We start from the raw sequence: 60,948 nt of genomic DNA on the forward strand, positions 1-60,948 counted from the left end.
GTCAATTAACTCTCTCCCACTGTGTTTTTTTTATTTTTATTTTTATTTTATTTATTTTTTAAGGGGGGAGGGGCAGAGGGAGAGAGAGAATCTCAAGCAGGTTCCATGCCTAGCGCAGAACCCGATGCCAGGCTCCATCTCACAACCCTGAGATCATGACCTGAGCTGAAATCAAGAGTCGGACGCTTAACTGACTAAGCCACCCAGGCGCCCCACTCTCCCACTGTGTCTTGATTGAAGGGTAATTGTAGTGGCCTGCCTCCTACTACCATTCAGAGGGAAGCTGGGATGGGGGAGGGTCAAATCCTTCTTATATTAGTTTCTGGTTTCAGCTAGGAGGAAGGCTTGTGACAAAAGTCTAGCCAGCTGGGCCTTCTCTCTAATGCTTTGAATCCAAAGACATATGATAAATGTGATCTGGTGGAGTGGGGGTAGTGGGAACAGTGTCCTGAACAGACTGTTCCAGCAATAACATGGTTGCTGTGTCTTTTTCCTACTTTTTAGCCTTCTAGAGTGCCCTTGGTACCAACATATTTCCAAGTCAATAAATATTGATAAAATGAAATAATGAAGCACAAGGATAAAGGTCAAAGACTTGATTTAAAGCAAACTGCATGCAAGACTGGGCTATGTAATGATTAGAACCTTAGAACTAGAGAGGAAAATAAAGATAAGAGAATGGTCACATTACTAACAGAAATGAGGAAGTGCTAGTTTAGGGAGGACAGGGAGGAAGGATGGGGAATAACAGATTTTTATTATAATATATATATTTATTATGTTAGCTAACATGGGTAGACAAATTAAGTCAAATTAAGTCAACTGAAGGAGTGAAAGGCAAAAATAAGATGGAAAGGACTTTAATATTAATATTCTGGGACTTCTTTTTTTTATTTTTTATTTGAGAGAGTGAGCAAGAGAGAGAGCATGAACAGGGGGGAGGGGCAGAGGGAGAAGGAGGGGCAGACTCTCTGCAGAGCAGAGCCCGATGTGGGACTCAATCCCAGGACCCTGGGATCATGACCTGAGCCAAAGGCAGATACCTAACCGACTGAGCCACCCAGGTGCCCCTTCTTCTGGGACTTCTGACGAATGAATCAATACATATTTACCAAATAATAAGCTAGAATATTCATTTAGGCTCAAAGCAGATTCTAGGTATACCATGCATATATTTCAAAAACATGTTCTACTTGGATAGCAAACTTTATGAACCACACAGTAATTAAGATAATAAAAATTACACAGAAACTCATGCCTATAAAGAGGCTGTTTATTACTGATAACACTTCATTTGGCTAAAAGCACAAGAAATTCACACACAAACACTTCAAGTGCAAATTCTCACAGGCAGTACTTATGATACACCCTGGCATTTTCATCAGAAAAAAAAAAAGAGAAATGTTGACAAAAAACTGGTAAAACAAGAGCACATTTTTGATCTACTGCTACACAGTCAGAAAAATAATTCATTCTTAACTGCATATATTTTATCTGGCATGTTCAGTGACGTATACAAAGTTTATTTTAGCCTAAAACAAGAAGGCCTGACAATATATACAGATGCAGACTCTTGCTTGAGTGCCTCTTGTGAGATATATGATGAATCCTAACAGTGGACAAAAATATATCAAATCGTATCAAGTTAGTTGTGACTCACTTGGAAGGTAGCACTAGGAGGCTCAAACTGGCACCTATACCCAGTGATATTAAGTCTACATAGATACTTTCTTGGCCTACTTGGCCAACACCTTGCTTTGAGTGTAAAATACTAGGCATTATATATAATTTTCCAAATAGGAAATATGCTCTGCTCTCTCAAAAGAAACTGAGTATTTAAGGGTGTGCGTGCTTAATGAAGATGATTTGTTATAAATTTCAGTAATGAGAATTGTTTAAAAAAACTGAACCAGAAAATTAACTTTTTTTTTTTTTTTTTTAAGATTTTATCTATTTATTTGACAGAGAGACACAGCGAGAGAGGGATCACAAGCAGGGGGAGAGGCAGAGGGAGAAGCAGGCTTCCCGTTAAGCTGGGAGCCCAATGTGGGGCTCGATCCCAGGACCCCGGGATCATGACCTGAGCCGAAGGCAGACGCTTAACGACTGAGCCACCGAGGCGCCCCAAATTAACATTTTTGATTGTTTCTTAAACTATTAGCTGCTTTAAAATACAATCCCCTAATTCCTTTTATCACCTAAGCATTCTGTAATAGGTACTATACTTGGGGGGGTGGGAGGATATGAAAAATAATAGAACATGATCTCTGCTCTCAGGGAGCTGATAGTCAGATGCTCCATCTCAGTCAAGGAAGGCCAATGAATTAATGAAAACAAACCGGCCAACACCTCTGACAATGAGGTTCGGTGATAACATAACTGTTTCAGGTCAGTTTAATTTGGCAGTAATACTTTCAAAGTTCAGCTTTTAAAATGCAGGGAACAGGTTAGATATGTTCTATGTTTCTATTTCTCACGTTAAGGTCGGTGTGTGTACCACCAGGCAGATGCAGCAATTGAGGAGGGGAGGGGGAGACCATCGAGAGGCCCTATGATCAACACGGTGCTCCTTTCCAGCAGCACCGGCTTCTGGGAGGACTGAAGGAATCATTTTTACATCGAAACAGTTTTATTATGGGGAATGCAAAATTCAGCTTACATTTTAATGACAGAACACGAAATTTCATGAGCAGTAGACTGCTTCTGAGTTTGGGTTGGGTCCCTTCTCCCACATATTCATCATGTTCCTCTGCTTTAGGGTTATGCTGGTGGAAAAATTTGAGAAGCGGGGCGCCTGGGTGGCTCAGACGTTAAGCGTCTGCCTTCGGCTCAGGTCATGATCCCAGAGTCCTGGGATCGAGTCCCACATCGGGCTCCCTGCTCGGCGGGAAGCCTGCTTCTCCCTCTCCCACTCTCCCTGCTTGTGTTCCCTCTCTCGCTGTGTCTCTGTCAAATAAATAAAATCTTTAAAAAAAAAAAAAATTTGAAAAGCAAACTTTAGCATGCCATGTGCCCTTATCTTGGTCACTTTACTCATTCTTGTATGTCCTCTTCTTAAGGTATATAGTCTTGAAATAACAAAGAGAAAAGATGGTTTAATGAACGTAACAGTATGGTTAATATTTTAAAGTAACCAATGGTAAAACCTAATTTGGTTTTTTCAACTGGAACTAAAGAAAGTCATGCCGTGTCAACTCCTGCAATGAAAGGTTCTCTTCTTTCCACCTGGACTTCTTATGGCTTATGGTAAGATGTTCTGGGGGACAAATGTGAAAAAAGATTTCTTCAGATTTTGTGCTTTGGATGCCCCAAGTACAAGGACACCTGAAATAAAATGTGAGATCAATTGACCATCCATTTTGATTGGTAGGACTCTTTCCTCATCAATTTCTAGAGCAATCTCAGAAAAACAAGTGAATTATAAAAGGCCATAATAAATGAGCATATAGTAGTATCCAGACGGACCCAAAAAGGCTATGAAATAGATTTAAAATTACTTCTTACAATGTCTTAAATATTCTCACAATAATGACAAAATAATCAAAAGTCAAAAAAAATCCAAACATAGTTTATGCATCAGTTTAAAGCATTCTGAATGAATACAGTTAAGATTTCTTATCAGTGAGGTAATAGAGCGATAGCTTTTCACAGTAACAAAATGTAGGAGGGCACCTAGGGAAGGAGGGAGGTAGAGAGGAAAAGGCATAAAATAAATTTATCCAAGCAAAATTTGGATTTTTCAAGCATCACAAACATCAGTGGAAAACACTGGAAAGAAATACCAGTAGCAGCAGTTCATAGAACAATTTCTCCATTAAACTCCAGCTAATATCTCTGTTGCATCACTCCAGAAGCAACCTCCTAAAGAGACAGGAGGCCTATTTTCTATATAAGGATATTCCTAAAGTATCCAATCTCTTAGAACCTCTCTGTCTGCTGAAGTTACTACATGCAAAAAACAAAACCCTCAAATATCCTATAATGCTATACATTCTTCAAGATGAACAAGATGGTGTTCAAGTCTCACTTAATTTGCCAGGTTAAACTAAAAATAATATCTAAGCAGGTCTCTGTGCAGTGAATAAAGACTGCACTCATGCATCTACTACTCAACATATACAAAAACTCTCTTGTGAGCTAAATTCTTCTAGATAGGGAGCGAAACTCAAATGTTACTTTCAGTGCTCTCTATGACATCATCATTGTTCCAACCTGAGTTTTAAAAAAAATTTCGGAAGAAACCTTTAAAAGACATTTAGTATATCCCTTAATATTTAAATCTGTCATTTAGTTTTTTTGAAAAGGTCCTTATTCTCTTTTTTCTGTCCTCACTGAAGATAGAGAACAGTTTGTCATATTACTTCTTACTTTGAGTCCTTTAATAAAAGATTCAACTAATAACTTAAGACTTACTAAATTATCTCAATAGCTTTCTCCCCTCCAGAGTTAAATGATCTGAATTCTTTGAACTTTCTCTCACAATCTCTGTTGTATTCCTTTTTATTTCTGCTATGTCCTCTCCTCCCCAGCTCCTAGCAGGAATTGAATCAGTAAGAGGGGTACTTTTTCTCACCTCCTAAAACTTGGTCTCTTTTTAGTGGTTGCTAATAAAGGAAAACCAAAGTTTCACTATCTATCTGCTCATCATTATAACAAATACACATGGGTAAACAACTTGCCCACAGCCAGTTTATTCCCTACTTTTAGAGAGGTAAGTTCGCCCTTCACAAGAAGCATTTCCTGTGCCATCTTATTGACCCTTCTTATTGTTTCTTTATTTCTACTGTTTATCTTCAGTGTATGCTTTGATCTTGCCCACTAGTTCATTCCTTTTCCCCAAAACTCTAGAAAAGCCCAGTTTTAATCTACACACTCAGTGAGAATGGATTCATTTTCATGATATTGTTCATAAAGAAAAAGCTAAACAATGTAGAGCCCAAGGCTGAGACCTACAGTCCAGCACTCTTGTCTTTCCTGGTCGGCTTGGGTTACTGAATTTACCCTGTTAGGCAACTGTACACCACTATGTCAAGTTCATGTTCAATATCACGCTAATATAGACTTGAGAGCTTGGCTAGAATCAAATAATTCCCTTAATCTATACACATCAGGAACATTCGTAACATTTTGTTGATTTTAACCTTGGATTTTTACATTTTTGAGATAAGAATCTAAGCTTTAATAACTTTTCACCTTGATTAAGATGACATATTATATTAAATGTTGTATTATATTAAAGCACTCAAAACTGTTCTCTTTATAATAGAATGACAATCATGACATGGCTTTAGTGATTATGAATGGGTTAGCATATCATCTTAGCTCCACTTTGTTCTTCGGTCACTGAAACACAGATACTAAGCCAAATATACATATTTTTCATATATATAGCATTGTTCATACTAGTTGGTAGAATATAGGCTATCTCCTAAATTACATTCTACATTCCTAAAAGCAAATAAAACAAAAAAGTCTGCACATTTCTTCTTCAGTACAAAGCCTTTGAAAACGAAGTCATTCAGAAGTATAGTGCTCTACACTTAGCTAGCTGTCTATTATCTACAGTCACATGAGATCTAGCTATAGGAAAGGAAGTAATAAATTAACTATAGTGGCAATACAATAATTTGAAAATTATATTTGCACTATATGGGTTCAACCAAATGTTAGCTGATAGAGCTGCAACAAACCATATCATTATTTACTAAATAGTCTAATCAGTTTGAATGTTATATTATTATTATTATTTAGGAAATAAACACTCTAATGCCAGTTATGTCCCATTAGCAATTTGTTTAGTACAATTACACCCAAGGTCTTGTTATTGTTACCTCTTAACTATACCACATGTGTTTAAGTATTCTGTGAGTTGTATAGGACAGGATACACTTTAAGAAAATAAAATAACATTAAATTAAATTAAATTAGTACTTCTCTAGTAAGACTTTTTTAGAAGACTGGAGAATCAACCAAAAGTGACCTTCCAAAATTTTTTTCCACACTGAGGGGCACCTGAGTGGCTCAGTCAGTTAAGCCTCCAACTCTTGGTCTCAGTTCAGGTCTTGATCTCAGGGTCATGAGTTCAAGCCCCACATTGGGCTCTACGCTGGGCATGGAGCCTACTTGAAAAAAATATGCAAAATTTTTTTCCACATTGAAAGAGAAATACTCTTGGGATCAGAAATTCTACAGTAGCCAGCATGATATTAGAATAAACTGGACTTTAGTTTTAAAACATGTAGTTTTAGTGTTAGATAACACCTTAAAATCTGGATATTTTATTTCTTAGTAAAATTAGCATTACTTCATCTGATAAAGGAATAAATCTACTTATAAAAATGTAATTCCAAAGTCAGATTTTTAAATAAATTCAGAGCTCCTTTCTCAGTTCAGATTTTTTCTTTACCTGAAGGCTGTATTATTGACATTAATTCTTACAAGAAGATCCTTAAGCACAGTTACATTGAGTCTGATTTTATTAGGATTTTTATTTACATTCATAAGATTTTTAAAGGGGCAAATTGATCTGATATAGAGGGGAAGCACCTACGTAGTTTGGTCTGAAATAACTGTCTGAAAATTAACTGACTAAATTATATTCCATGCAGGAACACTGTTTTAATTCACACCATACCCTGAGAAGGCACCAAGAAATGTGACAAGAACGAAGCCACTAGGAGCATGGCCACTATTGTTTCACGTTTGGTAAACGTCAGAATTTTAAATACATACAATAAATTTACACTGCACCAAGAGCACCTGAAACCACATATGGTAACATCTGTTCTAAGCTAGAAATGCTAATACCCGATTTCAAATACTCTACTTTGTAAGTTAATACCTATGACGTAATAATGACACTTTCTCACACTATGCTGGCAGCAATGCCATTTTCTTGTCAATTTTATAGACTAATTTCCTTAACTAACTCTATAACTATATAACATTTATCTGCCTTTTAAAAAAACCGTGCTATACACAATTACAATATGGAACTAAGCTTAATCACACTTCAATAAGAAAACTCACTTATATATTGGGGTTTTTTTTTCTGTTAAAGGAAGAACAACGTGCTACGAGAATACTTTCAATGCAATGACATTTGTTCAAGATTATGAAAAAATTTGAATCCTTTCTCTCAAGACCATTTCATTTCGAATTTATACAGTTTGTTGCGTCAGCCCACCAAAGGAAAGAAAATCAAAGTACAAAGATACTTGGCCAGATGAGATAGAGAACGCTAACATGATTTCAACACATGGAGTTCCGGGTTGTTCTGTTCTATGTGCCGGTGCAAAGTCATGGCGTACTGGTGAGCACTAAACAGAACGCCAGATCAGTCCATTTTTACTGGGCTCAAGAAAATTCTCAATCAAAGCTTCAATGAGTTTCCTCAATTCCTCTTCTAGGAAGGCAGTGTCGCTGAAGAGAAAGATGAAGAGTTTCGAAAGTCTTGATTTTCATCACTTAAAATTTTGTTTAAATTGTTATAATTTTAAAAGGGGACAATTAAACACTTTGTAAACCAAAAAGAAGTTCACTCAGTTAAAACAAAACAAGACCAAAGGGGGGGAAAAATCACACACAAGAAAACACCATGATCACAAACTGAAGTTGAACTGCATTAAAGGGAGTTCCTTGGTACACGATACATGGATGAGTTTTGGTGTATCTACAGATTTTTCTCCTGGGTCAGGCAATTTAATGGTCCAGAACACCAATACCAGGTATTATGCTAAAATGGCTTCCTGAAATACTTTGAAGAACACCCATAGATATTATGGGATGATATGGCATGACTCAGATACAGAGGGGTGATGGGACTAAAAAAATAAGATGCTTAAAAAATAAATGGACATTTACACGTATGTGCTTCAAGGCATCACTGCTGTTGCCCAAAACATTTCTAGGAAAGCCTCTTTTCAACTGCCTTCATGGTCATTTGTTATTACCTTAATAATCATCCTTTATTTTTAATCAAATATAGCATTACCCAATTTGGTTTCCTTTAAACTCTACTCTGAATGACTTCAGGATGTCTTTTTTTGCCCCCAAAGGGAATAAAATCTACTCTTAAATGCAAAGATTTAGGGACATACAAAATAATGTACCTTGGACTCGGAAGGCAATTCTAAAAAATCTCTTTCCCCAAAATATACTGATCAGTGACATTATAGAAGGTACTACTTTTAATAAGTTTAAATAGCCTTTGAATATGTTTATTAAAGTCAATTTAGTGGCAATTCATACTCTTAAAAGGAAATAAATTGGGCAGATTAAGTCAAATCACAATAGATATAAGAAATAAAGAAATTATTTGTTGATCATTTCTTTATGTTCATCATATAATAGTTAAAGCTCACAAAACCTTCCCAGTAATAAAAATTCACTAAAATTTTAAAATTCAATTCCCAAATGGTCCAGCTGCTTTGGAAAATAGTCTGGCAGTTCCTCCGAAAGTTAAACATAGAACTACCATGTGACCCAGCAATTCTCCACCTACATATAGACCCAAGTGAAATGAAAACATGCACACAAAAACTTGTGCACAAACATTTGTAGCACGGTTATTTGTAATATTAAAAATGTGGAAATAACCCAAATGTCCACCACCTGATAAAAGGATTAAAAAAAAGTGTTATATCTATACAACAGAATAGTATTAGGCCAAGAAAACAATTTTTTAAAAAAAATAAATTGATTCATGCTACAACACGGATGAACCTTGAAAACATTAAAGTAGAAGATGCCAGTCACAAAGGGCCATATGTTGTATGATTCCATTTATATGAAATGTCCACAATAAGCAAGTCAATAATGACAGATAGTAGACTGGTGGTTGCCTAGGGCTAAGATGGCAAGTGACTGCTAATGGGTATGGGACTTCTTTCTGAGGGGGTGAAAATGTTCTAAAATTGTTCTAGTAAAAAAAATTTTGATTGTAGTGATGTTTGCACAACTCTGAATATACTAAAAACCACTGAATTGTATGCTTTGAATGGGTAAACTGTATATATGTGAATTTTATCTCAATAGAGCCTATATATATATATATAAATAAATATATATATAAATATATAAATTTATATATATCCTGCCTCTGATCCTGTCCTCCTTATATATATAAATATATATATAAATATATAAATCTAAATATATATGTGTATATATATTTAAAAAGCCAATTCTTACCTCTGCTCGGGGGATGCACACATCTCTGCATAATACTTTATCTTTGGTTCTGTCCCACTTGTCCGAAGAGTAGCGACGCAGCCATTTTGAAAAGTGAACGTAATCATTTGGCTGTTTTTACTTACAGGCAGCACCTATGCACAACGTGAACAACAGCTGAGTTACACTCGGTACCTTTTTTCATTTTCAAGAGCTGTAAAATATACTCTACTTATGTGAGGTACCTAAAGGAGTCAAATTCACAGAAACAGGAAGTAGAAGGCCATTGGCAAGGGGTGGGGTCAGGGGGAAATGGGGAGCTGTTTAATGGGTATGGAGTTTCAGTTCAGCAAGATGAGAAAGTTCTGGACATCTCCTGCACAACAAGGTAGACAGACTTAACACTATGGACTGCATGTTCAAAAATAGTTACAGTGGTAAATTTTGTTATGTGTTTTTTACAATTAAAAATAGTTTTTGAAAATTATAAAATACAAAAGATTCCATGCATAATAATTTATAAATACGCCATTTACTGAACATTTATAATCATACAGGCATTGGGTTATATACCTCACACACACGAGCTCCAGGCCTCAGCAACAATCTTCCAGGGTAAATATTACTGCCAATTTACTGACATGGCTCAAAAAGAGTAAATGACCTGGTCAAGGTCACCAGCTAAAGGGGCCGAGCGAGAAGCTGCAGCCAGGTCTGTCTGTACCAAAGTCCAAACTGCCTCTACATTTGCAAAGGGCTTTATAAGTTCGAAGCATTTTCATAGACAGTTTATCAATCATCTCCAAAGCAGAGTGCACGTGTCCTAGAGGACAGGCAAAATAATCCACTGGGGTACAAAAAAATTTTATATTTTTTACCTAAAAGTTAAAAAAGGAAATGAAGCTTTACTGACGTTGAACATACGGATTCATACTAGTACCCTTCCTGGACCACAGGTCAGTCTGTGAAGGTATCTTGGGGGAACTGTGGTGGTTGTACTAGGACAGAGGTGGTGCCTTTCATCAGGTGTCCAGAGCCTGGTCCTCTCCTTGAAACCCCTCCCTCAGTTAGTGGTACTACCATACACCAGCTGCTTAAGACAGAGACCTTCCTCCCCTCTTTTTCACTCACAGACCATCAACTAGCAAGTCCTGTCTATTCTAGTCTTTATTTAACTCAACTTTGTCCAACTCTCTCCATCACTACTGCTACTATATTTAATTCAGGCTCCCATCATGTCTCATCTTATTACTGAAACAGAGTACTAACTGACCTTCCCGCCTGGGAGTTTGCCTCTCTCTAACCCACCGTACGTGCCATTCCTCCTTGAACTCCACACTACAGTTGTACAGAACTCTTTGTGGTTCTTTGGACGAGAACATGCCTTCCTACCTCCAGACCTAGCACTTGCTGCTCCCTTTGCCTGAATACTCACCGTTCCTCCGCCATCTGGATAACTCTTACTCATACTCAGCTCACAGAAGTCCCCTAGAATGTCTTCTGTAAGCCTCCAGGTCTGAGCATCTATGCTCTTCCATGGCACCTTATGCACCCCCTGGTCCTTTTATCATTTTGTAAAGTAATCCTTGCTTACTTCCATTTCCCCACTAGACTCTTGAGTGCAGAAACAGTGCCTTTCTCATTGCTCCTTCTCCGGTGTGCCTATACCTGTAGCACCGAAGGGCTTTGAGAAATGCCTGCTGAACACACAGAAAGCAATCTGGAGTGTGAAGAAAACACTCAGGAGGTCTTTGACACTTACTGTGTGACTGCTGGGGTAAATTAACAATGTCTACAGTACCTGCCTTATAAAATTGTTGTAAGCATCTATGGAGAACAGATAGAAAAGTACTCTGAATAAGGAATATCATAAACCTTAAAGGGAGTTAATAGGAAAAAAGCATCACACCAAGAACTACTCTAAGCACAACAACATTAGTGAAATAAAAAGAAGAAAAAATTTGGTTCTTCTCTTCAAGTAGTTTACAAAGATAGAAAGATAGATACCAGTAACTGGGAACGAATATTTGTTGATTAGATGAATAGACACAAAAGGAATATGAGCTATATTCTATGCAAGAAATTGCAGACTTCCCAAAATACATTATGCCCCTAGCATCAGAGACATCAGGACATTGTAAATGGAAATTAAGGCTAATAATCCTAACAATAACCAAATAGATATGATCAGCAATTTATGGCATTTAAATATTTGTTGAGCCCCTACCATGTAGGCAGGAGCTTTGACAGGCATGGAGGTATGTCAGAAATGGATCTGCCATGCACAACACAATGATAACATAAAATAGAAAGTGATAAATGACAAGAGTCAGGCCCAATATATAATGAAACCTCAGGAGGAAGATATCTAATTATGGGACCTGGACGGTATGTGGAGGAGGTGACATCTGCCTGAAGTCTTAAATAATGCCTAAGATGTGGACCTGCAGCAGTAGGAAGGAGAGGCAGACTGGGGAAATAGCTTGAGCAAAAATACAGAAACTTATATTTTTATTTCTTTAAAGATTTTATTTATTTATCTGAGAGAGAGAGATAGCCAGAGGGAGCATGAGGCAGGGGAGGGGCAGGGGGAAAGAGGGAGAAGCAGACTCCCAGCCGAGCCGGGAGCCCGACTTGACTTGGGTCTCAATCCCAGGACCCTAAGATCATGGCCTGAGCCGAAGGCAGACGACTAATCGACTGAGCCACCCAGGTGTCCCCAAATACAGAAATTTTTAATAAAAACATATGCATATAAGAAACTGTAAGTTGCTCTATTTGGATGCAGGTATAGGGACTAAGGTTGAAAAGGGAAGTTGCAAATAGAAAGGTGTAATGGTGAGCTTTGAAACAAAAGGCTTTCAGACTTTATTTTCAACATCACACATTCTCCCTCTCTCTGTTCCTTTCTCTTTTTGTCTAATTCTCTTTCCCACCTCCCCACCCTCCAGGGAGGAGCATACACTTGGGGAGAGAGGAGGACAGGATCAGAGGCAGGGAGCCTGTTAGTGGGATTATAACTGCTCTGGAGAAAAGCAATGGATCCTAGTTTCAAAGACATTCACAGGCTTGAACTTCCACTATTTTACTATAGTACAAAGTAATACAAATTGTTAAAAAACTTAAAAAAAAAAAGGTACTTACTGATTTCTTATTAGGCTGGCTGTTATCATAGCCAGTGGTAACGTCCCGTATGTGCAATATAGCAAATGTCCCACAGAATTTTGGATATTCTTTTGGAGAATCAAAATTGCGAAGCCTTTCAAATATACTTTTGATGGTACTTGGATCATAACACAAGAAATATGAAGTTTTTGAAATATGATAACCATATCTGCACAAAGATTTAAAGTGTTAAAATCAGATTTCAGATAACTCTTCAGAGAAGTATATAATAAAGATAAGCCTATTATAGTATTATGTAGAAAGTGGCAGTCTTTAGTTCAGTTTTTGAACTTTTTAGAAAGGACTGATTATTTTCAAAACCAAATTTAGAAAGCTAAAAGTAGGACCAAAAAAATGAGAAATTTGGCAATTGAAATGAGAAATTCATAATAATAGAACTTACTTTTCATAAACCTTAATCAGTTGCTGTTTCAATGTTATATTCATGGTTTCCAGGTAAGCTGCCATCTCAGCAGCAACTACGGCTGCACTCACCCCATCTTTATCCAAAACTGAAGTGCCACACAGAAAACCTAAGAATTAAAACACATTTTTATTTTTATTTTATTTTTTAAGATTTTTATTTATTTGAGACAGAGAGAGGGCGTGCAGGAGCAAGAAGGAGGAGCAGAGGGAGAGGGAAAAGCAGGCTCCCTGCTCAGTGGGTAGGCTCCCTGCTCCACACTGAGCAGGGAGCCCGGATGGAGATGGGGCTTGATCCCAGGACGCTGGGATCATGACCTGAGCCGAAGGCAGATGCTTAACTGACTGAGCCACACGTTATTTAAAAAGGGGAAAACTTAAGCCTATAATAATTTCAATAGTTTTACATTTCTTCAGAAGAACCAATGAATTTAAGAGCCTACTAATAGATGAAACCCAGTGATACTAAAGGTACTTAGGGGACTTTTAAGGGTCTTCCCCCCCCCCACCATGAAAAATGCATCTACATATTTCTGAGTTCTCTGTGGTTTTTACAACTCAAAATGCAAAACCAGAAGACAAAAATTCCTCTTCATAGACATACTACATTTTAAAAAATGCTCTCATCAAATTTCAAAGATTTCAATATTTACTACATACCAATCGACTCCTCAAATGCAAAAAGGACTTCTTTCCCATTTTCCAGGAGGTCTTTTATCCTACTTCCAATCCATTTAAAACCTGGTAATGTTTCCTGAAATGCAGAGAAGGCCACTCTAGTTAAGTGACTCCTCATAAATATATCTAGAGAAAGGCCTGTCACTAAATGCACGTAACACTCTCATAGTGATCTTCTCTTACGGTTTTTGGTCCACACAGATTTATATCATGGTGAGCACATAGCCAGAAGTGCTTGGATTCATATTGCCACGACTGATAACCTACTATTTATTGAGCACAGAAATAGGTGATTTATACCAAATATAATCCAACATTTGTAAGTGGTGATCCATATAGTCACAAAGTAACATAAATACACACATATATTATGATCATCTACTATTTATCAAGCACCGTTAACAGGCACTTTATATCATTGTTTTTTTGTTTGTTTACAAAAACTCTGTTGCTGAAACAGAGGCTCAGAGGCTCAGTGAATTTGCCCAAGACTATGCTGTATGTATGAGATGGAGCCAGGAGTCACTTACACTGCTTCTCAGAAACTGTCATTTGGGCTGTATTATAAGTACTAATATAAGAGAACCTATGAAGGTTGTGATTTAGTCCCCCCGAGTAATCAAAGGCCATAAAGCTTTTTAATGATGTACTTTCAACATTATCACAGTGTATGCTTGAATCAAGTGTTCCTTACCACAATACCATAGACTAATTAAAACCAAGGAAGTTACTAAGCCCTGCTTTCATAATTGGATTCGAGGACTTTTCATCGGATGAGCTACTATTCACTTTAAAGACATGAACTGTTTTAGAGTCAACAGAAAGAGCATGTAATAGACACCGATTCTAGAGCTCACCATTACTAACTTAGGATTCCCAATTCACCTCTCTACTTCCTCAGTGGGGAAAAAATAAAAACCAAAACCTCTGCTACCCTCCCCAGAACCAACAACAAACACAAGGAAGCAAATTTATAATACTAGTCTTTAGAATCATGTTCTTGTTTCTCTTTTGTGCTCTTTATACTTTTTTTTTTTTTTTTTGCCATAGATATTGAGGAAAATGTTAACATTACCATAATTCAGAATCTTGGGCTTGAATAAATTTTCAATTTTTTCTCTTTAGCAATTTGTTGTTGTTTTTTTTTTAAAGTAGGCTCTGCGCTGGGTGTGGAGCCCAATGCAGGGCTTGAACTCACAACTGTGAGATTGAGACCTGAGCTGAGATCAAGAGTTGGACAATTAATGGACTGAGCCACCCAGGCACCCTGCTATTTGTATTTTTTTTAAAGCCTGAGATTGAAAGTTCTATTTCATTAAATTAGGTATAATTTTCTTTTATTCAGCCAATTAGTGTTAAGACCTGTAGCTTGGCTGTGGCTCAAGAAAAATGCCCACAGGTGTGACATTTGCACTGATACTTGACAAAGATGGCGGAGGAAAAGCAATTTAATTGGCATCAGTCCCAGAAGCTATAAAAATTGTCAGCTTAACTCTCTAAGGCTCACGAAAGTTAATGATCTGTGCTGAGAGAGAGTTATTATTTGTTTTTTGGATGTAGAATCATTGGGTCTTAATTTACAATTTAGAAGACTAAGTTTCTTAATACTGAACTTGAAGAGCTTAAACAATGGTTGATGATATCTACAATTTTTTGGAATGGAGTTTATGTTACTGATGAGGTCACTAGGAGCCAGATTTTCTCAGTATGAAAACCAGATTTTGTTGTATGGAATAATAAGCATTAATGCAATTTTTAAAGAATATCTTATCTCAGTTCCAGAAATTCACATACTGGATGGATGGACTTGGCTCAAGGTGTCTAAACTGTCAAAAGATTAAGCAAGTGTTAACAGAATTAAAAAAAAAGGGGGGATTATAAATCAAATCAATACAAGTCAGTTTTGGCGGGGAGATGGCTTTAATGTATACACTTAGAAACTGATTGAGAAAAGTAGCATGCAGATTTTCTCTGTTCTTACTTCAAAATGAAATCCTTCTTTGAGTGCAATTGCCTTCAAAATTTTGGAAGAGACTGTGGTGGCTAACATATAAACGTTCTTCACATCAGCATTTCTTGATGTATTTTTCTTCCAGCAATCAAACATCCACCACCCAAACAAAGCTGCCAATTCATTCCCTGTGAAAACTTTCCAATGACCACTGTAGAGAGAATGAAGATTCAAGTCAAGACTTCTGTAACTTCTCATTAAAATTTCTTGACCCTAAAACGTATAAATTACCATCCCTCACATAGGAAAATCCAAAAGCTATTATATGAGATTCTTGAGAAAACATTTAGGATTATTTCTAGCTCACCAGCAGTGAACTTAGGGTAGAAATGGCAACAATGTCTGTTGAAAAATTATTACACTGTAACTATTGTTCTCCTACTTAATGAGAGAAAAGTTATAATATGATGTCCTGTCTATATAAGGACATTTGTCACAACATTATAAGGGCAAAAATACATAGCAATCCAAAGGACCAAGATTAGAAAATGATTATATTGATAAAGCAATCTGTTGGGCTATCATGCCTTTTTAAAAATTATATTTTAAACAATATTTAAGGACTGAAAAAAATGCTCACGGTACAATATTAAGTGGAAAACAATCAAGATATAAAAATATATGTAGCATAACAATTTTATAAAAACAAATATATCTTAAGGAAATGTCAAAATATCAACCTAGGGGTTATTTTTGGATAGTGGACTTACAGGAAATTTACTTTCTTATTTTTTTATTATTTCCAATGAGCCTGTAAGACTTAAAATCAAAAACTCTTTTTCGAAGTTGAAGCGTTACTTACTTCTCCTGAAGCTCTGCCACTGCCAGCCGGTCCGCATCAGGATCTGTGGCTAGCACTACGCGGGCTTTTTCTTTCTCTGCCAGTCTCAAAGAAAGTTCCTGAAACAGTGAGCCAAATCACCAGACTGTATTCCAGAGGTTAAATTCAATGTTAATACTCCTACATGTAGGCACTATGTTAGTTGACATAAATTTGAGAAGGAATACAGTTTGACTAAATTTAAAATAAGCCTAGAAGTAGGGATATCCACCACAGAGATTTCAAATATAACAGGATATATGGTTCCAATAGAATTTAAATGATGTCCACGAAGGTGGTTTCTGTCTTTGTAAGTAATGTCTGAGTTGTCAGTGACTTCTATTTGATGAAGTTTAATACACTAATAATAATTTAAATAGAGAAAAAAAAAAATACCAGCACAGATTCTCCTTCTTCAGGATTTGGGCATTTAACGGTAGAAAAGTCTGGATCAGGATCTTTTTGTTCTGGTACTGGAATTGGAGGCTTAAAACCAAACACTTGGAAAGCCAACTGCACATAGTCATGTCCAACCCCATGGAAAGATGTATGTACAAATTTCAAGGTGGTCTTTGAGTTTAATTCCCTGTAAAGGAAAAGAATTATTCAATCGATATCATAAAACTTGGTGCTTGTGATATAATTAAAATAAGCTATAGAGAAGAAGCTAAAATTTATTTTTTAGGATGAAGAACAGATACTCAGCAAGCCAACGGCTTTCTAGCAATAGTGTTAGCTATTTATGGAACAGTTATGAAAATATGGAAATAAGGCAAAATCAAATTTTAGAGGAAATTTCCTAATCTCATATAGAGAATACATATATTTAGCTATAATTTTTTAACAGCTTTATTAAGAAGTACTTAATATACTCTACAATTCATCTATTTAAAGTGTACAACTCAGTGGCTTTCACTATATTCACGGAGTTATTCAACCATTATACTATAATCAATTTTAGAACATTCTCATTATCCCCAAAAGAAACTCTACCCCAGAGCTGCCACCCCCTAACACTCCCACTCCTCCTAGCCATAGGCAATCACTAGCCTCTGTCTGTTTCTGTCTCTGTAGATTTGCCTTCTCTGGACATTTTATATAAATGGAATCATACAATATGTGGTCCTTTGTAACTGGCTTCTTTCACTTAGCATGTTTCCAAAGTTTATCCATGTTGTGGTATGTATCAGTATTTCTTTTTACAGCTGAATAATATTTCATTGTATAGATATACCACAGTTTATTTATCCATTCATCAGTTGATGGATATTTGGGTTATTTCCACCTTTTAACTATGGTGATTGGTACTATTTAGCTATACTTTTAATATAATGAACAGACAACACATTTTTATCTCTATTTATTTGTTAATCTTATTATATGGTAATGCTATCCCTACATTCCCATTTGGATACCTGTGAAAACAGATCTTTTTAAGATCTTCCATGTATCTTCTGCAAATGTCCTGCAGAGGATCTCTCTTCAGTGGGCTGGTATCCACTAAATTATCATTCCAGGAACCATTCCAAGGTTCCACACATTCTTCGATACATTTCAGAATTTCTTTATCATGAGGAGATGTGATCTGAGCACCAGTTTCCCAATAAACCTAGATGAGAGGTAAATACAGCTGTAAGTACGTGAAATGTTGCCCAGATATTTTTAGCTACAGTAGAGATATTTGGCTTTATAAAGAAGCATCCCAAATTAATTAAGTAGAAAATATCAACATGGGACCAACTTAATACCAAAGGATGTTGATGATAATGATGCTACAGGTACTCTTCAATAAAATGATCATGTATTGGGGAGAAAAGATGGTGGAGGAGTAGGGGACCCTATTCCAACTGGTCCCCGGAATTGAGCTGGATATCTATCAGACCACTCTGAGCACCCACGAAATCAGCCTGAGATGTAAGAAGATCTGGATCTCTACAAACAGAATATTGCAGGCAGTTGGTTTCGAGGTACCAAGTGGGTAGCCGTGGTTCCGCTGGCAGATATCGGAGGATAAATGGCAGCGGGAGGGAGCCTGGCCGTGGGGATCCTACACCGCTGGTGCACGATAGCCTCCCGCGCTGGGGACGGGCACAGACTCGCAGACCGATAGCAGCGGGGAAAGGACTTTAGGGCAGACCCCGGGACCGAAACCAGAGCGGCAGGGTCATGCCTGTGAACTGGGAGCGGCTGGCGGTTTTAGAAGCACAAAGGGCAGAGATGTGCCCTGACCTGGAGGCAGGACTGGGGGCGCTGCGGAGGGGCACACAACCCAGGACGCTGCAGTTTATAGCAGCACAGACAGAAATGGAGATAGTGTGGCCTGGAGAGCTCACTGAAGAACAGACTGCGATCTCTCTGCTCTGAGGCAGAGGGTTGAAAATGGTCTCTTCTGCTCTGACTTGCAGAAGAGACGCAGAAAGCCACCAGGGAAAGCCGCCAGAAAACAAAAGCCCCCAAAACTGGTTACCACTGAGCCCATCCCCCGCCACAGGGGCGCAGGGCAACTCTGCCCAAATAGGGTTGCCTGAATAACAGCATGGCAGGCCCCTCCCCCAGAAGACAGGCTGGGAGAACAAGAGGCCAGCAGCCCTAAGGTCCCTAGAAAACAGGTGCATCTTGCTTGGGTTCTGGTCAATAATTTGGACTCTATATATTCCCTTAACCACCCATCAACAGAATGACTAGGAGGAGGAACCCCCAAAACAGGAAAGACTCAGAGATTATGACTTATGCTGCAGATTTACAAATGGATGCAGATATAACCAAGATGTCGGAGATGGAATTCAGGCTAGCAATTGTGAAGACAATAGCTAGAATGAAGAAATCAATTAATGGCAACATAGGGTCTCTAAGGGCAGAAATGAAAGCTGGATTGGCAGAACTTAAAAATGGTATCAATGAGATCCAATCTAATCTAGATAATCTAACAGCTACGGTAACTGAGGCAGAAGAACGAATTAGTGACCTGGAAGACAATTTAATAGATAAAAAGGGAAAAGAGGAGGCCAGGGAAAAACAACTCAGAATCCATGAAAATAGAATCAGAGAAATAAGTGACACCATGAAGTGTTCCAATGTCAGAATTATTGGAATCCCGGAGGGAGTGGAGAGAGAGAGAGGACTAGAAGATATATTTGAGCAAATCGTAGCTGAGAACTTCCCTAATCTGGGGAATGAAACAAACATTTGTGTCCTAGAGGCAGAGAGGACCCCTCCCAAGATCAAGGAAAACAAGCCAACACCCTGGCATGTAATAGTAAAACTAGCAAATCTTAGAACCAAGGAAACCATCCTAAGGGCAGTTAGGGGGAAGAGATTCCTTATGTACAGAGGGAGGAACATCAGAATAACGTCAGACCTATCCACAGAGACCTGGCAAGCCAGAAAGGCCTGCCAAGACATATTCAGGGTACTAAACGAGAAGAACATGCGGCCAAGAATACTTTATCAGCAAGGCTGTCATTTAGAATGGATGGAGAGATGCAGAGCTTCCAAGACCGGCAGAAACTGAAAGAATATGTGACCACTAAGCCGGCCCTGCAAGAAATATTAAGGGGGATTCTATAAAAGGAGAAAGACCCCAAGAGTGATATACAACAGAAAGTTACAGGGACAATCTATAAAAACAGCGTCTTCACAGGCAATATGATGACAATTAATTCCTATCTTTCAATAATCACTCTCAACGTGAACGGCCTAAATGCTCCCATAAAACGGCACAGGGTTGCAGATTGGATAAAAAGACAGGATCCATCCATATGCTGTCTACAAAAGACTCATTTTGAACCTAAAGATACATCCAGACTGAAAGTGAAGGGATGGAGATCCATCTTCCATGCCAGTGGACCTCAAAAGAAAGCTGGGGTAGCAATTCTTATATCAGACAAATTAGATTTTAAACTAAAGTCTGTAGTTAGAGACACAGAAAGACACTGTATCATTCTTAAAGGGTCTGTCCAACAAGAAGATCTAACAATTATAAATATCTATGCCCCCAACATGGGAGCAGCCATCTACATAAGCCAACTGTTAACCAAAATAAAGAGTCATATTGATAACAATATGTTAATTGTAGGAGACCTCAATACTCCATTCTCAGGAATAGACAGATCATCTAAGCAGAAAATCAACAAGGAAACAAGAGCTTTGAATGATACACTGGACCAGATGGACCTCATAGATATATACAGAACATTCCACCCTAAAACAACAGAATACTCCTTCTTCTCGAGCGCACATGGAACTTTCTCCAGAATAGAGCACATACTGGGTCACAAATCAGGTCTCAACCGATACCAAAAGATTGAGATTATTCCCTGCATATTCTCAGACCACAGTGCTTTAAAACTGGAACTCAATCACAAGAAAAAATTTGGCAGAAATTCAAACACTTGGAAGCTAAAGACCACTCTGCTCAAGAATGTTTGGGTCAACCAGGAAATCAAAGAAGAACTTAAACAATTCATGGAAATCAATGAGAACGAAAACACATTGGTCCAAAACCTATGGGATACTGCAAAGGCGGTCCTAAGGGGGAAATACATAGCCATCCAAGCCTCACTCAAAAAAATAGAAAAATCCCGAATTCACCAACTAACTCTACACCTTAAAGAACTAGAGAAAAAGCAACAAACGATGCCTAAGCCACACATTAGAAGAGAAATAATTAAGATTAGAGCAGAGATCAATGAATTAGAAACCAGAAACACAGCAGATCAGATCAACAAAACTAGAAGTTGGTTCTTTGAAAGAATTAATAAGATCGATAAACCACTGGCCAGACTTACCAAAAGAAAAGAGAAAGGACCCAAATTAATACAATTATGAATGAAAGGGGAGAGATCACGACTAACACTAAGGAAATAGAAACAATTATTAGAAATTATTATCAACAACTATATTCCAATAAACTGAGCAATCTGGATGAAATGGAGGCCTTCCTGGAAACCTATAAGCTGCCAAGACTGAAACAGGAAGAAATTGACAACCTGAATAGGCCAATAACCAGTAACGAGATTTGAAGCAGTGAGCAAAAACTCCCAAAAAACAAGAGTCCAGGGCCTGGTGGATTCCCTGGGGAATTCTACCAAACATTCAAAGAAGAAATAATACCTATTCTACTGAAGCTGTTTCAAAAAATAGAAACAGAAGAAAAACTCCCAAGCTCATTCTATGAGGCCTGCATTACCTTAATCCCCAAACCAGGCAAAGACCCCATCAAAAAGGAGAATTTCAGACCAATATCCCTGATGAATATGGACTCCAAAATCCTCAACAAAATCCTAGCTAACAGGATCCAACAATACATTAAAATGATCATCCATCATGACCAAGTGGGATTTATCCCCAGGATGCAAGGGTGGTTCAATCAATCGCAAATCAATCAATGTGAAAGACCACATTAATAAGAGGAGAGAGAAGAACCATACGGTCCTCTCAATTGATGCAGAAAAAGCATCTGACAAAATTTATAGCATCCTTTCCTGATTAAAACTCTTCAGAGTATAGGGATAGAGGGAACATTCCTCATGTTCATAGAATCCATCTCTGAAAAACCCACAGTGAATATCATCCTCAATGGGGAAAAGCTGAGAGCCTTTCCCTTAAGATCAGGAACACGTCAAGGATGCCCACTCTCGCCACTATTGTTCAACATAGTACTAGAAGTCCTAGCAACAGTAATCAGACAACAAAAAGAAATAAAAGGTATTCAAATTGGCAAAGAAGAAGTCAAACTTTCTCTTTTCGCAGATGACATGATACTTTATGTGGAAAACTCAAAAGACTCCACCCCCAAATTACTAGAACTCATCCAGCAATTCAGTAATGTGGCAGGATACAAAATCAATGCACAGAAATCATTGCTTTCTTATACACTAACAATGCAACTGTAGAAAGAGAAATTAGAGAAACGATTCCATTTACAATAGCACCAAAAACCATAAGATACCTTGGAATAAACCTAACCAAAGAGGTAAAGGATCTATACTCTAGGAACTACAGAACACTCATGAAAGAAATTGAAGAAGACACAAAAAGATGGAAAAATATTCCATGCTCATGGATCGGAAGAATAAACATTGTTAAAATGTCTATGCTACCCAGAGCAATCTATACCTTCAATGCCATCCCGATCAAAATTCCAATGACATTTTTCAAAGTGCTGGAACAAACAATCCTAAAATTTGGATGGAATCAGAAAAGACCCCGAATCGCCAAGGAAATGTTGAAAAAGAAAAACAAAGCTGGAGGCATCACGTTGCCTGATTTCAAGCTATATTACAAAGCTGTGATTACCAAGACAGCATGGTACTGGCACAAAAACAGACATACAGACCAATGGAACAGAATAGAGAACCCAGATATGGACCCTCAACTCTATGGTCAAATAATCTTTGACAAAGCAGGAAAAAACATGCAATGGAAAAAAGACAGTCTCTTCAATAAATGGTGCTGGGAAAATTGGACAGCCACATGCAGAAGAATGAAACTCGACCATTCTCTAACACCATACACAAAGATAAACTCAAAATGGATGAAACGCCTCAATGTGAGACAGGAATCCATCAAAATTCTAGAGGAGAACATAGGCAGTAACCTCTTTGACATCGGCCACAGCAACTTCTTTCAAGATACATCTCCAAAAGCTAGTGAAACAAAAGCAAAAATGAACTTTTGGGACTTCATCAAGATAAAAAGCTTCTGCACAGCAAAGGAAACAGTCAGCAAAACAAAGAGGCAACCCACAGAATGGGAGAAGATATTTGCAAATGACACTACAGATAAAGGGATGGTATCCAAGATCTATAAAGAACTTCTCAAACTCAACACCCAAAAAACAAATAAGTCAAAAAATGGGCAGAAGACATCAAAAGACACTTCTCTGAAGAAGACACACAAATGGCTAACAGACACATGAAAAAATGTTCATCATCATTAGCCATCAGGGAAATTCAAATCAAAACCACATTGAGATACCACCAGTTAGAATGGCAAAAATGGACAGGGAAAGAAACAACAAATGTTGGAGACGTTGTGGAGAAAGGGGAACCCTCTTACACTGTTGGTGGGAAAGCAAGTTGGTACAGCCACTTTGGAAAACAGTGTGGAGGTTCCTCAAAAAATTAAAAATAGAGCTACCCTATGACCCAGCAATTGCACTCCTGGATATTTACCCCAAAGACACAGATGTAGTGAAAAGAAGGGCCATATACACCCCAATGTTCATAGCAGCAATGTCCGCAATAGCCAAACTGTGGAAAGAGCCAAGATGCCCTTCAACAGATGAATGGATAAAGAAGATGTGGTCCATATATACAATGGAATATTACTCAGCCATCAGAAAGGGTGAATACCCAACTTTTACATCAACATGGATGGAACTGGAGGAGATTATGCTAAGTGAAATAAGTCAAGCAGAGAAAGTCAATTATCATATGGTTTCACTTATTATTGGAACATAAGGAACAGCATGGAGGACATTAGGAGAAGGAAGGTAAAATGAAGGGGGGGGAGAAATCGGAGGGAGAGATGAACCATGAGAGACTATGAACTCTGAGAAACAAATAGGGTTTTAGAGGGGAGGGGGGCGGGGGGATTGGTTAGCCCGGTGATGGGTATTAAGGAGGGCATGTACTGCATGGAGCACTGGGTGTTATACGAAAACAATGGATCGTGGATCACCACATCAAAAACTAATGATGTATTGTATGGTGACTAACATAACATAATAAAATTAAAAAAATTAAAAATAAAAAATAAAATAATTGAAAAAAATAGAATTAAAATTAAAAAAATGATCATGTATTATTTTCACTTTTAGAAGTACACTTTAATAACAACACAAGTAAAATATATCAGGGCATCATTAATGACAACATATTAATATGCATATGCCATAGTATCCAATCATACTCTTAGATCTATAACTATATACTAAAGATAATCTAAGAAATCATGGATATTCGTAAAATTTGATACTATAAAATTTTAGCATTATAAAGTAGTTCTGCAATAAAGAAGAAATTATTTTTCAGATATAAAGTAGAATATATGTCACACCAGATAAAGTCTGTATCAGGAAAGATAATTGGCATGTTAATTATTACATATACATTTCAGTATATGTGTTTTCAGTACTTAATGAATGAAAATACATTCCATTAAGCTGCCAGTTTGCCAAGTAGCTTGATCAACAAGACATTAGAAACAGTTAACAAAGAAAAGCAAGAAAATGTATTTCTATAATTCATAGGATCTCAAAGTTAGAAGGGACTTTGCTTAGAGAATATCTATAATGACTTCTACCATATATATGACAGGACTACCCTCTTTTGCCTTGTGAATGAAGGAAAGAATAAATTTGAATATGTACTATGTACTAAGCTCTGTGCCAAACAAGATGGTAGACTAGATGACCTGAAAATTCTTACTCTTTATACAGACACCTTAAAATGTTAGCTAATGTCAGAAAAACATTATCTAAAATGCATAGCTTAGTTAGTAAGAAGAAAAGGGAAACTCCAGGCAATGGGAAAATAGGAAAACCAGAGTGACATAATGCTGTGAGCTGATGGTGTGACTGCCCAGGGTTTGGGAACTGTCCATTTATCTGGTTTTTGAGTTGTAATGCCCATGTGGAACATAGGAAATTGGGAGATCTGAGACTCCCCCCACCCCCACCCCCACCATCAGTGGAAAGACAGAATAGAAGTTCTGCCCACTAATTATAGAAAGGTGTTGAGGAAGCATGTCTGTTCTTCTGGGGTATTAAAAACTTTCAAATCTGAGGTCTCAGTTAACACAGAAATTGCTCCCAGTCAATGAAACTCCTGGTTCCTGCAGAAATTAAAAAAACAAAACCAAAAACTGCTCTGAGTGATGTTCCCACATTCCAAGCCACAAAAAAGATTCTATCCATAGGCTCTAAAGGCCTATGAATGAAAATTTATAAAACATGAGAAAAAACGCCTAGCCTTTCTCCTTTCCCATTTTTTCTTGCCTTTGTATATGGATATGATGCCTAGAGGTACAACCATTATACGATGTTCACACTTGAAAGAAAGGCCAAAAAAACTGCAGAGATGAAAGGCCCAACAACACTGAGCTACAGAACCCTGCCAGCAGCCACCTACCTCTGGACTTTATGTGTGAAAAATAAACTCCTATCAGCTTAAACCATTTTTGTGGGTTTTCCGAACCTGTAGCAGAAACAATCCCTATCTGATATAATAACAGAAAAATCCATGCAACAAAACATACCCATGAACAAACTTTAAAAGAAATATGAAAAGGGGCGCCTGGGTGGCTCAGTTGGTTAGGCATTCGACTCTTGATTTCATTCAACTCAGGTCATGATCTCAGGGTCGTGAGATCAAGCCCCGCCTTGGGCTCCACGCTGGGCATGGAGTCTGTTTAGGATTCTCTCTCTCATGCTCCCTCTGCGCCTCCCTCTCCCCCGCTCTCTCTCTCTCTCTAAAAAAAAAAAAAATTCTTAAAAGAAATATGAAAGACCTATTAAAAATTATTTAAAATGTTACTGAAGTATGTAATAGAAGTCTTGAAAGAATAGAAAGATACATCCTGTTCATGAATAAAGAGACTCAAAAAATATTGAAGCTTCCTAAATTAATCTATAAATGAAATATGATACCAATACAAATGCCAAAATAACTTTTTTTCCCCAAAATGGAAAAAATATCATAATACCATGCATGGAAAAATATAAATAAAGTCAAAGTCAAATGATGATATGGGGGGAAAATACCTGCAAAACAGATGACCAAGAGCTATTTTTTACATATACAGAGTTCCCACAGATCACTAAGAAAAAGAGCAACAACCCAAGAGAAAAATGGACAAAACCTTTTACAGACATCTGAGGAAAGGGAAAACAAATATCATGCAAATAAATGAAAAGATCCTCAACCTTACTTACAAAACAGGTGCAGATTAAACATAACATTTTCACCTATTTGATTGGCAAAGACCAAAATGATAATATGGAAGGTATGGGATAAAGACCCTCATACACTCTTAGTGAGAGTATCAATTGGTACAACCACCTTGAATAGAGAGTGACAAATTTTCTTTCATATCTCTTTGACTCAAAAGTTTCACTTCTAGAAATTTATCCTATAGATCAACAGTGCCATAGAAATATAATGTGAGCCACAAATGCAAGCCACTTATGCAATTTTAAATTTTCTAGAAACCACATTAAAAAAGATAAAAACAAACAGTTGAAATTAACAGTAGTATACTTCATACAGCCCAATATAGCCAAAATATTATCATTTCAATATGTAATCAATATAAAATTCATTAAATATTTTACATTCTTTTTTCATACTAAGTCTTTGAAATCTGGTGTGTATTTTACGCTTTCAGTACACCTCAATTCAGACTAGTCATATTTTAAATGTTCAATAGCCATAGGCGGCTAGTGGCTAGGATATTGAACAATGCAAATATAAGATGAAAAGAATAAAAGCAACAGCTAACATTTACTGGGCACTAGCCATTTATCATGCAGTATCTCCTTTAATCCTCACTCTCACCCTATAACCTTGGTTCTATTATTATCCCTAGTATGTTGATGAGGAAACTAAAGCACAGAGAAATGAACTTGCACAGGGTCACAAAGCTCTGAGCGGCACAGACAGGTTTTATTTATTTATTTTTAAAGATTTTATTTATTTGAGAGCAAGCAAGCGAGAGAGCACAAGCAGGGGGAGCAGCAAGGGGAGCGGCAGAGGGAGAGGGAGAAGCAAGCTCCCCACTGAGCAGGGAGCCAGATGCGGGGCTTGATCCCAGAACTCTGGGATCATGACCTGAGCCGAAGGCAGACGCTTAACTGAGGCGTCCTATAGACAGGTTTTAAACCCAACCCATAGTCCTAACTACTATTCTATACTTATTATATAAATCTACTTGCACATATGAACAAAGACATATGTAGAAGAACATTCTTTGTAGCACTGTTTATAAGTAGCAGAAAATCAGAAATAAATGAACTGTTCACCAACAGAGGATTGGTTAAATAAATCAGGATTATGGGGAGGCTGGATGGCTCAGTCAGTTAAATGTCCGACTTCTTCATTTCAGCTCAGGTCATGATCTCAGGGTCGTAAGACTGAGCCCCATGTGGGGCTCAGTGATTCTCTCTCTCTCTCCCTCTCTCTCTGCCCCTCCTCCCACCCATGTGTTCTCTCCTTGCTGATCAGGGAGCCTGCTTCTCCCTCTTCCTCTGGTTCCTCTCTGCCCTGCTTGTGTTCTCTCTCTCTCAAATACATATTCTTTAAAAAAGATAAATAAAATAAAATAAATCAGGATTTGTTATATAGATTTTTAAAGATGAATGATCCTATCAATTGATTGATTGAGAGAATGATCTCTAAGATTGTTTCATACTGTTGTGTGAAAAACGCAAGGCGCAGAACACTCCATATAGTACTCTACCATTTATGGAAAAAAAATGTGGGAGTGACAGATATATGACTACACGTGCTGGGGGGTAACTAAAACCAGAAACAGTATTTGCTTCTGAAATGGGGCATGGGGGGTGGGGAAAGGAATGGGAGAGATACTCTTCACTGTTTAACTTCATATACTATTTAACTTTTATCCTTTTTACCTTGTGCTTATATTTTAAGAAAAAAAAAAACCTTTGAGGCTTTCCTATGCGACAAATATGTTTACCAGCAATGAACATCAAAACAGACTAAGTCCCTTCACCCATGAGTTTATATTGGAGAACAGGGTTGGAGAAGGTCAAACAAACAAATCAATAAAGAAACAATTCATCCTCAAGATAGCAGATAATCAGAAACAGTGATAAGCATTGTGAAGGAAATAAACAAGATGATGAGAAAGTCACTGAGGAAAGCCACTTCAGATAAGTGGCCTGGGAAGGTCTCTTCAAGGAAATAACATCTGGGCAGGAACCTGAAGGATGAAAATAAACAAATCTGCAAGATGAAGGCAAGAGCAATGCAAGCAGAGGCAAAACCATTTACAAAGGCTCAGAGATGGGAGAGGGACTGGAGGACGAAGGAACAGGAAGAAGCGGGAGTGTGATAGAATGCAGTGAGGACAGGAATGAATGAAATGAGGTTGGAGAGGTAGGCAGGAGACAGTCCTATAAACCCGAAAATGGATTTTAGGAAGAACAATGGGAGCGGGGAAGACACCAGCTAGGATGCTGCAGCTCTGACAGAAGATGACAATGCTTTGGAATGGTGGAGGCAGAAGAAGTGAGCAGAAGCAAACATATTCCAACATACCTTTTATTTTATTTTTTTAAAAGATTTTATTTATTTATTTGACAGAGACACAGTGAGAGAGGGAACACAAGCAGCGGGAGTGGGAGAGGGAGAAGCAGGCTTCCCGCTGAGTAGGGAGCCCGACATGGGGCTCAATCCCAGGACCCTGGGACCATGACCTGAGCTGAAGGCAGATGCCCAACGACTGAGCCACCCAGGCGCCCCCCAACATACATTTTAGATGTAGAATTTGTAGAACCTGTTTGTGGGTTAAATGTTAGGAGCAAAGGAAAAGGAGTAATCGAGAATAATTTTTCGTTTTTGTTTGGGTGGGTGGTAGTGCCAATTTACAGAGACCAGGAAGAATGGGGGAGGAACACATTGGGGTGTGTATGTGAGAGGCTGTGGGGGAATTAAAATCTCTATTCTAGAGACAGTAGTTCTGAAATGTCTGTTAGACATCCCAATGGATATCAAGTAGACACAGCTGGATTTAGGAGTCTGATCTGATGCTCAGAGGAGAGATCTGGGTTGTCAGCTCTCTTTGACAGTCAACTTTTCCTTCCCTGCAATTCTCTTTTTCTCCCTTTGGTTTTGATGGCACTAATCTCTCCTGGTCTTTCTCCTATCTCCAGCACTTCTTCTTTCTCCCTTGCCTTAAAGTTGATATTCCCTAGCAATCCCTTTTGGGCTTGTTTTTTACTATCTACTATCTATCTTATCTGATAGATAAGCCACTTATCTGAGTAAAAGACTTCCAAATACCCTTACATGTTCTAATATATATGATGGCCCCCAAATCTGTAACTTCAGCTTAGATTTCTCCCCCAGGCAATAGATCTATATATCCAGTTGCCTACAGGGTGTTGCTACCTGGTTGACCCACAAATACCTCAAACTTAGTATGTCCCAAACTGAATAATCGTTTCTTCTTTGCCTCTGTGCATGGTAACACTACCCATTTAGCTAGCCAGGGCCCAAATCTTAAATTAGTATTAAATATTCTTTTCCCCAGTAAAACAGAGCTCAGTGTACCTGAAAGACCTCCCATACAAGAAGAAAAACAAATATAAGGCCATGCACTCATCACCCAGGAGCTCCAAACACTGGCTCAATAATGTTTGCCATTTTTCACCCTTCTCCACCCTGCTTTCTGCCATGGATGCTGACACATCACATGGATCCTATGGCCAATGGGGCATCCCAGTAGAAGACTGGAGGGAAAGGAGAGTAAGATCAAGGTACTGTTCCCCTGGCTCTCCTCCTGCAAACTCTCATTCTTTAAGTTCTCAGTACAATATGATTTTGTTTCTAAAATGGTAGATAGGGTGGATTTGGGGATAGGATAGGGAAATCAAGGGCAGGAAGATGCTAGAAGCAAAAAGACCACTGAAGAGATTTTCAGTGTCCATGTTGAGAAGTAATAAGGGTCATTAGGGAAACATCCTTCGAGGGCTGGCTTTCATGTTTTTATCTGCCTGTCCCCAACATCTAAGCCTGCTCCTCAGCGATGAGAATATACTCAGCACATATTATTTAAAAAAATAAGAACAGTGAAATAAGCAAAGATCAGGAGTCTAAGGTTTACCTTGTATCCATTATCTTCTTTGCGGTTGTGAGAAGCAGTAATCATCACACCTGCAACTGCTTTGAGCTCCTGGACTGCATATGGCTGAAAAAACAGTAACACCATAATTCCATTTTGCTCTCCAGCTACTTACACATTTGACATAAGAATAACCTTGAGTAAATAACAGGAGAAGACATTAAGACATAAATAGCCTAAAACTTCAACAATCAACTCCAGATACACTGGGTACAATATAGCTAAAGCCATCTAACTGTTAGGTCACCAATAGCCACCTAACTGTTAGACTGAATGGCTTTTTCCTCCTAGTCTAATTTACCTTAGTCCTATAAACTTTTCTTTTTCTTTTGTTTATTTAACAGATATTTAAGGAACACTTACTATATGCCAGACTCTAGAAATATGAGTGATGAATATAATCTTAAAAATGTTAGTGTTGGAAGTTAATTTAGGAATCATTTAATCCATCATATTTTACACATTATAAAATCGTAAGGGAGAAGATTCAAGGGTAGAACAACATAGGTCTACTGACCTCCAATTTGAAGATCTTTATATATACTTCATGACCTTTATAACATATACAGGTCAAGTCACCACCTTCTCTCCCAAAGTTAATTCCCAGGTTGGATTTACCTTTTTCTCTGTAGTAGCTATTATTTGTCAGCCTAGGATATACACCCTACCCTTCTACCATCACTTCTGATTTCTCTTCTCCCGGCCACAGGGAACAAAAGATCCAGGTCTGATCAGAGTAACTTATTCCCCTGATGATATGATTCAGAGACTGGCTCATAACCACCCAAGCCTGGTCAGAGTCCTTCCCCAAGATGTTTCTTCCGCAGCTAGTCAAAGAGAATTGCCAAGGAGGACCACTAAAAATATCTTCCCTACATACTAGAGCAAATCTACCTGTAATGAGAGAGGAAGGCCAACACCCAGGAATTGATGGTAGTTGAAGTTGGCAACCCAATGGCAGAATCCTACAGACATGGTCTAGATTCCTGGAACCTCTCTGTTTTCTGTCATTCATTAGAGCTAATTGCTTAGTGATTCCTTCAATTCTTTGAGCCACTCAACACATTTCCAATGAATCACTAGAATGGTTTATAGAGATATTATCTATTCCTCAAACATTTGAGAAAACTTGCCTATAAAATTATTTGTACCTGCCATTTTTAATTTGAGAAGATTAAAAAAAAAATACCAGTTGAATTTCTTTAATGATTACAGGTCTCTTCGGGTTTTCTATTTCTTACCAGTTTCGATGTATCAATTATTCTAGGAAATTGGCCAATTCATCTCAGCTTTCAGCTTTCACATTTATTTGCATTATGTTCAGAATACTGTGGTTTTCTTAATCTCTACTGTATGTATTATGCTCCCTTTTAATTTGTCTTACCTTTTTTTCTTGAGCATCCTTGCCAAAGGTTTGTCTATTTTTATTAGTCTCTTCAGTGAGTCAACTTCTGCTTTTATTCATACCCTGTTTTTAAAATTTTTCTATTTAATTGATTTTTTCCTCAGACCTTCACTATTTTCTTTCTTTTATTTTATTTAGATTTAGTCTATTTTGATTATAACATACTAAGCTCATTATTTTTTCATCTTCCCTTTTTCTAATATGTTAAGGCTATATATTTCCCTTGAAGCAGGGCTCTAGTTATAGTCTATAATTTTTGCTATTTATTATTTTCACTGTGGCTCAGTTTCAAATACAGGTAGTCCTTGCTTTGCAGTTCCAATACACATGAATTTCTGATACCATATTTTAGTTAAATAACACCCAACAACACAGTCTCCCAACAACACATTTAAATTTCAGTTACCATGGTATATTAACTGTGAGAAACTATCAAGTGCAAACTTGCTACCTCTTCAGTCCACAAATAATATGTATGTATATAAGAGATCCATCATGATCGGTGACCAATCATGTCACTCTGTTAAAGTCTGCCAGTGATCTGTGCATCTGTTATCAGCTCTCAACAGACAGCAAAGCATGTAGTTGTGTTGCCTCCTTAACTCCTGGTGATAAATCCATGGGATAGTTTGCAAAACTGGATAACTGAAAGAAGGAACTGGCCAAAAAAGATGACAGTGTAGAAAAGGAACAAAAAGTGACAACAATGGAAGGGAAATTTGAATCAAACATAAATGGAATTACAGAAAAACATAGCCGGGAATGTTGACATTGCTGTCATTCAAGAGACTCTAGATGTGCACCCAGATGAGCTTAGTGTAGGTGAACATATGGATATAAATGAGGAATGTGGTTGTGATGAAAAGGATGAAGATGTCCCAGGGGAAGTGATATTGGCAAAAAAATTTCACATTAAGGAACTCTCAGAGAAAAATCGTAACATTGAAAGTACAGTGGATAAAATATGGGAAGCTGATCCAAACTTATAAGGGAATGTGACAATTCGCCAAGACATAGAAAGGACGCTCACTCATATTAAGTTATAAAACAAAAAGCACATACTGTTTATACTTTCTTTTTTTTTGTTATAAAGGTATCCTTTCTTTTTTTTTTTTTTAAGATTTTTATTTATTTATTTGACACAGAGAAACACAGCGAGAGAGGGAACACAAGCAGGGGGAGTGGGAGAGGGAGAAGCAGGCTTCCCGCTGAGCAGGGAGCCCGATGCGGGGCTCGATCCCAGGACCCTGGGATCATGACCCGAGCCGAAGGCAGATGCTTAACGACTGAGCCACCCAGGTGCCCCAAAGGTATACTTTCTCTATCTATCTATCTATCTATCTATCTATGTAATTTCTACACCCAACATGGGGCTCAAACTCACAACCCCGAGATCAAGAGTCATATGCTCTTCCAACTGAGCCAGCTAGATGCCCCTGTCCTGTTCATAGTCTTGATAAATTTTTTACCAAGAAATAAAACACTTTATTCTCAATGTTTTTAATGTTTTAATTATAGTGTACTAAATAAGTATTAATTTTACTATTTTTTTCTTTCCCTTAGACATTTTAAACCAAGAATAGGGTATTCTTAATGTTTTGACAAAAAACTTTAAAGTTCACAGAACAGTTGTAATTTTCCCATTGATTATTAAGGATCACTGTGCATGGTTTCAGCTTATAGTTATCTTTACAGTCCAACAGTACCATGCAAAGCAAGGACTGCCTGTAGTTTCTAATCTTCATTATTATATCTTCCTTAATCTAGGAATTACTTATATTTTAAAAATTCCAAACATACAGGGTTTTGTGAGTTTCTTATCTCTGATCTCATTGCATTGAGGTCCAGGACCATGGTTTGACAAGCAGTTCTCTGGTATTTACGGAAATTTCCTTTTTGACCCTGCTTGATAAGAATGAATATCCTACTGAATACAGTATCTTCACGCACACCCCCCCACTCAGATCAAGCATGCTAATAGTATGTTCAAATCTCTCCTCAGCCATTGTTATCTGCTTGATAAGCCAGTTTCTGAAAGAAGAGTATTAAAATATCAGACCATGACTGTGGACTTGTCATCTTGTTATAGATTAAAATCTTTGGTGGGTCAACACATGCTTCTTGAATGAAAATAAACTCAGAGCAAAATTTGTTTTCCTTCCTTTCATCCTTCATATCACTTAATATAGAACTATAAGCATGAAAAAGATTTGAATCCCAGTTGAATTAAGAAATCTTTTTAAGAGCAACAAACTGTACAATCAATAACATGTCACACTTACTACAAAAGGTGTAGGAACATATTTTGAAAAAAGGTACACAGGAACATCTTTGGCCAGTAAGACTGCAGCAGTGAGTTTAGCAAGTCTAAAAAAAAAGAGAGACAGAGATTTCACTTAGTCCTTAGCTTACCATACATTTTAAAACCCAACCCTCCACAAAATAAATGTTTCATATTATAATTGTTCTGAATATGTAGTAGCCTAATACAGCCAATTCTTAAAATCACTGGTTATTTAGGCTTCATGCTCCAACTTAAAAATGTGAAATAAGATTTTTTTAAAAGGAACTTAATAAGAAATAGAACTGATATTTTAATTTCTTCCTTTTTCCTCCTCCTTTACTAAGAAATAAAACCCGCAAAAGGCAAAAAGAATGGAGGAAAGTGAAATAAGAGACTTTGATCAACAAAAATGCATAATTAAACCCTGAAAAAAAAGTATCACTATCTCATGATTACCTATGTATGAAAATACCCTAAAACTAATTAAATGTGAGTATAATGAGAGAATACAAGCTATACAATCACTCCTACCCAATACGTCGGCCAAAATATTAAAAATCATAACATAAACTATGATGTCATTCTAAATACTAACCCTAAATATTTAAAAATTTTAATCCTGCCTGTAAGAGCTAAAGGTTATAATACAACCTTTAAAATGCTTCTAGTCCAGCTCTAAAATAAACATTAGCATGTGATCACATTTCTATTTGACAGCTTCCTGTTTCAGAAAGCTTACTACTAATTTTTTTTAAGGTTTTATTCCAACCCAACTTAATCTCTCAAACAATTCACACTGTACCTCTGGCTGCTGCAGCTGCTAGTTACTTGACCCCGGGTGTCATACCCAACAACAAAGCCTCTCTGCTTGAAGTCTGAGAAACATCTTTCAAGGTATTTGTACATTCCCTGAAGCAGATAAACACAAAAGATTAGTTCCTGACTAATACCTGCATTTTCCACAACTTAAAATCTATTATTTTTTATGTGTAGTGTGCAGCTTATCGGCTCAAAGGGAACTGGCTTCCGCCTTTATGCTCATGTTTACCAGTGTGGGAACAATACTGTTCAATCCTCAGATGTGAGATGACAAACATTTATTTCCTCCAGTTTCAGACACATTTAATACCACAGAAATATCAATTAAGTAACTATGAAAGCCAATATAATACATAAAACGTTAGGGAAAAAAGAGGGGACAAGAGAGTCAGTATGCTAAAAACAAATTGTTAGAAGAACCAAAAGAAATCTTGCCTTAAGGCTGTAGACAACAGAATTTTGACCATTTTAGGTCCTGCTAAATCATAACACTGAAGCCAACCAAAAGATTTGACCTGTTTATGACACAAACATTTTTAATCAGCAACATAAACTTTCATTGGAACATTTCTTTCTGTCCTTCCTTCCTTCCTTCCTTCCTTCTTTAAAGATTTTAAGTAACCTCTACACCCAACATGGGGCCGGAACTCCCAACCCCAAGATCAAGAGTGCACGTTCTACCGACTTAGCCAGCCAGGCACCCCATTAGAACATTTCTTTCTTTTTTTTTTTTTTAAGATTTTATTTATTTACTTGTCAGAGAGAAAGAGAGTGAGCGAGCACAAGCAGGTTCCCCACTGAGCAGGGAGCCCGACGCGGGACTCGATCTCAGGGTCCTGGGATCATGATCTGAGCTGAAGGCAGATGCTCAACTGACTGAGCCACCCAGGCATCCCACCCATTAAAACATTTCTATAGATGGCTGATCCCATTTGTAATTCCTTAGTTTTAAAATCTCACAGAAAGAAAATTTCATGAACTAGGAAAATTTGCAGTCAATGGTGACAAAAAAAGAAATGAAGTGTTTAATATTGAAATCATCACAAAAATAAACTAGAACCATTTAAGTATCCTATGAATGATTCGCTAACTTTAATAAATGCTTTTATCTCTAAAAATAACACTTCATACTGTAATAGTGCTTTAAAACCACTTTCACAAATGTTGCCACATTTAATCCTTACAACCCTGAAAAGAAAAATGAAGATATTTTTTCTATTTTTGTCTGTCCTTCAACATCTTTTCAAAAAAAGAGTAGCATAAGATTGAAGCTCCACTTAATGACTTGCCCAAGGCCATTCATTCAACTAAAACTAAGTTACTCTAATTTATTGAAGACCTACTGTATGTCAGGCACTGCTAAGACACTATGTGGCAGCACCAGATGAGGCCCCAGTGACTTTTGGACCCCTCTTTCATGGCTCTTTCAAATATAATTGTTCTTTCCAACCTGCTCCTGAAAGAGAACTTCAACCACCTCCATTTTGGCCTTCATCTGTACTATCTAAGCTCTTCTTTCCAGCTTATCTCTTAAATCAGGCAAAAGACCCGGTTGGCAAAGCATCCTGTGATGGGAACCAAAACTACCTACCCCTCCAATGTCAGCAAGACCCTGCATGAGGGACCCCAGGACAATGACTAACCTGACCTTTACTGCCGACCTGCACATACCCACTACTTTTGTCCTACACTTTCCTTATATAAACTTAGAAGTTTTTTTGGGCACTTTGGAGACCGTCTTTGAGATGTTAAGTCCACTGTCTTCCCGGTGTTGGCCTCACTGAAATAAATTGCTTTCTTGTTTCACCGCCACTGTTTCTCTGCCTTTGGATTTTGTCAGCAGCAAGTGGCCGAACTTGGGCTGCTTAGGATCCCCAGAGTCAGGTGCTCTTGCACCTCTGTACTCTGGTTATGAGCTCCCTATGAGTGTGTGTGTGTGTGTGTGTGTGTGAGTGTGGGTATGTGCACGGGCACACATGCTTAATATAGCCCACATTGGTCAGTTTCACCAATTTATTTGTTTCTAAAGATGATGCTGTCCTAAAATCTCACAGAACTTCCTACTATTATCTGGTATAAAAATCTACCTTATCTTATCCCCGTGTACCTAGATTCTGAAAAGGGCTAGGGCTTAAGAATCAGATTCCATTAGGCTTTTCCTCTTCACACAATGGAATCTCAACTCCAGTAACAATTTACATTTCCATAGAAATTGATTTTCAAACACCTCCTCCAATCCTTTTTGTAAAGTCAAGGAATCTTCCTTTAAAATGAAAACTTACAAGGAAACGACGAATTTATTAAAAAGAGTGACCTGATGCATCTCTGGATGAGGAAAAGAAAGGGGGCAGGGGTACAGAGTGGCAGGCATCCTACCTATTCAGTCATCTTGTTGTCCCTTTTTCCCCATCCCTGCATTAGCCTTTGCCTTTAGAGAATTCCCTCAGAACAAGGCTAAGGATGATTTACTGTTTGGCAGTATGGATTAGAATTATATCTACTGAGCAATTCTCTAGTCCAGAACTATTTTTAGTATATGCTAAATGCATTTTAGCCTCAAAAGTATAGTTCTCCTTGAATCAGTGGGAATGATTCACTAGAAAAAGAAGTAATCTGTTTCTAAGAGAAATAAATTGTATCATATCATACACTGTCTTAAAGAACTCTCATGGACTATAGGAAACAAACAGAGGGTTGCTAGAGAAGAGATGGGTGGGGGGGGCAGGTAACTGGGTGATGGGCATTAAAGAAGGCATGTGATGAGCACTGGGTGTTATATGCAACTGACGAATTATTGAACTCTACATCTGAAACTAAGGATGTACTCTATGTTGACTAGTTGAATTTAAATTAAAAAAAAAAGAACTCTCATGGATATGAACACTGTCTTAAAGAACTCTTGTGCATATGGAAAACCACATCAAAGAGAAATATTTTCAACTACATTTTCCAAATACTCTGGTTAACCTTTATCAATGGCCATATACCAAAATGAATAATTCTCTTTTTTCTAAGTTTGCTTTTTGTATTAATTGGAAATGTCAATATCCATTTCCTGATTTCAAAGTAACATTGTCAAGAGTTTGACAATGGTCACCAAAAGAACTCTTAATCAGAAAGTTAGTCTATAACCTTGAAGATATACAAATGACTTCTAAGATAAATCTTGTGCAAGACCAAAGGTTAGCATTTATTCTACATTTTTTATTTACAAGAAAGTACCTTCCTAGATATAAAGTTTGGGTTTTTTTGTTGTTGTTTTTTTTTAGAAAGGCACAACCTAATTTAGAAAGCCAAAAAATAGTGTGATAAAAAGTATACATATAGTACTTTGTAATACTTACCTGTGTTGACTGTATTACTGTAAGGTCATTAATATAGCAAAATCCTGCCCCCATAGCAGAACGAAGTCCTGCAGTCCCAAAAGTCATTCGGCAACAAAGACGATCTCGCAGCTCCTTGTTCATCCCATTCCGTAACAGATTTTCAATCTGCTCTTTTGTTTTGGGATTCTATAAAAAAGTATTAAGACTTAATCAGGATCACAAGCAGGGTTCTAATATGAAGCCCTTCTGAGGAGCCAGTAAGTATTACGCATATATCACAAGGTTCTAGACACACTATAAATTCCACAGTGCTACTGATCAATATTAGTATGTATAATAAAACAATACTGGCCATTTACTGAGTCCCCCAAGGAGTCAGGCCCTTACTGGAGTCCATTTACATATCTCTAATTGTCATAGCATATTTTGTAACAATATTCAAGAATTTTTTTTTAACAAATTGATAAACTTAAGAGCTATGGATCCAAAATAAGCCTCTTAGTCAAAAAAGAACATTAATTAGAGTCTATATTAAGTTTTAAAAGAAATATGGAAGCTATTGGGCAAAAGCCATCAACACATGCTGACCAACTACTTCCTAAATCTCTGTGATTCAAAGTGACCAGATAAGCCTTCCTGCTCTTTAAAATCACAGAAAACCACATGACCATAAAATGGTCTTAGATATTAAATGTGGACTTAGCTAAGAATGAGAATGAAAATTCAGTCCAAACTTGGCTTGCCAAGCAGGACACACCAACACCTATATTTTAAGATTCTGTGTTTCATTATCACATCTTTTACCTTATTTTCATAAAGCTCAAGGATGCCCCAGACTGAAATAGTACTTCACAAACAATTAACAAACTTCAAATAGAAATGCAATAAAAATTAGAATAAAACTTGAATGGAATTTTCCAGTATTTTCTTTTCAAGAGTAAGAATCAAATATTACGAAAATAAAGTGAACCACAACTTCTCCCTTCTATTATATATATATATAGTATAGATTTAGTCCATACTAACGGCTTAGATCTTCTACATCTATAGCCTATACAGTGATAATGAATATTCAGAATGATAAACCAAGGCACCTACAAGGTGTTAAATATTAGAGTATATTTGTACTTGCAAAGAAATAAAAACATATTAATATATATTTAAACAAAAAGGTTTTCTGGTTATAGTGGAATTAAAGTAACTAGAGTACATGCCACAAAGTAATGAGAAGCCATGGAAATTCTGATTAACTGAAATTGTAATCTGCCAAAAATGGATAGAGTGTAAAAAAAAATATATATATATACACACATATATATGCCATATACATATATAAAACATACATATAAAACCTTGACTCAAGGAATCTCTTTTATAAATGGCACACACTAACAAATACATAGGCTACATAAAAATATGAAAAGCTATTTTTAAAAAAAGATTTTATTTATGTGAGAGAAAGAGAGCCATGTGCACAAGTGGGGGAGGGGCAGAGGGAAAGAGAGAAGCAGACTCCCCACTGAGCAGGGAGCCCCACGCAGAGCTCCATTCCAGGACCCTGGGATCATGACCTGAGCAGAAGGCAGATGCTGAACCAAGTGAGCCACCCAGGTGCCCCAAAATATGAATAGCTATTAAGAGAAGAATCTAAACAATAAGATGACCTGGGCTACTATATATTATTCTAATGTCTAAGATACCACCAGATTTGATACAGAGGTCAAAGAGACTAGAAGAGGGCTAACATTTAAAAACAAGTATAAGAATGGCAAAAATTGAAGACTAAAAAAACCTCCATTCTGTAGAGGGTACATGGCAGTGTCATATAGTTAGTGACACTGAAATTGGGATAGTCCTGGGGCACCTGGCTGGCTTAGTCAGAAGAGCATGCGACTCTTGATCTCGGGGTCATGAGTTTGAGACCCACACTGGATGTAGAGATTACTAAAATTAAATAAATAAATTTTATTTAAAAAAAAAGAAATTGGGATAGTCTTTTTAGAGTTTCAGCCACTATCAAAATTTAAACTGCATATGTCTTTTGGCCCATAAATTTCTCTGTCCACAGCAATATCTTCACCCAAACAAAAAAAGATTTATTCATACAAGAATGTTGATTGCAGCATTTTACTGGTAGTAGTATTATCACCATTGTATTGATAAAGAACCTAAGATTTAGAAGGGAGCCTAGTAACACAGAGCTAATATTAGAGGTCTAGACAGGATTTGAATGCAGGTTGGTCTGGCTCTAAATCCTATACCATCTCACTACAAACAAAATAATTATGTAGGGCAGGCTAATAATGCTTCTAATAATAAACTCCAACTGTAAAGTAAAACATTATTCCTTTTGATTACAGCTAAATAAAAATGATCTACCAGACATGAATACTATTAGGTTACTGAGTACTTCCTAATGTTTAACTGTAGCGCTAGTAGAGTAGGGCCTAAAAATTCCATTCTCTGTTATAAACATCACAGCTAGTCCTAACCTAATTCCTGGTTCTGAAAAAGCCTATAAATTAGAGAAAAACAAAAATGGATTAAAAATCATGATGCATTAGACGTAAGTATATTTTTATGGTAAACAGTGCTAAGTGATTATAGTGACAGGCATATGAAATCACTTTAAACTTAGATTTCTCCACTATTTTTTATAGACATTAAATTAGATATTGATGTCACAAATGTTTTAAAATACACCTAAAGGGCTATCTATGTAGCCATGATTACCATATATTTTCCATTTAGATGAAATTGAATTTGTATTTTGTTGTTAAAACCTTCAAATGATTATGATTTTTATAAGCTATCATATATGAAGATTCTAAAGAACTACAAATTATTTTTTAAATACTATTTCCACATAGAACTCAGATGTATTAAATGAAAAGCAGAAGCATATATAATGTGTTTTAATTCGTGTAAAAAGAGGCATGTGTATACTTATATATCATTCCAGAAATTATCCTTGCAAATATGAGAGACTAAAAATAGTGATTATCTCTGATGGGGAAACCAGGAGTGAGGTCTGAGGTAGAAAAGTGACTTATTTTTATTGTACAGCCTTGGTACTGTTTGGATATTTTATGGATGTATTACTTATTTTATGGTAAAAATTAGGTAAATATCTATGATGGCTGAGAAAAACTACTATTTGTGTGTCTACATGAATACTTTTTACTTCACAAATTGTTCTTTTTAGAACAGCACTCACAGAAGGCTATTAATAAAACATATATTGGAGCTTTCTCAAATTATTGTTCACTTAATAAATGTGCTCTCTTCAAAAAAAACAAAAGAAAACAAAAAACAAAATAAACGTGCTCTCTTATTTACAATGCACTCATTACTTGAGGATAGGAGCAGCCTAATCAGCCAAAAAAGAAATAATTGGTCCAACTGGTGTCAACTATAAAGAAAGCACCTCTAAAATTATACTGTAAGTCTGTGGAGAAGTTATATGATTTACGTACTTTTTGGTAATGCACTTATTGATCTACTATATAAAATGAAAATTAATTATTTAGAAAGTAAATGCTTTCAATCTGAACTAAATTTGTTCTTAACTAGTATACTTTAGAATCCTAATGATTTTATTACCCCAAAAAACTAATCCTGCAGAAAATCCAAAAAGATTTTGGTGACTGCTAGCATTTTCTATACTTCATCAGGAATAAAGCTGATTGTTTAGTAGGAAATCAGTAAGCTAAAGATACAGAATTAAAGCCATGCATTATTTTCAAATTTTACCTGTTTACCCAAAATTTTCCTTTAGGTTCTAATCCTATGGATTGCTGCAACTTTATATGGCTGAAATGAAGAAAATAAAGTGTCTTCTTACCTAATACTCTGTAGAGTTCTGTTTTTTTGTGTGTGTTTTTTTTTTTTTTAAGATTTTGTTTATTTATTTGACAGAGAGAGACACAGTGAGAGAGTGAACACAAGCGGGGGGAGTGGGAGAGGGAGAAGCAGGCTTCCCACCGAGCAGGAAGCCCAATGTGGGGCTCGATCCCAGGACCCTGGGATCATGACCTGAGCCGAAGGCAGACGCTTAACGACTGAGCCACCCAGGCGCCACCAAGTTCTGTTTTTTCCATAGTGTAGGTCCATAAGGTCCAAATTCAAAGAAAACATGAAAGAACTGATTTACCAAAAAAACCCCCAAAAAACAAAAAAACTTCTAACAAACTTCTTACAAACTCTCATAAATGTGAATAAAGCTATATACCAGACCAAACTCACTCCAACTCTGCCTGCATGAAATGAAAGTACTAGTACTCACTTACGAAGGATTATTTTGGACTCACCCAAGCTTTTCTGAACCTATTTAGTTCATATTTAGGGGGTTTCTGTATTATTTATGTGTAATAAATGTAAATGTATATAAAAGTATGTAAAAGTAATTAATCATCATTTTATAAAACAAATCAAGTTTGTCAATGAAGAATTCACCTATAAATCTTCTTTCCTACTTTTTATAAACCTAATATTTGTATAATTTTTATACAACTTGAATCTACTCTATTAATATTCTAGTACTAAACCTAACAGCATAAAAACAATTTAAAATGTGACCTTCATTGTTCAGAAGATTAGACCAGATCTAAAAGAACATAATATATATTCACAATCCAAATCCTAATATTGTTATATATCTAAAGATGAGGCAATATACAAAACTGACTTTTTAGTGGCTCAAATATACCTAAAATTGCCAAGCTGCAAACATTTTAAAATGTTACTGACAGAGGCTGGTGTCTAAACAATAAATACCAGTTTTATATAACTACAGAGAAAAAAATATTTAAGTTTTTTTCTAAACAGAAGTTAAAATAGGAAACGGCAGTCTGAAAATCTGAAGGGTAAACATTTACTTCTGAGGGTCAGCCAGCTTGAAGAGCCAAATCTAGAGACCTGAAGCAGAACATGTTTTCCCAACCAGATGCTTCCTTACTGAGTCCAAAATATACTCTTGCTGACCAATAATTTTTTTCCATTAAAGGGTCTTTGTGTAATTACAAATTTTATTTCTCAATCTTTAAAATTTCTTTTTCATACAGAAGTATAGTTGACATACAACACTGTATTAGTTTTAAGTATAAAACAGTGATTTGATAATTCAATAGATTACACAATACTATGATAAATGTAGTTATACCATCTGTCACCGTATGTTAATACAATATAATATTATTGACTATATTCCCTATGCTGTACTCCTCATCTCCATGACTTGTTTATTTTATAACTGGAAGTTTGTATTTCTCAATCCCTTTTGCCTATTTTGCACATGCCTCCACCCCACTCCCCTCTGGCAACCACCAGTTTGTTCTCTGTATTTATGAGTCTGTTTCTGGTTTTTGTTTGTTCATTTGTTTTGTCTTTTAGATTCCACATATAGGTAAAATAATTTCTTATTTAAAAAAAATTTATAGAAATTAGCATAAATTAAATTGGCTTAGATAAATCTGAATGACTATTCTTGTCATATAAAATGAGATTTCTTTAATAATAATGGCTTAATAAAATTTGAGAAATAACCACTTAATGAATATAAGAATCATATCCAGGAAATAAAGATTCTAACTACTCAAAAAGCAGAAAATACAATTCCAAATATATTATCATTTAAGTATAATACTAAATATACCAAAATTAGTGTGAAAGATGAAAATATTGTTGTGTTTTTTTTAAAGATTTTATCCATTTATTTGTCAGAGAGAGAAAGCAAGCAAGCACAAGCAGGGGGAGTAGCAGGCAGAGGGAGAAGCAGGCTCACTGCCAAGCAAGGAGCCCAATGTGGGACTCCATCCTAAGGGATCATGACCTGAGCTGAAGGCAGATGCCCAACCAACTGAGCTACCCAGGCATCCCAAAATACTATTTTATTTCAAAACTTAAGATTACGTAGACAGTCTTTTTTTTTTTTTTAAGATTTTATTTATCTGACAGAGAGAGCACAAGCAGAGGGAGAGAGACGGAGAAGCAGGCTCCCTGCTGAGCAAGGAGCCCGATGTGGGACTCGATCCCAGAAACCTGGGATCATGACCTGGGCCGAAGGCAGCTGCTTAACCGACTGAGCCACCCAGGTGTCCCCAGTCTTTTTTTCTTTTTTAACAAAGCACACACATTGAGCCGAATTTTACTGTTCAATAATATAGTCATACTCAAGTATCTATTAAGCTTTAAACAAGCAATATTTCTCATATAAGGCAGTCAAAATACATTTCAAGTGTTTGCTGTTTTTCTCTAGGTATTTTGACACATACTTTTCTTGACTAAAAAAAAAAATGTCTTAATTAAAAAAAAAAAAACAGAAAAAACACCATCTCAGATGCAGAGAAAGCATTTGAAAAATTCAACACCCAATAATTATTTTTATATTTCTCAGTATATTTTTAATAGTAATTCCACGAGGCATCTACCCAAGAGAAATGAAACATATTCACACAAAGACCTGTAAATGAATTTTAATGAATTTTAATGGTAGATTTATTCTTAACAGTTGAAACCTATTGTCCATCAACTGGTGAATGAATAAACAAATTGTACATCCATAAAATGGAATAACATTTAGCAATAAAAAGGAATAAACTGCTGAAATATACAACAAAATGGATAAATCTCACAAGCATTTTGTTAAGTGAAGGAAGCTAGACACAAAAAGTCTACATATTGTATGATTTTTGTAAAGGCAAACTATAGGAACAGTAAAGAACTATTACAACTCAACAATAAAAAGACAACCCAATTTAAAACGGGGCAAAGGAGGGTGCCTGGGTGGCTCAGACAGTTGAGTGTTTGACTTTGGCTCAGGTCATGATCTTGGGGTCCTGGGATCAAGCCCCTGGAATGAGCTCCTGGAATGAGCCCGGCAGGATCCCTGCTCAGCGGGGAGTCTGCTTCTCCCTCTCCCTCTGACCCTCCCGCACCCCTGCTCGTGCTAATAAAATCTTTAAAAAAATAAAATAAAAAGGGGCAAAAGATTCACTAAAGATGATATATAAATAGCCAATTACCTATAATAAGTATTGATTCATGCTACAATATGGATGAACTTTAAAAATGTGCTAAGTAAAAGAAGGCAGACACAAAGGAGGCCACATACAACAACAGTATGCTTCCATTTATAGGAAAGGTCCAGAATAGGCAAGTGTAGACTGATGAGTGGTTGTCAGGAGCTGGGGTGGGGGAGGAGGAATGGGAAGTGACTACTAATGGGTATGGGGTTTCTTTCTGGGATGATTGCAATGTTTGGGAATTAGATAGTGGTGACAATTGCACACCCTTTTGAATATACCAAAACCCACTGAATTATACATCTTAAAATGGTGAATTTTATTTCATGTTATGTGAATTATATCTCAATTAACAAAAACGATAGGACAAAATTAGATCAGTGGTTGACAGGGGTGGGAACAAGGAGATTCACTACAAAAGGGGCAGGAGGGAACTTTTTGCAGTGATACAAATGCTCTTTGATTGTGATGTTGGTTATGCAATTATATATACTTTTCAAAATTCATTAAATGGAACACTTAAAGGAACGAAATTTACTGTCAATTATGTAAATGTAAATTATACCTCAGTAAGTCTGACTTAAAAAAAAAAGTATATAGAAAAGCCCTAAAGCTGAGGTTGAAGTAGAGGAAATATGCATAAATACAGATGCATAGTGTTTTACATTATAAAGTAGGAATTAATAACAAACAATATTAGGTGGTTTTTTTCAATTCCCTTTATAAAACATTTGAAAAATATAATTGAATGTTAAAAATACAATATTTGATAGATACCTGAATTCTCTTTATGAAGCAGTTTTTTTTTTTTTTAAAGACATACAAATTACAAAAATAAATTCATGGGTGTGAGTTGTACTGTCGTAGAATATCAACTCTCTTACTGTTAAGTTTTTCCTGAGAATTATGTAAAAGTTCCTTGAGGTTTGGGAGAGAGGACATTTAAATCATTAATTCTATGTAACTATGAATCTCATTTTACAGAAACCACAAATGAAACTTACTATCTTTGTAAAATATGACATTTCTATTTAATGAACATCTTAGGCTGTATTTGATGTTATTTTATTGTTGACTTGCATTTTGTTAAGGAACTATAGCTTCTGGTACTATTTAGGGATAAGTTAACAGTATCCACGTTTTAAAAAATTATATATTAAGTATTTATATATTATAAAAAACAAAATACCTCAATTTGGATTTGAGTGTTTTCAGGCTTTGAAATAGTTTTGACTAAGTGATTTCTTTTTTTTTTTTAAAGGAGCTGTTTAGCTTTCAAAGTTATCTTTACTTTGATTAAATGAAAAACAAAGCTATTTTTCAAGCAAACAGGAAATTTAGACAAAACTCCAGTATTCTTAGATATGCCTTGGCTACTCTGGGGAAAGGTGGAAGGGGAGGAGAATGGGATCAGTAAAGTGGATATGGGAATTTAAACTGAACCTGTAATTTATTTCTTTAGAAAGGAGATCTGATTCAAATTCAGCAAAATATTCTAACAAAATAGGAGATATTTATCATTCTCCCTGTTTTTAAAAAGGAGAGGTCAATTTGTTAAAAAGGCTCATTACTTCTTTCTGTTGGAAGGCTCTATAATCATCCTAATGTAAAACTTTGTTATCCATAATTCTAGAATAGTCTCCAGGATCACATCTCCAACCCATCTCATCCTAATTACATACTGCCAGACTAATCAGCCAAGAACCAACAATAGAGTCCAATTCCGGTTACATCAAATATAAAGGTCAGGTAGGGTGGGAATCGGATCCCAAAGGCCAGAGATCAAAATCTTTTCAGATTTATTTATTTATTTATTTTTTTAATATTTTTTTTTTTAAAGATTTTATTTATTTATTTGAGAGAGAGAGAATGAGAGAGAGAGAACACCTGAGAGGGGATAGGGTCAGAGGACGAAGCAGACTCCCTGCCGAGCAGGAAGCCCGATGCGGGACTCGATCCAGGGACTCCAGGATCATGACCTGAGCCGAAGGCAGCCGCCCAACCAACTGAGCCACCCAGGCGCCCCAATCTTTTCAGATTTAAATACTCTCCATTTCTCTGAGCCCCCGAGTCTGTATATAGGGTTAAAAAATGGGAATAACTACCTCAAACAATCCTTGAAGGATTAAAAGAGATTTTTTTTTTTACATGAAAGCATCTATTAACACATCTGGCAAATGATCACTCAATAAACAAGAGATTTCCTTTTTCCTTTACGTAATCTTTTTCTTTTGAATTTTTAAAAAAATTTATTCATTTGAGAGAGAGAGGGCGAATGAGGGCAGGAGCAGGGGGAGGGTCATTGGGAGAGGGAGAAGCAAACTCCCCGCTGAGCAGGGAGCCCCACCCTGGGATCTAGTCCTGGGCCAAATGCAGACACCTCCCAGGCGCCCCTCCTTTAAGTAATCTTCACTGCCACAGCAGTCCAACACATGCGCTACACTTGAGCTAAAAAAAAAAAAACTTCATTATTCTTGCACACTACCCATTCAGTTCATTTCCCTGAACAGTTTCGTTTTCCACTTTATTCTTCTATTTCTCCCACCTTAAATTTTCTGTCCCCATATTCATCATCTATTTCTATCCTATTTATCCTTCAAGACCCAGCTAAAATTCTACTGCTTATGTAGTCTTCCTGACTTTGAATTTCTATGGCTCTTAAAAAGCAGCGTCAGATAGTTGACCATTAATTGTTCTTTATTTGTATCTTATTTTTTTTTTCAGTAGGCTCCACACCCAGCATAGAGCCCAGTGCAGGACTTGAACTCAAGACCCTCTAGAGATCAAGACTTGAGCTGAGATGAAGAGTCAGACACTTAACCAACTGAGCCACCCAGGTGCCCTCTTTATTTGTATTTTAAATATTATTAATTTTGAACTATATCCATACATTTTCCTACTTCAAAAAAATACTAATAATACAGATAAAGCTAAACATGTCTTTGACTATTACCCTCAGTCCCAGGCCCATTCTGTAGGGGGAGCCAGTAATGTTGTGACGCATCCTTCCAGACCTTTACTGGCATCTACATATGTATAGATACGTAGTTTTGCTCTCTCTCTTTTTATTTTATATATCTGGTATCAAATTGCACACAATGTTCTATAACTTGATTATTCACTTAATATATCTTGGAGATCCTTTCAATACATATAGATCTATATTTGTTTTGTTCTGTATATTAAGATATACAGCATGATGGTTTAGTTTATATATACAATCGACCCTTGAACAACACAGGTTTGAACTGAGCAGGTCCACTTATATGCAGATTTTTTTCAGTAAAGTCAGTACAGAATTATGAATGTATTTTCTCTTTATGATTTTCTTAATAACATTTTCTTTTGTCTAGCTTACTTTATTGTAAGAATACATTTTATAATACATATATAAAATATGTGTTAATCAACTGTTTATGTTATCGGTAAGGCTTCTGGTCAAAAATAGGCTATTATTAAGTTTTTTGGAAGTCAAAAGTTACATGAAGATTTTTGACTGCTTGGGGTGTTGTCGCCCCAACCTTCATGCTATTCAAGGTATTGTGAAATGATTGGCACAATAGGTTTAGTTAACATCCATCATCTTATATAGATACAACAAAAGGAAAAAATTTTCTCTTTGTGAGAAATTTCTTTTTTAAAAGATTTATTTTAGAGAGAGAGAGTAGGGGGAGGGGCAGAGGGAGAGGGAGTGGAAAAGAATCTAAGCAGATTCCCCACTGAGCATGGAGCCCAACGTAGGGCTCAATCTCACGACCTCGAGATCATGACCTGAGCCGAAACCAAGAGTCGGATGCTCAACCAACTGAGCCACCCAGGTGCCCCTACAATCTACTTTCTTAACAAATTTTCCAGTATATCATACAGCAGTGTAAACTATAATTATATTGTCTATTACATCCCTAGTACTTACTTATATTATAACCAGAAGTTTATACCCTTTGACCACCTTCCTCTAATTCTGCATACACAACCCCCATCTGGTAACCACAAATCTGATCTATGAGTTTGGTGTGTTTTTTGGTCTTTTGGGTTTTTTTTTTAGATTCCACATGTAAGTAAGATCATATAGTCTTTGTCTTTCTTGTCTGTCTTATTTCCCCTTAGCATAATGCCTTCAAGTTCCATCTATGTTGTCACAAATGGTAGTGTTCTCTCATTTTTTATGGCTGAATAGTATTCCATGGCGTATCTATACCATAACTTCTTTATCCATTCATCCCTGATCTAGTGTATTCAACTGTTGCAGTGTTCCAATTTGTTTATCCTTTCCCCTTTGGTGGGCATTTAGGTTTTTTCTAAATTTTACCTGTATAAATAATGAAACATTTCAGAGGAAAAATGACATGAGAAAAATGTGAAGCAGAAACCACAAAATAAAACCATTATTTACATTAAAGAGATCTTCTGGTTAGCTGAAAGTTAAAAGGCCTATGTATCTGAGAAGCATAGGATTTTCCATTTACATTATAATTTTAATATTCTTTTGGGCATTTAATACGACCATGTCATAGTTTTGTTTGGTAAGATCCAGCGCTCACTAAATTATCTGGTGTAAAGGATCTCAGGCAGGATTAGATATAGTACCTACCTGTCTATATTCTTTTCCACCAGAAAAATATTATTTTCTCCATTAACTCCCAACACCAGAGGGCAGCAGCCTTAGTGCTAGCTGGCAATAGAAATTGACTAATGAAAAAATATTTTAGTAAAATCTGCACTAAATTACTAATCAACCTTTCATTTTGGGGAAAATATATCTATGAAAAACAAACAGACACATGAAATATGTAAAAACAATTAAACAAGCAAATCATGCTGTCTCTCCAAGAGGATGAAAGAAGTCTAATTTAGATAATCCAGGGGGGGACTATGAAAATCTGAAATGGTGAAATATAATACTTATATTCTTTGCTTAGTTCAATATATTTTACAAGTAAAATCTGAAAGAACCAAATGAAGACAAATTCCTTTTCATTAGGTTCTCTAGGCTCTCTCAGATTTTTTAAATAGGAGGAAAGAAAGAGGGAAAATAATTATTGATCAAAGATATATCCATGTAGGCTTTCTCACGGTCCTGTAGAAAACGTGAAGGAACTAAACAAAAATCCTTTATGAAAGAAAAGATAGGGCAAAGAGAACCCCCAAATAAAAAGCAGAAGAAGCCAGTCTACCTATTTTGAAAATTTCAGGTGGGAAAGAAGGATGTGCTTTCAAATATGAATCCTTTCCCTTTGAAGTACATATATATTCTTTAAATTCATACACTTTACTTTTTTTAAACATTTTTTTTATTATTAAGTAAACTCTACCCCACAATGTGGGGCTGAAACTCATGACCCCGAGATCAAGAGTCACACGCTACTGACTGAGCCAGCCAGGCATCCTCACCCTAGACTTTACTTTTTACAACAGTTTTAGGTTACAGAAAATTGAGCAGATAGTACAAGGAGTTCCCTTCAGTTTCCCCTGTTGTGAACATCTTGTATTAGTATGGTACACTTTTTGTAATTGATCCAATACTGATCCAATACTACGAACTGAAGTCCATAGTTTACATATGGGTTTTGATAAATACATAATGTATTACACATTACAGTATCATACAAGAATAGCTTTACTGCTCTAAAAATCCTTTGTGCTCCATCTACTCCCTCCTTTTCCCTGGTAATTTTTTTTTATTGTCTCTATAGTTTTACCTTTTTCAGAATGACATATAGTTGGAGTCATACAGTATGTAGCTTTTTCAGAATGGCTTCTTTCATTAAGTAGTAAGTAAAGTTTCTTAACTGTGTTTTTGTGGCTTGATGGCTTACTTCTTTTTGTGGCTTAATAACTCATTTTTAAAAAAACAATAAATAATATTCTACTGTATGGATGTACCAAAGTTTGTTTACCCATTCACCTACTGAAGGACATCTTGGTTGCTTCCAGTTTTAGTACATTTTTAATTTGAAAAAAATAATAGTTTCAGTTGAAGATGAAAGACTCAAATGCTTATCTCCTCTTCTTCCTGAGAATTTTTAAAATGACAGTAAAGGTATAAAAGGACTAAACCCATAATGCAAAAAGAACTGGGGAAGGGGTCAATGGGTACTGAGGAGTAGATGAAATTTCAACCTATTTCCGAAAGACAGAAAGTAGCATGAAACAAAGCACAGTACGCCAAAACCCTATTTATGCCACTAACATCTACATTTTGTTCCAGCAATCCCACTTCTGGGTATATAGCTAAAAGAACTGAAAGCAGGGTCTTGATGAGATATTTGCACATCTGTGTTCACAGCAGCACTATTCACAACAGCCAAGGGGTGGATGCAACCCAAATGTCCATTGATGGATGAATGGATAAAAAAATATGGTATACCCTATTATTCAGCCTTATAGAAGGAAATCCCGTCACAGGCTACAACATGATGAACCTTAAAGACATTATGCTAAGTGAAATAAACCAGTCACAAAAAGACAACCACTGTATGATTCTCTTTCATATCTCTTTATATGAAGTATCTAAAGTAGTCAAGGGCGCCTGGCTCAGTCGTTAAGCGTCTGCCTTCTGCTCGGGTCATGATCCCAGGGTCTTGCAATCGAGCCCAGCGATGGGCTCCCTGCTCAGCGGGAAGCCTGCTTCTCCCTCTCCCACCCACCCTGCTTGGGTTCCCTCTCTTGCTGTGTCTCTCTCTGTCAAATACATAAATAAATAAAATCTTAAAAATAAATAAATAAATAAATAAATAAAGTAGTCAAAATCATAGAAACAGAGTAGAATGGTGGTTACCAGGGACTGGGGGGAGGGGCAAAAGGGGACTTACATAATGGGTGGGTTTCAGACTTGCAAGATGAAAAAGTTCTAGAGATCCATTTCACAACAATGTGAATATAATTAACACTACTGAACTGTACACTTAAAAATGGTTAAGATGGTGGGGCGCCTGGGTGGCTCAGTCATTAAGTGTCTGCCTTCGGCTCAGGTCATGATCCCAGGGTCCTGGGATCGAGTCCCACATCCCTGCTCAGCGAGAAGCCTGCTTCTCCCTCTCCCACTCCCCCTGCTTGTGTTCCCTCTCTCTGTCAAATAAATAAATAAAATCTTTAAAAAATTGGTTAAGATGGTAATTTTACGTTATGTGTTTTTTCACCACAATAAAAAAATAATTAAATCTTGTGTTTTGTCTTCAGGTTGATCCTCAAAATTGAACATAACATAAACACAAGGTTAAGATCATCTAAATATTGTTCACTGTGAATCCCTGTAGTGGGTGCCCACCTATGTCTCCTTAAGGTATTGAGATGAAAAGGAATTGTTTCTTAAGCTCTATCAATTCATTGTTCAAAATCATGCCATGTTTTCATTTGCTTCATGTTCAAACCATAACTTGCTTACTCAGGTCTTCCTTCCTTCCCTTCTTCCCTCCCTCTTCCCCTCCCTTCTTCTCTGCCATCCGTGGATAACTGCTTTTCTTTTTTTAATGTTGTTGCCAGAAAAACATACCATCTTCACCGTATCACTAACATCTTCCAGCTTTTTATTATTTATGGCATAGACACATTTCTTGAAGCCCAATGTGGATCTAGGGCACTATAGTCATCTGGGATTTCTTTACATTAGAGAAATTCGTCCATGTCAGTGCCAGTGTCCTCTTAAAACGGGCAATTGGGAGCTCTGGATTTGTGAGTTGGGCTTATTGTTCTGTAGACTTTGTTAGCACTAAGTACATTATTTAAACTTTTAAAAAAATAACTAAAACATAACCATTGAAATTTAGGAGAGGTAGAGAATCGTGTGAGCTCTGAGTTTTTATAGCATGTATTCGACAAATAATACATAAGTCAAGGACTACTGGTACTAGCATATTATTTAGTCTTTTGATGGTAACTATGAGAATAACTAAAAACAAACAGCTAAAAATGGCTTCTAAGGAGCAAATCAAAAACGAGAAGTGGTTAGGAACATTGTTTTCTATTATGTTCCCTTTTGTACATGCTTATGCGTATATTTCTTTGAAATAAATAAAAATGCATTGAAGATGAAATGGTGGAAACTGAGGGGGAAATGTAAGAAGTTTGGAAATAAAAAGAAAAAATGAGTTTTATTTCTAAGAAGTAAAATGAATTCAAACCCTTATTTATATGTTAAATTTCTCAGACAGAGGGAGAATGTTGTTGCCAGGGAGACCAAAGCAACTGTTGATCTGCAAATTCAGCTCTTTAAAAAAATTCCATGACATTTATTCTGCAATTACATCCTACTCAGGTTTTACAAAAGCCAATAAAATGGTTTTAATGAAGTCCTTGAACCTGGTGTATGTCACTAACATTTACTAAATATTCAGGTTATAGAGTATAGTGCAATGATAAGAAAACTAGAGTAAAGGTCAGGTAACCTCAAGTCTAGTCCTAACTCTACTGCTTAAAAGTCATACATCCTTGAGTAAGTCATTTACCTTTCTGAAACTAAGTTTCTTTACTTGTAAAAATGGGGATAACGACTACCTAGTTTGCCTACCATTCAGGGTTGCTGTGAGTATCAAATGAGATTTAGATCATTTTACAAAGTTTGAAACATTACACAAAGAAATTCAACTAGTAAGTACTAATATTTCCCCAAATTAATAAAGCCATATGTATTCTGTACTCTTCATTGATTAAAGACCAAATTAATTAGAAAAATGTGAACCAAAAAAAGTAATATAAACTAGTATTGTAAAAATTGGATTGAACTAGGTGGCAGATACAAGCTCTGGTCCAGGCTCTACCAAAACTTCTTTAGGTCTCTATACAATGAAATTACACTAGACCGCCTTTGTAGAGGTGCTTCTTGGATATATTTTCCATCACACAATGATGATTTAAAAGGGAATTTGTTCACCCCTAGTTTCCTGGGCTATATTTCGCTTGAAAAAGTTTCACTGCTAGATATCTGAAAATCACTGGCTTAAAGTCTTTTATTTCTATTTTCAGGCATTTCATAACCCTAACCTAACCTAACTCATCTTTAGCTTTACATTCTATCCTTTGTCAATAGAGACCTACATTTTGAGACCAGAGTGCTCTACTTACTATTTCTCAAAATGCCATGGCCAATCTCTGCCTGCACATTTTGTCAATACAGAGCTGTTGCTGCTCCAGCTGGCTGAACAACGCTGCCCTGTGTCCTGTCCCACTCCCCACCCACACATTTACACACCCAAACTTGAGCAGTACTCAGTATCTTGGTTACATCTGCTTTCAAAAAGTTAAAATTTACAGTAGATCAGAAACAGGTGATAGTTGTCATGTTAAAGAGAATCTGGCTTCTAGGCCAGTCAAGACTTGTCTATAATGTGATAGAATGTATGAAAACATTGAAAGAAAGAAGTAGGAAGAAAGTGGGAGCCTTAGTTAGCCCTAGAGCATAGAAGGGAAAGAGCAGTTTAGAAGAGTCATCTGTGCATCACCTGGAGGAGGAACACCTTGAACCTCGGACTTGTTGGGTACCAGTGGTAGGATAGTCCCATCATAGAAATGGATGCATTTACTTATTACAGGCCAATGATGTTAAACATTTAAGCACGTATCTGAATCCCTGTGATCTGATTTCATGATCACTAAAAATCTTCTGATTCTTTGACTTCCTTGATGGTGCATCTAGAAAATACCCTGACTAGAGACAAATCCACTTATATTACATCTGTACCATAAATTAATAAAATTGCATTCTGAATTCAGACATCAGTTTCAGTTTCTTGAGTAGGGTGACTTCATCCTGAGACAAGACAGACTAACAAAGTCTGAAGGCATAAAAACTGAAGGTCAGATAGGGAACTATAGTAAATTTACCAACAGAATGCCACCCCATAGAAACTATGTGGGATACTCCAGACTGCCCCAATAAAAACCCTGTCTTGTTGCATTATTTTCTTTTTAACACATACATATACCTTTATTTATTCAAGGCCACTAAACACATACTGAATGTGTTTATGTGGTCATTCAATGACCACATACTGAATGTGTCTATGACCTCGTCTCTACATACCTTTCCAATAATTTCTCTCTCTGTACCCAAAGCTATAGCAGAAACAAACGTTCTAAGTACACAAAGTTTCTATCTCTGCTTAGAATAGCTCCTCTCTATGTTGGGAAGTCTAAATTTTAACTAATTCTGAAAGTTTAGCACAAATAATACTTTTTTTTTTCATGAAGACTTTTCTAAATCCACCACCCTACCAAGGCTAAAACTAGCAATTTTGGTGATCTAGGTAGAGTCACTGAGAATCAGCCACATTTGATAGGTTCCTTTTTTTCACTAAATAGATATTAATCAGGTATTAAACTCAGTTTCTCTTCTAAAAGACTATATTTGTTGTCAGCATGTAATGTAATAAATGCTGTAAGTTTGATCTATTATTTTATCTATTTTCAAGCAAAATAATACCTAATACCTGAGACTGTAGGCTCAGGTCTGCATTCTAAATTTCAGTGCCCTGGGATATAGGTTATCCACCTATCAATCCTAGGTTAGCCTAGGTTACCCACACTATCAATCTACAGTAAATACACCTTTGTTTACCAATTAAAAGTATTATTTCCCATTATGAGAGGGATCAATTATTATTTTTATTAAATAATTATTTAATATTTATTCCTTGATTAAGGGCACTTATTACTTGCTCCCTTTGTGAGCTTTTGTTTATTTTCCCTTCTATGTTCTCTGAAGACATAATTCCTATCTATCTCATTTTTGTATTTTCCACAGGTTTTTAGCTAGTATTTTATATAGAGAGGGCACTTTAAATATAATTTAAGAATTTCTCTTCCATTTTCAGTGAAGGCTCCCCTCAGTCTTTTTATATGTATCCCATGTTATAAAGTCTTCCTTGATCATCCCAGTCCACAGGTCACTCCTTACTTTTGAATTCCTATAAGGATTGCCTATAAAACATTTAATTGCCACCAATACTGCCCTAGTGTTATCTTTTTGTGTTTATATGCATTTTATAGTCTTTTTATATTTCCATACATCCCAATATCTAGGCACAGCATAGACAATTAATAAATACTAATTCATTCAACCAATCTTTAAAAAAAAAATCAATGAAGGACTCGTTAGGAAAAGTATAGTCAAAACTCGTACCTAAAAAGAACAAAAGATCTCATCCATGGCAATGAAAACAAATTCCTATTGTTGGGATCAAAAGCTTTGACATACATAGTAGTTACTAGTAAATTAAATTGTGTTGGAATTCTACAAGTATTTTCAAATTTCATGAATCTTCCTTTCTCTTCAGGGACACATAAGTGTCCAACCACATTCATTTCCTGAAAATACCAATGAAAGCAGATAGCTTTTTTCTTTTTTTTTAAAGATTTTTAATTTTTTATTAGAGAGAGAGAGTACAAACGGGGAGCGGCAGGCAGAGACAGAGGGAGAGGGAGAAGCAGGCTCCCTGCTCAGCAGGGAGCCCGATGTGGGGCTCAATCCCAGGACCCCGGGATCATGACCTGAGCCGAAGGCAGATGCTTAACTGTCTGAGCCACCCAGGCGCCCCGAAAGCAGATGGCTTTAAGCAAAAATGATTAACCATATTAAACAGATAAGGTTATCATTCATTTGTAATTTGGTCAGGTTTCTTTTTTTTTTTTTAAAGATTTTATTTATTTATTTGAGAGAGTGAGTGAGAGAGAGAAAGAGCACAAGAGGGGGGAGCGGAAGAGGGAGAAGCAGACTCCCTGCTGAGCAGGTAGCCCAATGCGGGACTCGATCCCGGGACTCCAGGATCATGACCTGAGCCGAAGGCAGTCGCTTAACCAACTGAGCCACCCAGGCGCCCTTGGTCAGGTTTCCATGCTGAAGACATTTATATAGTCAGCTTGTAGTAACATTTGTTTTTATTGTATGCTAAGCTGACCTCTGGCAAATGGCTTTAAAGTTATTTGCTTTTTACACATCCTTATGGTAATTAATGGGATATCACAAATTCTGCACACTTGACTTAAAAAATGTATCTAGGGATGCCTGGGTGGCTCAGTCGGTTAAGCATCTGCCTTCGGCTCAGGTCATGATCCCAGGGTCCTGGGATGGAGTCCCGCATCGCATCAGGCTCCTTGCTCAGTGGGGAGCCTGCTTCTCCCTCTGCCTGCCCCTCCCCCCGCTCATACTCTTTCTCTCTCTCTCTCTCTCTCTCTCTGACAAATAAAAACTTAAAAAAAAAATATATATCTATATGGTCAAATCCTTTAATAAGGGAGTTATTTCTTTAATTTGATATTTGAATCAGAACACTCTAGAGTCTTCCCACTCCAAGTGTGGTCCACAGACCTGCAGCATTGGTATCACCTGGGAGCTCATTCTTGAGGCAGAATCTCATACCCTACCCCAGGCCTACTAAATGTGAATCTCCATTTTAGATCCCCAGGTGATCTGCAAGCACTTTACGGTTTAAGCAGCACTGGTTTAGACTCTAGAGGAAGAAGAGAATATCCAAGATGCATATGACCAAGTAACAGTAACTAACTTATTGTAATTACTTATTTGTTGGTCTTATCTGCTAACTGAAGGCTTGTTGAGGGCAGAACCCCTTCTATTTCCTCACCACTAGTATTCATTCCTAACAGGCTCAGAAAACATTACCCAATGCTCAATAAATATTTTTTGCTAAATGCATTAATGACCAAGCAAAGTGAAAATAAGACTTTTTCAGAAAGCGAATCCTTTAGGAAATTCTTTTGTACATGATTTCACATACTGCCATACTAATTCCTTAATTCACTATTATTAATTCCATTTTAAATACGTTGCCTTCTCTACTTGAACAAATACATTTAACGCACTTGACAAAGCAAAAGCTTGGATCATGTTCCTCTGTTGGAGACACCAGCGGCCTCTTCCACAAGTGAGAGAGCTGCATTTTAACTCTGGCTTTCACAGATCATCCCATATGCCTGCACATAATGAAATCACCCCAACAACTTGGAGGGGGTGGCAGGAGTAGAGGAGGAAAAGGAATGGGTGAAGCAAGGGGCGCCTGGGTGGCTCAGTCGTTAAGCGTCTCCCCTCGGCTCAGGTCATGATCTCAGGGTTCTGGGATCGAGCCCCGCATCGGGCTCCCAGCTCAGCGGGAAGCCTGCTTCTCCCTCTCCCGCTCCCCCTCCTTGTGTTCCTGCTCTCGCTCTCTCTCTCTCTCTGTCAAATAAATAAATAAATAAATAAAATCTTAAAAAAAAAAAAAAAAGGAGTGGGTAAAGCAAAAACACTTCCCTATCAGGAACATCAAATGAAACCATGAAAACATGATTCTTTGAACAGGATACTTCCAGAAAATAACTCGCGGCAAGGGAAATATAGAGGTAAGAGAACTCTTACCTTTCTCAACAGCAAAAGGTGATTAACTAGAGAATACCAGGGAGTGATAAAAGACCAGCGACTACCTAGCGACGGAAGGTGGAAACACACCAGACCAGAAGTAAAGCGGAGAGCGGTTAGAGACATCTAAAAAGGGTACCAAAAACCACTTTCAGGTATGCAGAGAAGGAAATCAAGGGAGAAGAAAGGAAATAGCTCTATGAAGCGTTTAACTTACGATGATGATGATAATAATAATTTTTTGAGAGAGCGAGAGACAACGCGCACTTGAAAGGCGGGGGGTGGGTGAGAAAGGGAGACTGCAAATCCCGCGCACTGCAAAAGGAAGAGACTACTGGCAGCCCGGCTCAGACGGTCCCGGGGAGGAAGCCCAAGCATAGGTGGGTGGCAACGCCCGGCTCCGCTGGTCCCCACCCGGTGGCTTGAGCCATCTCTTCTGCAGCCTGCCGAGCACCGGGTGGGGACGGGAAAAGGCGGACTGCTTGTGGGAGGGCGTGCGGGAGGACAGGGCGGATGCCGGGCTGACCAGGTACCCACCTTATCCCAACGGAGCCACTGCCCGATGGCCGTGTCTAGCTGAGGATCCCCGGTGTGGTAGGGGGTGTGGAGCAGGTTGGAGTTCAGGTCCCCCTCTGCATTTTCAGCCATGGCAGCCAGACTGGGGTGTGAGGGCCTGGGGGGTCAGCGAAGACACTGGTTTGGGGGGGCTGAGATGCGCTCACCAGGGTTCTGACGCCCCCTCCTCACTGAAGGGCATCGGAGACCTACCAACCGCAGGGTGTCTGAGCCAGCTCCTGCTGCAGCTTTGGGGAAGCAGGAGAGAGGGGGGATGCGGCCGCCCGCTCCCACCAAACCAGCTCCGGGTCTCTTTCTGTGCGAACGGACTGAGGCGGTCCCACCACGAGAGAACAACAACAGTCCCAGATGTCTGGGTCGTGGCCGCGGCCGCCGCCGCCGCCGCCACCGCCCTACGCCCCGCCCCACAGGGCCCGCCCCTTCCCGCCCCTGCCGATTTAAGTCGCTGGGGCGTGAGGCACGAGCGGAGAGCGCGCTCCCGTCGCCTCCGCAGTAGTACGAGTTGGAATTCGCTAGGGTGGTGAGGGGTTGGGTTATTTTTTTATAATTTGCCACTTGCCATGCGTCCTATCCTTGTTACAGTCCCCACACACTCCCACGCGTCTCCTTTTCTCAATCAGCTGCCATGGCCACCACCAGCACCCCGCTTCTGCGATCGCTCCGCGGACCCCCGGCGCGCACGTAGGACCCCCTTCTATCTCCCGTTTCAGCTCGGGGCACGCGCTAGGCGGGAGGGTACAAGCGACCTTTTCCGCACGGCTTCACGGGAATTGTAGTTCTTTTCTTTCTCCGAGATCTGTGGAGACTGCCGCAAAGACTACAACACCCAGCAGCTCCGCGGCCGCATTTTCTTCAAAGAAAAAAGATCAGCCTCCAGGCTGTTCCCTACGGACACGCCCTGTCCCTGCCCTGCTGCGCTATGTGGCCCTGGAATTAAATTAATTTAAACCTGGACTGATGCAGTGAGGGGACCACTGGTATCCATTTAATGCTTTACAGTTTACGAATCGTGTTCTATCGCTTCAACCATCTTGTGAGGTAGGTGGGCGTGATCTATCCCTATTTTACAAACAAAAGAGGAAAGTGCCCCAGAGTGTGAAGGGACTTTTTCAAAAGAGGCAGAATTCCTAAGTGATGGAACCAGGGTGCCAACCTCGTTTCAGATCTCGTCTGTTGGCAGTTCTTTTTGCTGCTGCAGTGGAGGAGGAGAGAGAACAAGATGAAAGAAAAAATAAGGAAGTTAAGGAGGGAAGATGGGTCAGCATTTAACCATAACACAAGCAACAATGTACAAGCGTCAAAAGAGGGATACAAAGAGAAATGGCAATAGGCAAACGGAGGAAGAGAAGAGATTATTGAAATAATCTTTAATTTCTTCTTACTTTGGCCTCTCTCTGGAACGCTCACCTTGCAAAGTCACACAACTTGAGGTCTGGGAGATGCCGAGGAGGGCTTAACCTGCCAGACACTCAGGGCCTGCTGATTTTCTTGGTTTGGCCTTCTTAAAATGGCTCTATGAATTTGGCGGAGTATCTTACAGGTCTTTCCCTAGTCAGCTTTTTTGTAAGGAGGGTGTAATAATATTTACAGCATGGCTATACAGTAACAATAAATGGCTTTAGAGTGCTTTCAGGTTCACAGATAAAAGACATAATAAATTCAAAGTATTACTTTCCTTTAACAAGCCATTTACCATAATAAAATCCAAGCTACCAAGGTACAGAAGGATCGTAGTGCCAGTTCCTGAAAAATAACGTGCCACAGTTGGCATTTACAGTCTTTGCTACGCAGTTGGGTGGTTTCCTTTATGGAATTAGCAGATTCTTTTAATCACACAAGGCCTGGGAAACAACCACGTGTCCTGAAAAGAAATTAATCGTTCACTATCATCACCATTACTGTCCATGAAAAATGTTAATTAAGTATTTACTCTATGCCAAGTATTATGCTAGGAGCTGAGGCTATAAGAAAGTATATAACAAAACTGTTCATTTCAAAAAATAAAATGTGTCTGGGGAGACGGGATATATGTGA

General features: G+C 37.4%; 1 protein-coding gene across 3 annotated transcripts; it reads right to left on the bottom strand.

The window, feature by feature from the left end:
* Positions 1 to 6,349: 6,349 nt before the first annotated feature.
* Positions 6,350 to 59,588, bottom strand: PGM2L1 (phosphoglucomutase 2 like 1). 3 transcript variants are annotated; one of them, XM_032426945.1, is made up of 15 exons: positions 59,474 to 59,578; positions 58,876 to 59,011; positions 37,990 to 38,157; positions 34,629 to 34,735; positions 33,825 to 33,909; positions 30,120 to 30,203; positions 17,684 to 17,877; positions 16,665 to 16,854; positions 16,251 to 16,348; positions 15,419 to 15,599; positions 13,420 to 13,513; positions 12,740 to 12,869; positions 12,316 to 12,505; positions 9,193 to 9,326; positions 6,350 to 7,422 (listed from the first exon to the last, which is right to left on the bottom strand). In XM_032426945.1, the coding sequence occupies exons 2-15, from the start codon at positions 58,984 to 58,986 to the stop codon at positions 7,320 to 7,322; spliced, it is 1,869 nt and encodes a 622-aa protein (XP_032282836.1). In that variant the 5' UTR covers positions 58,987 to 59,011; positions 59,474 to 59,578; the 3' UTR covers positions 6,350 to 7,319. The 3 variants fall into 3 exon arrangements, with proteins under 3 accessions (XP_032282836.1, XP_032282837.1, XP_032282835.1); XM_032426946.1 differs by lacking the exon at positions 58,876 to 59,011 and having other exon boundaries at positions 59,474 to 59,588; XM_032426944.1 differs by lacking the exon at positions 59,474 to 59,578 and having other exon boundaries at positions 58,876 to 59,325.
* Between the last annotated feature and the right edge of the window lie 1,360 nt (positions 59,589 to 60,948).

The sequence above is a fragment of the Phoca vitulina genome, unplaced genomic scaffold, assembly GCF_004348235.1.
Source record: "Phoca vitulina isolate PV1807 unplaced genomic scaffold, GSC_HSeal_1.0 scaffold36, whole genome shotgun sequence".
In the NCBI taxonomy this organism is placed as follows: Eukaryota; Metazoa; Chordata; class Mammalia; order Carnivora; family Phocidae; genus Phoca; species Phoca vitulina.

Excerpts from the sequence above, each read along its gene's own strand:
- PGM2L1 (XM_032426945.1), bottom strand. The coding sequence starts at position 58,986 with ATGGCTGAAAATGCAGAGGGGGACCTGAACTCCAACCTGCTCCACACC. Across the intron at positions 15,600-16,250 it reads GTGGCAGAGCTTCAGGAGAA|TGGTCATTGGAAAGTTTTCA; the intron begins GTAAGTAACGCT and ends TTCTCTCTACAG. Across the intron at positions 12,870-13,419 it reads TGCATTTGAGGAGTCGATTG|GTTTTCTGTGTGGCACTTCA; the intron begins GTATGTAGTAAA and ends TTTAATTCTTAG.